The following is a 72,089-nucleotide window of genomic DNA, read 5'->3' as shown; positions in this document are numbered from 1 at the left end:
AACTCACTTTGCAATGTGAAATCTGGCAGTATGACATCATTCATTAAATTTGGAATATGTTCAAATTGAATATGGATAGCCTAAGCTTGAATCAGTACAACTGGTAATAAATCATGAGGTTCTCAGAACCCAATACATTTGCCAACTGGAAGGACTAAGTAATCAGACAATGAACAATTTCAGCTTATTTGACTTTCAATCCAGTCTTACAAATACGGTATGCAAGACACTGTGCTGCACAAATTAAAGGTAAAAAAAGGCTTAAGGACATATAGTAAAATGAAATAATAACATAAGAAATGCAGACATAGATCTAGATAAATGCCTAGATGTTGTAGATATCGATTCATACTAATATCACACTGTAATAAAGAGTCCCAGTGCATCAGATAATAAGTTAAAGGAGACATTGATATTAACTAGGAACCTGGACAAACTGCAAAATGATTTAGGTAAAGTCTTAAAGAATATACCGGTCAAAAATTGCAGCATATGTTTGGCAAAGGGAAAGAAAGCATATTAAACAGGTGGGAGGGCCATTGGAAGTTTTTGCTGACATAGGATAACTGGACAATTATGCCTTGTCTATGTATCCTCCAAAGTTGGTAGTGACCTCAGTTTACCTTTTCAAAGACTTAAGACCAGATTTCTATTCATTATTTGGAAGGAGAACAAAAGGCCAAAAAAATAAGGCCCTGCCGTGCTCCTAGGACACACGCCACTCTACTCCTCAGCATGCTGCCCATGCCTACCAAGGCATCATTCAACAGCTGGTAGAAAGATGGCACTTAGTAAAGAGGAAAGTCTTCTGAGTGTATATAAAGGAAGTAGGAGAGGGAATGTTATTGGTGGGGTGTCCTCCATGTTCCCACCTATTGCTAGTGGAAGTGGGCTTCTTGGGATGCCACTGGAATAAGAATTTCTGGAGGCCCACATGGGAGGATGAAGTATCATGCAAAGTGTTATTTCTGTGGAATGAAACCCCTGCATTTCCTAAGTCCCATCTCCCTCCATCCAACCAAGGAAAAAGCCTCTCTTCAGATGAACTAGGATTAAAACCAATGTCCAGGGTTTTTGCTCCATAATTGCATAGTCCAGTTCAGCATTGGGCTCACTTAGCTTGTGTTCCCAGCTGCAGTTTGTTGCATGTAGGGTCTGCAATGCCATAGGCCATGCAGCTTTTAGGGCCACCTTTCAGGCTAGTGCATGGGCAAGTGCAAGGAAGGAGGGGGAAAACAAGAGAAACAAGAGAGAGAGAATTTCTTTGTCTTGGGTTTGTATATTCCAAATTTTCACAGGCTTACAGAGGCTTTGCTCCCCACCCCAGCCAATTATCTTTGTTCCCAGGTTAGACTGAAAGGCAAGGATCTTCACTACACATATGGCCATCTCCCCTTCGTTAGACCCTTTCCTCCAGTGATTTGCAGGGAATGGACCCAGGGTTCTCTGCGGAGTGTGAAACTGCAGCTTCATGGTGAAGCTGCCCAGATGAACATGCTTATAATATCTGGCTTTCCCTTTGCCCTCTTCCTATTAGTAATATTAATGATTAGCTAATTACAACAGAAACAGCCTCCTCCCTCCATTTACAGAACACAAGTTCTTCATCTTGTAACTGCTTCAAGAGGGGGCATACTCTTGACTATTGCAAGGCTTAAACATTCTCACTATCTTCCAGAGAAAGAAGGAGAAAAGTGGAATGGGAGTCTTTATGCAGGGAAGAGTGATTTTGCAAAGTCCAGGTCAGTCTACTGTCCCTCGGAGGCAGCATAGGCAATGTCTAGAGGATGATGGTGTCTAAAAGATGATGGTGTCTAGAGGATGGTGCTGCTGGACAAGCTTGCATTCTTGTTGTATTCTAGAGGTGACAAACTTGACAAGAAGGTTAAAATGCATGATTCAAGAATGAGAAGACTTATAGCAACTAAAAGTCTGGTAAGAGGTTAAAAACCCATGTGGTAAAGGGAAGAACTAACTCTACAGTGTTCCAGCTTAGGTTGGAGTAGTGGCTTCCTGGTAGAAGGTATGTGATATCGATCTGAAAGCTCTTTTTTTCCACCATACCTAACTTAAAATAAGCTAAGAGAAATGTTCTAAGATTTCCTCTGTGAGAAACTGAGGCTTATACTGTGTGAACAAGCAATCTGATAAATAATGACATAGGCATATATTCTATGAAGACAGCAGGAAGAACACAGAATACAAAGGTTAATAAACACAGCAAACCATAAACCAGTTAATAAGACTTCAGATGCAAGGCTTTTGCTGGAATGAAAGCAAGCAGTGACAATTTGATAGATTGTCTCTGCTGACAGTTTAGAGTTTGAACATCTCTGGTGATGTCATCAGGTGTTAAGATCTGTATGGCATATACAGACATAGTCTTAAAAACAAAATTTTGAAGGCTTAACTGCAGTGGAGTCTAATATTCACAACTGGGCCTTGTGATTTCAATTGAAATACATTTCCCCAAAAAATTGCCCTTATTTTATTTTATTTTATTTTATTTTATTTTATTTTATTTTATTTTATTTTATATAACAATGTTATAAAATTGCTGTATTAAGTACAGCTTTAATTTGGTCTGATTACTTGCATAAACACACAAGAATAGCAATTGATCAAATCAATTATGCAGTTTTTTCAAATTTATTTTGTTGGAATTTTCACAAGCAATATTTTTTAAAAATATATTTTTATAAATTTTAGAGAGAGAGGAAGGGAGAGGGAGAAAGAGAGAGAGAAACATTGATGTGAGAGGGATACATTGATTGGTTACCTCCTGCACACCCTGCACCAGGGATAAAGCCCACAACCTGGGCATGTCCCCTGACTGGGAGTTGAACTGGCAAACTCTTGGTTCATGGGACAACACTCAATGAACTGAGCCACACCGGCCAGGGAAACACACAAGGAATCTTTAGATTGAGCTTTTAGTCAGCCCCTCAGAGCAAAGAAGCCAAGCCATAATTTCCATCTGGCTTTGCCTGCAATATCTCAAGTCCTTTGCCTGCAATATTGAGGTCCTCAAAAATGTCTTGAGAGTTTTTCCTTACCATCTTTCAGGAAAGTAATCTTCCTTTCTTATCTGGAAAGACTTCATGATTCATGTAACCAAGCAAGGTATCAGGCCATTTCTGCAGCAGGCTTTGATTAGCTTTAGAACTCAATCTTAATTACTTAAGGCTTTCTGGTGACATCCAGAGTCCAGGCATGTCTTTCTTAGACCTGGCATTCCAGTCAAAGCCTTAGCAATAAAACCACAGATGAAGACTGGCCTTATTGAATTTATGCAAAGAAGTGTATTGCCATGATTCACTCAGTAAAAATTGCCAAATTTTGGAGGGATAACTTAGGGAGAAAACTTGCCCCTTTAACAGAGTGAAAAGAACCAAACTTTAATTGTATTATACAGCTAAAAGTAGGCAATTAGCATTCCCTAGATTGGCAAACATATTCTATAACTTTTAGAAACATAGGCTCCTTGATTGGCAAACACATTTATACTTTAAGAGACATACTTCCAATAGAGACAGGTATTATATAGCAAAGCTCATTGATTTAGCAAATCATAGGGGAACTAAATTAAACTGATTGGCTTAGATAATTTCTTCCAGAAATTGCATTCTAAGAGATGGCTCAAATAAGATTTTTCAGACCAGGTATTAGCACTTTAAAGGTAGATAATCCTTTCCTTGAAAAATCCAGAATTAGCTTTTAAAATGATTATGCATTCTAAAAGAGTCTTTCCAAGCATTCTAAATGGAAATTGTACCTACTGACTTTGGGGAGAAAAACCTAAATTCCATTCACCCTTTTGGAAGAGGAAGATACTGGTAGCTGAGGGAGAATGAACATCCCTAATACCCCCTAGCTCCTGTCACAGACTAAAATCCGGAATGAGCCTAGCTGATGTGGCTCAGTGGTTAAGCAGTGACCCAGGAACTAGGTGGCCATGACCCCTGTTGTGGGCTTGATCCCCATTAGGAGTCATGCAGGATGCAGCCAAATGATGATGCTCTCTCGTCATTGATGTCTCTATCTCTCCCTCTCTCTCTAAGATCAATAAAAACATATTAAAAATAAATAAATAAAATCCAGGATGGTCTGTGGCCCCTTAGCTGCTGTGGCATCCCATGGCCATCCTGTCTATGCCAGTTGCGGAATTTGTCCATAGGCTGAAGTCTCTTTGGACTATAGACAAATGCTGAGGGATGAGACTCTTCCTGAAGTGGCAAATAGTGGCAACACAATTTTGCTTAGGTGTGGAGGTTTGTTAACCCTGCTAACTCCTCCTCATGAGATATTGTGATGGCCTCTAACTTTACTGAAGGTTTCTATCCTTTCCTGTCTTGGGTAGACAATTTCTGGCCTTTAACTGGGCTAGAGGAGGGAAGAAAGAACATTCCCTGTTAACTTGCTGGACAGAGATTTAACACCTGGGTCCTGGGGTTAAATTATCTTTTTTAAGGGATATTAATAAACATTAAGTCAGTCTCCAAGATTAGTTATAAGGATCTTTAATTTTCCTAAGCACCTGTATATTTGAGGTTTTTCTTTATATAGTTTTATCTGTGGAAACATTAACAAACAAGTATCAGTATTTGCATGAGCCAAAATATATAGCAGTTGCGATTGCAATAGAAGCTAAAATTTACCAGGGTTGCCTAGCTGTGGTGGCTCTACTGTCCCAGTAACAAGCGGTTGCCAGGGGTGGCTGCAACTCTTGCCTCCCATCAAGGTAGTTACCAGAGAAGAAGGTGGGACCAGGTTATAGCAGTTTGGGCTAGTAGGGGTGGGATTCTGCTAGCAGTTTCCAGTGGCAGCTGCAACTCCCAACCCTTATAAACAAACCCGGTTGCCAAGGGAATTTGCTCCAGCTAACCAGTGCTCCCTCCTCCTCTGAGCACAGAGCCAGGAGATCTGAGATGCCCTGACCTAAGCCTGCAGGGCTCCATCTTGTACAACCGCCTGCCTGAAAAGAGGAAATTCCACAGCCTTTCATGCAATGAGGCCTGTGTCACAGGGAAGCAGCCACCTCCACTGCAAGGGTAGAAGCTGCAAGAAAGGTCTTGGGGCTTGGGGCTAGGCTGGGAGCCACACCCTAAGCACCCAGAGGCTAGGGCAGTCTTAGCAGCCTGTGATTTCTGGCTGGGCGCAGGCACCTGGCAAGTTCCAAATATGTGCACACATTTAACACTTTGCATGCACTGGCCCCATGGCCCTGGGGCGACTTACCTGAGGCATCTCCTGTGGCCATTCCCTCCCAGCCCACACTTTGGATCCTGTGTGCCAGGCTCCTGGAGCTGCACCGGGTGAGAGGAAGCCGGCCCAAGCTTCAGCATTTCCAGCAATGCCAGAAACAGTGAAGGGCTGAGATACAGCGACAAAACAACCACACAGGAACCAGGACAGGATAGAAAGAGATAAATTAATGATAAAACTCCCAGCCTAGGGAGGCGAGGTTTCATCTCACCATAATACTGGTCAGCTTTTCCAGGTTTTCTCCCTTCTGTGTGGGGGCCAGATGCAGGTCAAAGTGGCAGGCTTGGAAGCTGCAGGCCCTTTCATAAGGAAGGAGCAGAGAGGGATGTTTCTCATGAGCCAATTATTTTCTCCTTAGTCCCGTTGAGTCGCCATCTGTTATCATTGTGGTGTCCTCTTTGTCCCCACCTGTTGCTGGTGGAAGTGGGTTTAATTCCACAGAAATAATACTTTCCAGGATACTGCATCCTCTATGAAGACTTCAAAGTGATCACCCTAGTAAGTCTAGTACGCCCCCGACATCATACATAGTTATTTCAATAATATTGACTATATTCCCCATGCTGTATATATAGCTTTCTGACTATTTTGTAACTGCCCATTTGTACTTGTTATGCCATTCACCTTTTTCAGGCAGCTCCCCAACAGCTCTCATACTTGGCAACCATCACTTTGTTTCTATGAGTTTGTTTTTTGGTTGTTTATTTTGTTTTCTATTTTGTTTTTTAGATTCTACATGTAAATGAAATCATATAGTATTTGTCTTTTTCTGTCTGACATTTCACCAGCATAATACCCACTAGGTCCATAAATGTCACAAATGGTAAGATTTCTTTATTTTTTATGGCCAAGTAAAATTTCACCTTATATACATACCCTGTTTATGCATTTGGGCAAAGTTTGCTTCCATATCTTGGCTCCTATAAATAATGCTGCAATAAACATAATGATACATATATTCTTTTAATTAGTATTTGAATATAGTTGGCTCAATACCCAGAAAAGGGATTGCTGTTGTTTTTTCATTTTGTTGATGGTTTCCTTTGCTGTGCAAAAAGTTTTTAGTTTGTTGTAGTCCACTCTAATCTTTATTATTTTCTTTCTTCTACTCAGTTTGGGCTATGTTTGTCATTCTTTTTCTAGTTCCTTTAGGTGTAAGGGTAGTTTTTTTTGTTTTTTTTTTTTAGATTTTTCTTGCTTTTTGAGGTAGACCTGTTATTTTTTTCTCTTAGGACTACTTTTTCCTGTCTTCTATAGATATTGGGTTGTTGTGTTTTTATTTTCCTTTGTCTCAAGGTATCTTTTGATTTCTTCCTTGATCTCATTGTTAACCCATTTATTGTTTAGTAACATGTTATTTAGCTTCCATATGTTTGTGATTTTCAGGGTGTGTTGTTTTTTTTTAAATTGATCTATAGTTTCATACTATTATGGTCAAAGATATTTGATATGATTTCAATCTCCTTAAATTTATTGAGACTTTTTTGTGTCCTAATATAGGATCTATCCTAGAAAATGTTCATGTAAACTTGAAAAGAATGTATATTCTGCTGCTTTGGGGTAAAATGCTCTGAAAATATCCATTAAATCCATCTAGTATAGTGTGGCATTTAAGGCAGCTATTTCCTTGTTGATTTTTGTCTAGAAGATCTTTTAATTGATTCTAACAATTGTGAAAAATGAAGGTAATGATTGCATTATTCAGAGTGTGGGGCATACTTGGTATTTGTTCTTATGACCTGGTGTTATTGTAGACTAGAGGCCTGGTGCATGAAATTCGTGCACGGGGAGGGGTCCCTCAGCCTGGCCTGCAACCTCTCGCAATCTGGGACCTACAGGGGTCTAAACTGGCAGTCGGACATCCCTCTCACAATCTGGGTCCACTGGATCCTAACCACTCACCTGCCTGCCTGCCTGGTCGCCCCTAACCACTCTGCCTGCCTGCCTGATCACCCCTAACCCATCTGCCTGCCTACCTGATTGCCCCCAACTGCTCGCCTGCCTGCTTGATTGCACCTAACCACTCGCCAGTCTGCCTGATTCCCCTAACCACTTGCCTGCCTGCCTGATCGCCCCTAACTACCTCTGCCTCGGCCCCCACTGCCATGGCTCCCTCAGGAAGGACTTCTGGAATGATGTCTGGAAGGTTGTTTGGCTGTCTGGTCTAATTAGCATATTACACTTTTATTATTATAGACTAGAGGCCCAGTGCACAAATTAATGTGTGAGTGGGGTCTGGTTGGCTGGACCCCAATTGGGCAGATCAGGGCTGGGCCTGTCAGGAGGAGGAGATGATGGGAGGTTGGCCAGCTGACCCACCCCAAATGGGCCAGGCCGGCTGGGGGATTGGCTGTGGGTTTTTGGCTGGCAGGCTCTGCCCCCCGATTGGGGTTGGGGGGCCAATTGGGACCAGTGCCAGCCATGGGGAGGGGCTATGGGCAGTGGGCCAGCTGGCCTCACCTCCAAATGGGGTGGGGGGTGCCAACCGGAGGCCAGTGGCCTGGAGGAGGGACCATGGGTGGTTGACCAGCCAGCCCTGCCCCTGATTGGGGTGGAGGGTGCGATCAGGGGCAGGGAAGCTGGGAGGGGAGCTTCAGGAGGTTGACTGGCCATCCCTGCCCCCTATTGGGGTGGGAAAGGAAATCAGGGGTGGGGCCGATTGGGGGGAGGGGCTTCAGGAGGTTGGCCAGCTGGCCCCACCCCCTATTGGGGTGGGGAAGGTGATCAGGGGTGGGGTCGGCCAGGGGGAGGGGCTGTGGGCCAATCAGGGTGGTGGGGACACATGGGGGGGCACAGCCAGGGGAAGGGCTGTGGGAGGTTGGTCAGCTGGCCCCGCCCCCTATGAGGTGGGGGGTGCAATCAGGGGTGGGGCTGGCCTGAGGGAGGGACTGTGGGCCTATCATGGTGGGGCGGGCTGATCAGGGGTGGGACGGTCGAGGGGTGTGGCCACAGGATGTTGGCCCCACCCCCTGCTCAGGCCAGTCTGCTGGCCACAGTGGGCATCATAGTGACTGGTCATCAGTTGTTCTGGTAGTTATGGATGCTGGCATTTTATATATGTAGACTAGAGGCCCGGTGCATGAAATTCGTGCACTGGGGAGGGTGTCCCTCAGCCCAGCTTGCACCCTCTCTAATATGGGACCCCTCGGGGGATGTCCAACTGCAGGTTTAGGCCCGATCCCTGTGGAATCGGGCCTAAACCTGCAGTTGGACATCCCTCTCACACGGATCGCCCCAGGCACCCCCAGGGAGCGGCCACGCCCCCATGCCACGCCCCCTGGGGTGCCGATCGCCCCAGGCACCCCCGGGGAGCGGCGGCATGGGCGCGGCCACGCCCCCCCGGGGTGCCGATCTCCCCAGGCAACCCCGGGGAGCAATGGCAGGGGCGTGGCCACGCCCCCGGGGTGCCGATCGCCCCAGGCACGCCCGGGGAGCGGCCACGCCCCCTTGCCATGCCCCCAGGGGGTGCCGATCGCCCAAGGCACCCCCGGGGAGCAATGGCAGGGGCATGGCCACGCCCCCCCGGGCTGCCGATCGCCCCAGGCACCCCTGGGGAGCGGCCACGCCCCTATGCCACGCCCCCCGGGGGTGCCCATCGCCCCAGGCACCCCTGGGGAGCGGCCACGCCCCCATGCCACGCCCCCCAGGGTGCCGATTGCCCCAGGCACCCCCGGGGAGCGGCAGCATGGGCGCGGCCACGCCCTCCGGGGTGCCGATCACCCCAGGCACCCCCAGGGAGCGGGCACGGGCGCGGCCACGCCCCCCCCAGGGTGCCGATGGCCCCAGGCACCCCTGGGGAGCAGCGGCACGGGCGCGGCCACGCCCCCCGGGGTGCCGATCGCCCCAGGCACCCCTGGGGAGCAGCGGCACGGGCGCGAACACGCCCCCCACGGGGTGCTGATCGCCCCAGGCACCCCCGGGGAGCGGCAGCAGGGGCGCGGCCACGCCCCCCGGGGTGACGATCACCCCAGGCACCCCCAGGGAGCGGGCATGGGCGCGGCCACGCCCCCCGGGGTTCCGATCACCCCAGGCACCCCCGGGGAGTGGCAGCAGGGGCGTGGCCACGCCCCCCGGGGTGCCGATCACCCCAGGCACCCCCGGGGAGCAGGCACGGGCGTGGCCACGCCCCCCCGGGGTGCCGATCGCCCCAGGCACCCCCGGGGAGCGGCCACGCCCCCATGCCACGCCCCCCGGGGTGCCGATCACCCCAGGCACCCCCGGGGAGCAGGCACGGGCACGGCCACGCCCCCCCCCGGGGTGCCGATTGCCCCAGGCACCCCCGGGGAGCGGCCACGCCCCCATGCCACGCCCCCCCGGGGTGCCCATCACCCCAGGCACCCCCGGGGAGCAGCTACACGGGCGTGACCACGCCCCCCCGGGTGCCTATCACCCCAGGCACCCCCCGGGAGCGAGCACGGGCGCGGCCACGCCCCCCCGGGGTGCCAATCGCCCCAGGCACCCCCGGGGAGCGGCAGCAGGGGCGCGGCCACGCCCCCCCGGGGTGCCGATCACCCCAGGCACCCCCGGGGAGCGGCAGCACGGGCGTGGCCACGCCCCCCCAGGGTGCCGATCACCCTAGGCACCCCCGGGGAGCAGCTGCACGGGCGTGGTCACGCCCCCCAGGGTGCCGATCACCCCAGGCACCCCCGGGGAGCAGCTGCATGGGCGTGGCCACGCCCCCCCGGGTGCCTATCACCCCAGGCACCCCCGGGGAGCGGCAGTACGGGCGCGGCCACGCCCCCCCCGGGGTGCCGATCGCCCCAGGCACCCCCGGGGAGCGGCAGCAGGGGCGCGGCCACGCCCCCCCCAGGGTGCCGATCACCCCAGGCACCCCCGGGGAGCGGGCACGGGCACGGCCACGCCCCCCCGTGGTGCCGATCACCCCAGGCACCCCCGGGGAGCAGCTGCACGGGCGTGGTCACGCCCCCAGGGGTGCCTATCACCCCAGGCACCCCCAGGGAGCGGTCACGGGCGCGGCCACGCCCCCCGGGGTGCCGATCACCCCAGGCACCCCAGGGGAGCAGCGGCTCGGGCGCGGCCACTGGGCACCGCCATCTTGATTTTATCAACGGTCGACAGGCCACCCGGAGTCCCGCCCTCAGCCTCCGCTGGCCCAATCATGGGCATAGCGGAGGTGCGGTCAATTTGCATGTTTCTCTATTATAAGGTAAGATATTATAAGGTAAGATTCCTTCATGAAAAGTAGCACAAGACCATATTTAGAAGTGCTGAGATTCACTCAGCCTAGTTATGAAATGTCATATTACATTCTAGCAATAATAATAATAATTAATATATAAAAGTAACTTTTAAAGTCTAAATGTGTAGAGAAATATAAAGTTTTGCAGAGGCTTGCACTCTGTAATTGAACTTTATGAGCTAATATTTTAATGACATCTCCTGGATAATAATTAGCCATCTCAGCTCCTTATTTATTATTTGAAAGCTATAGTCACTCTCCCAAGCTTACCAGACACTGTTTCTTCCTCTTTTTTCCAGTAACTAACGTATTAATATTTTTTCATTTGTAAAATGCTCCTTTCAACCATGCTAAAATTTCACCTTCAGAGAGAATTTCCCTAAATCTTACCAAGAACAATCTGAAATACAATCACTAAAGATACTGTCTAGTGTTTTTATTTAAATGTGTGCTGGACTAGCCTATAGAATAATCTGGCAATTTACAATATTTTGGAAAATAGCTTGTATTTTTTTTTTCTCTAAAAAGCCTAGGATACAGATCTCTCCTCTAACAATTTCTTTTATTTTTAAAACAGTGAAATCAAGAAGAAAGGGAGACTTAGCTAGCTCTGGCTTATCCCTAAATTAGGCTTTCCTGATCGTTTTTTCAAAGCAAGTTCAGACGTTTCTCAATGATTTTAATGTTAGAATGTTGGTAGAATTTGTGGCCCATCTAAATGTCAGACTGTGATGAGATTGTGCTCCCTCCCAGGAGATTCATCAACATTGGAATCACTAGAGGCCCGCTGCACAAAATTTGTGCATGGTGGTGGTGGTGGGGGGGTCCCCTCAGCCTCGCCTGCACCCTCTCCAGTCCGAGAGCCCTCGGGGGAGGAACTCACAATCCAGGGACCGCTGGCTCCTAACCGCTTGCCTGCCTGCCTGATCACCCCCAACTGCCCTGCCCTGCTGGCCTGATGGCCCCCAACTGCCCTCCTAACCGCCTCTGCCTCAGCCCCCACCACCATGGCTTTGTCCAGAAGGAAGTTGGACGTCCAGAAGATGTCCGCTCACCCGGTCTAATTAGCATATTATCTTTTTATTAATATAGATGTTTGCTACACTGGGAACCATGGTGGTTCCTTCCTTAGTGAAGGACAAAAGGGAAAATAGCTGATATTAGCTGAGCTTCAAAGACAACTGGGTTATAGGGTATCATTCTGTAGATTATTATAAAAACTAGTATTCTCCTCTTTCTCTCAATACTCTATGTTCCTACCACTTAGCTGTAATGGGATGAGCAGCAGACCAGGGGTCAGAAGAATGGCAAATGAGTCTCAGCAGCACTGCTGTAATCCTATAATTTTGTACAAGTAATTAATAATTTCAGCCTCAATTTACTTACTTCCAAAATGAGAATATTTAAAGAAATTATTTCTGTGGTTTCTTTCAGCTTAAAATCATGCATTGTCATCAGACTTTTCAGGACTTCTATAATAATAAGGTCTGAGAACCAGAGAAGAAATCTTCTGGTTACTTCAATCTCCATAAGCCCACTCCAGTCCTTGCCTACAAATCTGAGCCTGGATTAAATTCTACTACAGTATGTTTTTTGAACCTAAACTACAGGGCCAGGGAATAATCTTGAATTGTGTCATAACAAGGAAATATATGGGAGGTTGCATCACAATGAAACTGTATTATAGATATTTTTGGAACTTGTAAGTTTTGGGTGCTTTTTGTTTGTTTGACTTTTAAATTCATAAAGTTCAACTTTGAAACACAATTTTATAGTACTCTTAATTAAAGTTTTAGAATTAGATTACTAAGATATATTTTCAGGTTTCAAATCAAGCTATTAAAATTTCCACAATTTTAATGCCTATCTGTGTAAATTGTATTTTTTCTCATTACTGTGCAATACAAAGTATACAGGCATATATTAGATGTGGATATTTATATATAACTGTAACTGTCAATCACATTCTTGATCTCGAAATTTTGTGTCTGTGAAGATGGCTTCACTGTGTTCTCATTGATCAATGTAAAAGCAAATAAATTTTGCACATTTTAAATGTACAGCCTTGTTTAAAAATATGCCTTATATCTATTTTATATTTTGGAGTTTTGAATAAGACTTCATTTAGATTAAGAATTCTGCTACTAAAAATCTGGTGCTAAAAATCTGATTCAGGTCAGTGGTTTGCACACATTCTATTTTTAACCTGTATGGCTCTGTACATAGAATTCTTATTGTAAAACTTTCAATCATACACAACTGTATTCAATTTCCATAGTAAAATCTTGGGATCAAACTAAAATCTAGTTGTAATTGCAGTAGCTTAGAATCAAAATAAAATACAAATGTAATTGCTTGTGAGGGTTATTCTAATGAGGCAGGTAAGAAAGACAGTTAGTAAATAATGTATTTCAGACCTACTATTAAAGCACACTGTGCTGAGATCCATGCAGCATGTACAACGGAAGAAACAGACAATGGGGAGAAGCTGATAATTTACAAATGTTTACTTTTGATTTGTAATGATTTTTTGTTCAATAGATTTTCTTCCCAGTGTTGTTCCTTAGAAGGACATCAAAGCCAATTTCATATTTTGAACATCCCATCAGGTAGGATGGGATTCAGCAGTTGCTCCATATGCCTAGTCACAAGGAACATATTTCACTCTGGGGACTTTCTTTCCTGACAGTCTATCTATTGCTTGCATATCCTTTTATTCCTCTAAATGTGTGTTCCCAAAAGGACCAGTTGCTTCATCATCACATTGAGATGTTGGTGTTGAAAAGTACAAAAAGACAGCTGTGAAAATCACATAGGAGCAGAACAGGATATTGTAAAATGTCTCACTTCCACTCTCCTGACTCTCTTCTGAGTCATCAGAAGTCCAGGGGTTCTTGCATCCTCTGATAATTCTCAGCAATGTGTTTCTGTTTGATAAAGAGCTGAAGGTTCTGTTCAGTGACATATGCTCACCTTGAAATGACTCAGAGAGAGTCATAGAGTGCATACCCACCAGTGGAGAAAAACATCTGAGTCATGAAGGTCATTTCAGTTGAGAGCTATTGTAAATACTTAAATACTTAAATACTTGTGCCAAGGGTAGACACTGTAATTCTCTTTAAAACTCTGTACCTCAAGGATCATAAAGTTTTGATGGTCACATTCACAGTTTGTAAGTTCTAGCCTAGAGCAAAGAGGATGATTCAATAAGCTAAATATTACAGTAAGTAAGAGATGGGTAAAATGAGATCAACATGTTTCAGTAAACAGTTCCCCATCTTATGGAGATGACACAGCTTTTCTATTTTCATCTTATCTCTAACTAGCTGTGTGACCTTTGGAAAGTTGTTTAGCCTCTGTGAGTCAGTTTTCTCATGCTTAAAAATGGAATTTATTAAAGTGCTTTAGGTAGTTCAGAGTTGCTGAGAGGGCTAGGAAAACAGACTTGAGGCTAAACTTTCACAAACAATAATTAATACCATGCTATGAAAGAGACCTTATTAGGAGCCCCCTGCTGCTCCTTGATCTGCCTGTAAGAACTCAACTTAACTGCAATGCTACCATTGCAGGAACTTGATCATTCTACAACCCTTCTTAATATTCCCCAAACTAGACCCTTCTGCTGTCACCATACCAACAATACAAATGTCCTGACAAACCTTCACTCTCATATCACTTACTTCCAAATTAAAATCTCATGCAGCTGCATTTGATTAGTGGGCTTGACTGAGGTCTCCTGTGTGCAACATAGTTGGAAGGGAGGCAAGAGTGGCCAGTTTCCTCGAATTATCATGCCATTGGAAGGCAGACTTAATAAAATGGAAAATTATAAAAATGGAAAGAGGGTGTTCATAACATATTGTGTGGTTGCAAATGAAAGATGTCAATCACCTGTCTTGTAAAACATGTAAATATGAGAGGAGGTCACATTGCAAAGCATCCTCCACAGTACCTGGCACATGAAGCACATATGTCAATATTTCCTTTCATTCCATTTCTTATGAGAATGTTTTAAATCCTACTGTGTAGAGGTTCGAGAGCTTTGTCAAGGATTTTTCCAGTGTGTTGTGACTAACAGTGTACTAGTAACTCTGAATCTTTGCCTTAAAGTGGGATAAAAAAAAAAAGTCTGAATCTCTCTAAGCTCTTTTGTGATACTTATTTTTGCTAAGGAGCTCATTAGCACAAACATCAGAATTCACAGGATTTTGGCTGTATTCTTTTTTCTGTCCATAGGAAGGTGATCTACTCCGAATAAATAAGGGAAAGGAGGTTCTCTGCCCCCTGACTCTCAAAACATCCGGGAATTAATCCCGGGCCAGACATGGAACAGTCAAGAATGACACAGTCCCACATGCCTCCACAACCTTCTGATTCCTGCTTGCCCCAGTGTTAACCCTTGTGAAGAGCATACCAGCTCCTTTTCTGTGTCTCACAGAATTGTCCTTTGTTCTCATATAGAGTACTTTGCCAGCACATAGGAAATGGGCATGGAGTAGGGAGGTATGAGAAAGGAATATGTCTCTTTCCTCCTTTGGGGGCAGATCCTACGAGAGCCATTAGACAGACCTGTTGATATTAGGATGGAGTTCTGGAGACTAGGAATTGGTCAGGAAGGTTGTTTGCCGAGAGTCAACACAGATAAGTCAACTCTGTAATTGAGTCAAGATCAGAGCATAAGACAACACCTAGAAGGTTGAGGGCTAGGCTGACAATAGAAAAAAGTAGAATGTAGTGGGAAATGGTGGGAAAAGTTAGAAATTCTGGAAAAAGTGCTCAAATAGCAACTATGAAGGTCAAAATGTGTTTTATGTGCTGCCTAGGTGGAAAGTGCATTTTAAAGAAATAGCAATCTTCCATTTGTATAGTGGTTGGAGTTCATGAAATAATTTCACATATCTTATCCCATGTGATCTTAATACACCCAAAGTTGAGCAAGATAGCTAGCTAGCTTGTAGTATCCCAATTTTACAGATGTTAAAAGGATGGTGAAGAGCAGTTAAGTGACTTTGACCAAGGAAGGCTACACAGCTACATTGGAGTCAAACCAGATGCAGTTTTCTTATGTAGAACCCAGAGCTATGCCTGGCATAGTCTACAAAACATTTTCATAAAGATTGCAAACAAATGAGTTTCAGGAGTTTTACTCATTTGACCTTATATGGCCTTACATGATGTTTTAAATTAGATCTTATAGATATTTTCTCTAAGGTTTTCATTGAAAACTCCAGAGTCATTCAACTTTTGATTAAATAAGTGAGATTTGAGATGCCTGTTTCAGACTTTTCAATTTTGCCCTTCCCACATCCCATCTTCACCTATGAGAGTTGGCACTTGTTAATTATGAAGAAGACTGATTTCTTTGAATATTCAGAAGTATTTTCATCCTTGGTGACTCACCTGTTGAGCTAAAAACAAATGATGACAAGTCTTAATAGAAAGACCTTGCACCCTTCATTGACTGAAAGTGACACACAAATTGAGGAAATTGGGTGGAGAGGTCTGAGATGTTCCTGGTCTTTGAGGTCTAGAGCCACTTCATTATAGTAACTGGGCCAACCTTCCATACCTCACACAAGTTTGGATAATGTCAGCCTCTGAAAAGGCACTGTATTAGCCAGAGTTTTTATGTAAAAAAGCTTCCAATCGAGTTGCACACATAACCCATGGAGCTGTTCATAATTATTATTTGTATTCAGAGTCCAGGAGAAAAGTAAAAGGTGAACTTAATCATTTAGAGGTTTGCGTTACTTTAATTTTTTAGGATATTTGCCTCAATTTTAGTACTTATCATGCCTTCTTTTTTGGCTTGTTATGAGTAAAACAAAAAAGGTATATTATCAGGGAGAACATTTTGAAAAGTATAAAACACTGAACAAATTATTGCAATCGTTTTTTAATTAAAGGAACTCAACTATACTTTCAAGCAGTGAAAAAAGTATCAGCTATATACAGTATAGTAGATTCTGTCTCTCTTACTACATCTTTAAGGAGCTGATTTTGCCATATGTACAGGATCCACTGAATGTAGTTACAGATTGTCAACCTATTGGCAAAATAAGCATGAACTCAAAAGATGCTTTGAAAGAAGCAAACTAATTGTAATGGTCCCATAAAATATAAAATATTGATTTTTCCCTCTGAACTTTCTTAACTACAATTTGCTATATCATTGAACTTGAACTAAAGACTGCTTAATATTTTATACACTTCCAGCTGCTTAGCATTTATTCCATTTGAATGTGTTGTGAGTATGAGAAGAGTTTCAGAAACTCAGAGGTGATGTTTAAAGGCGTCCCCCAGCCATAATTCTCATGCATGTTCAAAACTGCATTCTTCTCCACGAATGCTCCCTGAATGCCACCTTCTTCAGCTGCTCTCTGCATCCAACAAACAATACAGTGTCCTCATGTCACCTGCCTCCTGCTTCCAGTTAGTGCATGCTCTTTAGAAGATTAACTGCTATTCTATTGGCATTAGCTACCAATCCTCACATGATATGAGAAATATTACATATTATAAACAATGTGGCCAATCTAGATCAACATTAATTGACTCAAAGTGTTAATCACATTCCTCCCCAAATCTGTTTTGTTTCAATGCCTTAACTGTAATTTTTGAACTATAACCCATGGATTCATGTAACTAAATTGTTCATCAGGAGTTGTAAGCATCAGAATTCTCTGGAAAAAATTTCCCCAAAAACATGCATCTGCTAGAACTCCACTGACACTCAGGATATACAGGGTAAATCTGAGCACGTGTATTTTGAGGTATCTCCTTTTGGTACCCTAACATAAAACTCTGATTAAGAAACACTCCTAAACTTACCACATTTATTTATAAGCTGAATATACAACAAGTACAATTCATGGGATGCCATCAATATATGCCTTTTTTTTTAACCTACTTTTTAAAACTTATCCCTTTAAAGTTTCTTCAATGGGGATAACTTTCCTCTGCCCCAATGAGAGTTTTGGAAATTACCTTAAATGACAAACACAACCTCAATTTATAATTACAGTAAATATCCAACTGCACATAATAACCAAAGCTCTAAACATAACTTTGAGTTATATATCTCCCTCCCCCAGTTTGGACCTTTTGTTTATCTACAACCCTGCAGGTAGGGAAGATGGACTTTCCCTCCTGTTCTCTCCTCTTTCCTGTTTACCTCCATGCCACGCACTTTTTTGAAGGATTTTTCCAAGGTGTAAACTCCTAAACTTGGTCAGAGAGTAGAGGTGAAAGGATAAAGCAATTCCTACCTGGCTGGGTAGTTTTCTGCTTACTTAGATCTGGGAGGGCCTGGCTGATAACTAAATCCTTATTTATGTGATGCTTTCATGGGCTCTTTAGAGATTCCCTTCTGGGACCCTTCCTGCTATAGTCTCATGACCTGAGAGGATGCTTCTCTACTTTTGTCAGTCACTAATGTGCCACCCTCAGCCCGGAGTATTCAGTGTAAACTTATAGTCTCTTTTTTGCTGAGAATTACCTTTTCTTTTAAGTGATTATTTTGAGCAGGACTCAAAACATCCTCACATGGGTCTCTCTCCAGCAAGACCCACTTCTGGTCAGGAAAACACCCACATATTGTTTGCTTTCATAATCAGTTGGGTGCAGGCTGATACCAACACTGCAGCGTCTTCTGGTTCTGCCCACAAGCCTTCTCCAGCCCCTAGATTTCCCAGGATGGAGCCACGACGCAGATCTCTGAGAGTTCCCATTGAAGCCCCTGTCACTAGCTTATGGTTAGAAGAAAGTGCCACCCTGCAAAAGGGGTAGAAGTGACTCACAGCTTGACAACAGCTATCTTCAAACAAATCTTTTAGCAAATTTTCTGTCCATCCTTTCTGAAGCCTTTTTCGATTCCTGGTCAGGCAGAGGAACCGGGAGTCGTTGAGAAGATTCTTGGGGACATTTCTTTAGTTAACCTCCACGTGTACATTCAGTTTAGTATCCTGATAGCTGTGAAATTGGCATCCCAATGGAAGTTGATGCATCTGAGTCCCTTTTAACCATTCTGTTATATATATGCAGCATGAACTGTAAGAGTTCACACACACCATAAAACCACTGAGCATGGGGTATTAAAGAAGGATCAACCTGCCCCCTTCATGGAGGAAGGGGGGTGGCAAGGACCCAACAAATAAGTTGGTTTCATTTTTCTGTGATTATGAATTTTCTCAATAATTCAAGTTATAATCCTGTAAACAATAATATAAATGGAGCCACTTTAAAATGAACCTAGAGATGCAATGCCACATGTCTTGTGCATCTATGGACTTTAACATCAGAATAAATTTTTGGCCAGATATTCAGCCTTTGCAATTTGTACTCTGATTTTGCCCATGTGACAAACAGCACTCATTGTATTGTTTGTTTAATAACAAAAATTTTGTTTTTTCAAGATCTAAGGAAGCTGGAACCTTAACAATATCTTGTTTTTATCAAGCCTTACAGGAAGTAGGATGTTTCCCATATCTTGTAACACTACCTTCTGCTACTCTTCTGCTAATTTAGCTGATGCTGGATAATCCTGTTGCCCCAACCAATCAGAAAATATATACTTATGGTTTATTTTTCCTTGCCAACCAATCCCCTTAAAAGTTCGCTTCTCCAATTTTGTCTTTAAAATTCTGTCCTAACCACCTACCCACCACTCTGTGGAGCATGCTTTTCATATCTACCTGGTTTGAAAAACATATGAATAAAACTTTTTTGCTTCTCAAAAGGGTCTTCTGGACTTCTTTTGACAATCCTTTATTCTATGCTGGACTGAGAGCTAGTTATGCTTCTTTTCCATTCACTACTTCATTAAAGTACTGGGTTAGGTAGCTTTAGACCAAGAAAGGAACCCATCTCAAGTGCTTGGAAGTGCAATATGCTATTCTCAATTTTGGAAGTCATTGGATGAAGGCATCCTGAGATCCACAAACATGCCAAAGTTGTATGTCATCTTGCTCCATGGCATCAAGCAGGACAGTGACTTCAGGACATAATGGCCCAATATTAGAGAGTTCTGTGTTAGTCAATCTACATATATAAAACGCTAGTATGCAAATAGACCGAACAGGGGAACAACCGAACAACTGGACAACCGGTCACTATGACGTGTGCTGACCACCAGGGGGCACGCATGGAACACGGTGGGCATCGGTAGCAGGCGGCAGAGTGTGGAACATGGTGGACATTGGCTGCGGCGGGATGGTGAAGCAGGTGAGTGGGGGTGCCAACCAAGGTGGGGAGTCAGTCACTGTCATCGGGGCGAGCCTCTGGTGGTTACTGAAAAGTCTTTGATCCCATGCGCCATTGTGCAGCCAGGTGTTCACATCTAACGCTGGCACTGGAGCCGCTGCTCGCACTGACTGCCAGCGCCTGGTACCAGTCCCAATCACTCGGCACTGTCAGTGGGTGCGAATGGTGGCTGCTGGCCGAGATCGCCCCTGAGGGCTTCTTCACCTCCTACTGCTCCTGAGGGGTAATCAGGTCACCAGCAGCTCACATCCGCTGCTGGCACCAGCCCCAATCGCTCTGCGCCATCATCACTTGGGAGCAGTGGTGGCAGGAGCAAGGCTGCCAGCAGACAAGGGGCCAAGGTAGGTGGGGCCAGGCAGGGGCGCAGAGGATGGGCCGAGACCCGCCCCTGTGCCCACTGCAGCCTCGCAGCCCACAGTTCCTTTCTTTTTTTTATTATTTTTTTTATTGATTAAGGTATTACATATGTGTCCTTATCTTCCCATTGTCCCCCAACCCTGCCCACTCATATCCCTGTTGTCTGTGTCCATTGGTTAGGTGCATATGCATGCATACAAGGCCTTCGGTTGATCATCCCCCCTTACCCTCTCCCTCCCCTACCTTCCCTCTGAGGTTTGACAGTATTAAAGATGCTTTTCTGTCTCTGGATCTGTTTTTGTTCATCAGCTTATGTTCGTTATTTTGCACAAATGGGTGAGATCATGTGATATTTATCTTTCTCTGCCTGGCTTATTTCACTTAGCATAATGCTCTCAGCTTCATCCATGTTTTTGCAAATGGTAAGAATTCCTTCTTTTTTACTGCAGCATAGTATTCCATTGTGTAGATGTACCAAGTTTTTTAATCCACTCATCTGCTGATGGGCACTTAGGCAGTTTCCAAATCTTAGCTATTGTAAATTGTGCTGCTATGAACATAGGGGTGCATATATCCTTTCTGATTGGTGTTTCTAGTTTCTTGGGATATATTCCTAGAAGTGGGATTACTGGGTCAAATGGGAGTTCCATTTTTAGTTTTTTGAGGAAACTCCATACTGTTCTCCACAGTGGCTGCACCAGTCTCCATTCCCACCAGCAGTGCACAAGGGTTCCTTTTTCTCCGCATCCTCTCCAGCACTTGTCGTTTGTTGATTTGTTGATAATAGCCATTCTGACAGGTGTGAGATGCTACCGCATTGTCGAATAGCTGCAGCAATCCTGAGAAAGAAGAACAAAGTAGGTGGGATCTCAATACCAGATTTCAAGCTGTATTAGAAAACCACTGTTCTCAAAACTGCCTGGTACTGGCACAAGAACAGGCATATAGATCAATGGAATAGAATAGAGAACCCAGATATCAACCCAAACCACTATGCTCTATTAATATTTGACAAAGGAGGCATGAACATACAATGGAGTCAAGACAGTCTCTTCAATAAATGGTGTTGGGAAAACTGGACAGATACATGCAAAAAAAAAAAAAAAAGAAAAGAAAAGAAAAAGAAAGAAAGAAAGAAAGAAAGAAAGAAAGAAAGAAAGAAAGAAACTAGACCACCAACTTACACCATACACAAAAATAAACTCAAAATGGATAAAGGACTTAAACCTAAGATGGGAAACCATAAAAATACTAGAGGAATCCATAGACAGCAAAATGTCAGACATATGCTGAAGCAATTTCTTCACTGATACAGCTCCTAGGGCAATGAAAACTAAGGAGAAAATAAACAAATGTGACTACATCAAAATTAAAAGCTTTTGCACAGCAAAAGAAACCATCAACAAAACAACAAGAAAGCCCACTGCATGGGAGAACATATTTGCCAATGTTATCACTGATAAGGGTTTAATCTCCAACATTTAAAGGGAACTCATACAACTGAACAAAGGGAAGATGAACAACCCAATAAAAAAAATGGGCAATGAACCTAAATAGATACTTTTTGAAAGAAGACATAAGGAAGTCCAAGAGACCTATGAAAACATGCTCAAAGTCACTAATGATCCAAGAGATGCAAATCAAAACCACAGTTCCTTTCAAGGTGCACAGATTCATGCACTGGGCCCCTAGTCTTAAATAATCACATGTTGGTTATAATGTCCAGATCAGATCAATCCTAAATTACTTTATTTTCAGTTTCCATTGCAGCATGAGACGAATTCTTTGCATTAGTGTCTCCCTTGCATGCATTCTGGCACTCCAACAAACATGTGCATTCACAAGAACCTTCTCAATTCCTTATGACCAAAGAATAATTTCAGCACAGCCACTATACATTCCAACTGTAAGACACACCTTTTCCCCTCCAAATATACAAAGCTCTCCAAAGGATATAGAACTCTGGCTCACATTTCAAAAATTACTTAACACAACCCTTAACTTCTCAGTCTAAAATATGGACATTAATTAATAAAGACTCTGTATCCTCCCAAGGAGTTATTATTAGACTAGGGGCCTAGTGCACAAAGATTCGTGCATGGGGGCTGGGTCCCACAGCCCAACCTTCATCCTCTACAATCTGGGAGCCCTCAGGGGAGCCCTCTCCAATCCGAGAGTTTCTGTCTGTCTTTGCAATCATATGAGCGAATTGACTGAGACCGCAACCCAGTTTGGTTTGGTGCTCACAGAATAATAGAGGTCTTTTATTTTCTTTGCTCCTTTGGTGGAGATTTCCTAGAAGTTGCAGGATATCTTCTCTTTAATTTTTCTTCAACACTCTGACTTTACTTATGTCTCTCACCTTTGCTTTCCCTCCATTCCCCACCCACAACAGTAACTTGCTCTGGGCTCACTTTGCTCTAGTGTCTAGGAGATCCTGCATGCATCTGCCACCAGAACTATGATTCCCAGCATTCCCGGTGCTCCCTGTGCTCTTGGTTTCCACTTCCGGTCCAGGGGCTGCACAAAGAGGACTGCGAAGTCCAGCTGCCCCTAGGCTGGGCTGACAGGACTGGACACTCCAGTGGCGACCCCAGGACCCCCAATGCTTGGCACTGGTGCGTGCATATGCTGGCCACAAGCTTGAAGCAGGTGGGGTCCTGGGGACCCTCACCTCATTGCCCCGGCTACACGGAGGGTGGGTGAGTGTCCGGTCCCACCCCTGGCCGCTCGGTGCCTGCACGCTGCCCACAGTCCCCCATCTTTGTTGGGTTAATTTGCATACTCACTCCTGATGAGCTGTGTGACTTCACGGAGGTATGGTCAATTTACATATTTGTCTATTATTAGTATAGATACATTTTGAAACATTTTTGTTTAATTTACTAAACTTGCTTAAATTATTTATTCTAGATAAAATGGACAATCTGCCCTAAATGTAAATTTAAATATCCCTTTGGATACATAAAATAGCATGCAGCTTCAAATTAAGGTTTTCCCTAAGTTTTTGTTTAGGCCTCCAGGATTTCTTATTGCAAAGCTGATGAGAAAATTTTGTTTTCCCCCTCTTTTCCAAAGTTACATTTTAGCCTTCTTACATCTGTCTGACACTTAGCAGCAAAGTCCTGCTGAAGTAAAAGTAAATTTTAAACAAAGAAACAAACAAAAAACAACTAGCTATTTAAAACAGAAGACCTATAGAGCCACTTTTACAAAACTCATTTCAATATGCCACTGTATGGAAGTATTTGGGAATCCCTGGTAAAGGTTTCACTTACAGGTATTACAATGAAACAAGAAAACATATCAATATAATTCACAGACTTAATTAAAATTAAAGTGACATGACTGAAATGTCTCTATTTTCAGGAAGTGTGAGAAATAAGTCAATTTTGGCATTTTAAATAGAGACAGGTAATCCTGTTTTAAAGATACATTACCTAAATTTGAGATTATTTTTAAGTGTGTAGAAAGACTGTAATACTCTACAGACTCTGCCAAATCAGTTTTGCCATGGTCTTAAGTGTTTAGGAGACTAAAAAAGAGCTCTCTCACATGAAGAGACAACTGACAATAAGTAAACAAGTAAATAAGATCTGGCTTAATTAGAAAGGTATTTCAATTAGTAAGACAGTGATTTATGTAAATGAATTATGTGCTTTGGAAGCTTAGATGCAGGTTCAATCTTAGATGAAGAAATGTTGACTATATAGTTTCTGTAATACATTTAAAAGCAATAGAAACTCAAAGATAAATAAAAAACTATTCTAATAAGGAATCTGAATGTATAATAAATAAAGCTAGTGACTGTGTTTTCTCTCTTGATTTCTCAGTAGAGTTTGTCCAATAGAACTTTCAATTAGATTTCAATTTAAAAATCCCCACATTGCTTATGAATTTAAATAAGCCTGTTTTATTTTTTTTACTAGAGGCCCAGTGCACAAAATTTGTGCATGGTGTGGCGGGGGGAGGGTGTCCCTCAGCCCAGCCTGCACCCTCTCCAATCTGGGACCCCTCGGGGGATGTCTGACTGCTGGTTTAAGCTCGATCCCTCTCTGATCAGGCCCATTGATAGGCCTGGAGACGCTGACTGGCATAGAAACCGACCAATCAGAACCAATTCTGGGTGAAGTGTGAGAGCCAATGGCTGCCTAGGAGGCAGAGCTTTTGATGCTGACTGGCATAGAAACTGACCAATCAGAACCTAATCTGGGTGAACTGCGAAGGCAGAACCTAAGGTTGGGGCTGCAGAGGGGTTTTAAGGGCAACAGCTATTTGGTGTAAGGTGTAAGAAAGTGGTTCAATTTTTTAATGACTGGTTTGGCAGTATAGTACATATGGCTGGCTATTAGTCCAGATATAGGGATTATCTATTTTTGTCTGCCAAGAGCATCTCCTGCTGATGAAAAAAGCTTCCCCTCCCATTTAAGCAATCCTATCCTATATAATCTATCTATACTACTAAAAGGGTAATAGGCTAATTAGATGGGGTTGACCGGCCATCTTCCGGACGTCCCACTTCCTTCCGGACAAAGCCATGGTGGTGGGTGCTGAGGCAGAGGCCATTGGGGTGATCAGGCCAGCAGGGGAGGGCAGTTTGGGGTGAGTTCAGGCTGGCAGGGGAGAGCAGTTGGGGGTGAGATCAGGCTGGCAGGGGAGGGCCATTGGGGGCAACCAGGCTGGCAGGGGAGGGAAGTTGGGGGCGAGATCAGGCCTGCAGGGGAGGGCAGTTGGGGGTGAGATCAGGCTGGCAGGGAAGGGCAGTTAAGGGGTGATCAGGCAGGCAGAGCCAGTTGGGGGCGAGATCAGGCTGACAGGGGAGAGCAGTTGGGGACTAGATCAGGCCAGCAGGGGAGGGAAGTTAGGGGCAATCAGGCAGGCAGGCAGAGGCAGTTTGGGGCAATCAGGCAGGCAGGCAGAGGCAGTCAGGGGTGATCAGGCAGTCAGGAAGGTGAGCTTTTAGGAGCCAGTGGGCCCAGATTGCGGGAGAGATGTCCAACTGCTGGTTTAGGCCCGAACCCACAGGGATCAGGCCTAAACCAGTGGTCAGATATCCCCCAAGGGGTCCCCAATTGGAGAGGGTGCAGGCTGGGCTGAGGGAACTCTCCCGTGCATGAATTTCGTGCACTGAGCCACTAGTCTCTATATGAAAAGCCAGTGACCAGAATGCTGTAATGACCATAACAACCAGTCTCTATGATGCCCACTGTGGCCAGAGAACCAGCCCAATCAGGGGGGTCGGGCCAGCTGGCTAACCTACCGCAGCCCCTCCCTGCAGCTAGTCCCACCCCTGATTGGCCTCTCCCACCCCAATGGAGGGTGGGGTTTCCAACCAACCCCCCCCAAGGCCCTTCCCCCTAGCTGGCCCCGCCCCCATTCAACCCACCCCACACCAATAGGGAGCGGTGCTAGTCAGCCAACCTCCTGCAGCCCTTCCCTCTGACCAGCCCCACCCCTGATGGGCCCCCACCATCCTGATTGGCCCGCAGCCCCTCCCCCAGGTCGGCCCCACCCATGATCAACCCCCCCAATCCAATCAGGGGCAGGTCCTGCCAGCCAACCACCCATGGCCACTCCCCCAGGCCCCTGGCCCTCGATAAGCCCCCACCACCCAATCTGCCCGTGGCATCTCCCTCTAGCCAGCTCTGCCCCTGATTGGCTCTCCCACCCCAATTGGGGGCTGGGCCCACTGGCCAATTGCCCACAGCCCCTCCCCCCAGCCAGCCTGGACCTGATCGGGCCCTGATCGGGCCCTGATCAGGGCAGGCTGGCAGGCCGGCCAACCTCCTGCTATCTCCTCCTCCCTACAGGCCCAGCCCTCATTAGGGCTGGGCCGGCTGGACTCCACCTGTGCACAAATTCGGGCACTGGGCCTCTAGTACTTTCATAAATTTTATTTTTGTGTGTGAGAAAGTTACTTTATCTATGTCATTTAAGACTTCTAATGCAAGCATATTTGGGTTTCCACACATTTTTGTTTTTATTTGGTTTTATATTAAAAAGTCAAATTCAGTAAAACTTTTTACATTCTGAAGCCTCTTTTAAAACCTAAAGCTTTTCTTAAATAAACAGTTGAGTCTTTGAGATGACCTCTAAGTATTATTAGCTGTCATTTTAGGCTTTAAGTAACTAACTTTATTTTTGACTGGACATTCCCCACCTTACCACACCCACTCTCTTTCTATATCAGAATCCCCCTTATACACAATCCCACCTGAGGTAGGTTGATTTCCCTTCCTTCTGTTAGTCCTTAGTTGGACTTATTCTGTACCATTTCTTTTCCTGGCAAAAAGAAATGGTACAGAATAAGTAGGGATTCCTAGGGAATCTGTGATACTACAGATAGTATCACAGATTCCCTATCTCAAGCAGGATCAGCTTTAATTTTAAGGTTTTCTTAGTGCTTCAGAATACTTTGTTTTAATATTCAGGTTCAGGATGCTTGCTGATCCCTAAATGCCCATCAGAATCACTTTGAGTTCTTTTTCTTGGTCCTCGGTTTCAGAGCATTGCAAGTTGGAGCCTCATCTCCTTCCTTCTCCCCCAGGAGAGGAAGTTCTCAGCTATACCTAAGTCCCTCCCCGCCTCACACACACACAGTAGGTATAGCTCTAGCCTTCAGCATGTTGATGTCAAAATGGGAATCTTCCAGAAAATAAAGCTAATGGATTTGCTGATGTTAGAATGTGAATTGTAAGGGAAAGTGAATAATAAAAATCAAAACTATATCCTCTCTATATACTCAGAAATACGTGATATATTGTTTGTAAATTATATTTCAGCAAACCTGACTTTAAGACACTGTATATGTAATCTCCAATATCTTTGTACTATATGTACTGCATTTAAAAAAATAAAACTCCTTTATTCAAAGGCAGAAAAAACTGATCATATGATTGTTTTGGTAAATTCAAAGAAAAGGATATATATCTCCTTAGATGGGGGATGTATAATTTGATGATTTTTCATTCCACATACTGGGATGCCTGGGAGAAGGAGAGGGTTTGAGAGAAAAATAATAGTTTTATTTAGAACATATTAAGTTAGGGTTGCCTACTGGATATCTAAGCAGTGATTAAGTGTGGTGATGGATAAATGGGAAAAAGCTTAATTCAGGTTTCATCAGGTGATAAATGTGTTTCAAATTTATGGATAGAGATAAGATGATCAGAAAGGGAAAGAAGAAAATGGGCACAGATGAAGTTTCAGAGTTTTTGCAGTTTAGTCCTAAGGCAGCATCAGTCACAGCAGCAAAGGCAACTGGAAATCTGGTCCTTATCTTCAGCCAAGTTATGGATGACAATTAATAGCAAATGATTTATAATGCACTGATGAAGGTCCAAAACACCCTTGGATGCACCATGTATTACCATCTCCACATTGTTTACTGAAATGTATTGCTTGATGGTTTGGCACTGATTTAACCAATTATGAAGCTTGATTTTAGCCACATGACGAGTGGCACATAAAAGACCATTTGTAAACTTGTACCTTGAATCCCCTGAGACCAACATGTCTGTGGATTAGTAATCAATCTAAAGATGAAGCACAGCCTGGGAACTGGACCTGGAAGTCTCAGAACTCTTTTGATGTTTGCCTGTGCTTTCATTTTCCTGCAGTAATATGTCCTTATCTTTATTAAAGCCCCGGAAAAGCATATTCTATAGAGTTTTGTTAAATCCTTTCAGTTATTTAACTGTGTAATTGCTGCAGCGATGAGCCTCATGAGTGGATCTTAAAGCAGGATGTTCCAGGCTCTGGCACTGGAAGAAGTTTAAGCTAGTTAGGCTGCAGGGCTGGTTAACAATTTTAGTCTGTTCAGAATATAACCTCATAAACCTCTGAAGAATACTGGAGAGAGTTCTTGTTCCTTTGGAGAAAGGGTGGACAAGAGTGAGACAATGTTGTCTTTGTATATCAATATATGGCATAGTCCCTGGCACATAGTAGGCACCTAGAAATATGTTTTTGAGATACGTGAATGAATAAAGGAATGCACAGATGAAAAAAGTGATCATATACAGGCTTGTTTTCCTGTAGGTTTAAACTTCAGGGGGTAGGTCAAACAATAACAAAGTTTGATTCTCCAACTAGAGGCCGGGTGCATGAAATTCGTGTCTGGGTAGGGTCCCTAGGCCTGGCTGGTGATCAGGCTGATTTGGGGCCTTCTGGCTGCTGGCCGGGGCCTTCCTTTATTCAATGCCACCCACTGGTGGTCAGCGCACATTACAGATCGGTCTCCCGGTTGAACTCCCGCAGGGACAATTTGCATATTAGATTTTTATATACATAGACTACAGGCCCGGTACATAAAATTTGTGCACCTGGTGGGGGGGGGGGGTGTCCCTCGGCCAATCTGGGACCCCTCAGGGGATGTCCACTGCCAGTTTAGGCCCAATCCTGCAGGGCCTAAACTGGCAGTTGGACATCCCTCTCACAATCCAGGACTGTTGGCTCCTAACTGCTCGCCTGCCTGACTGCCTGATTTCCCCTAACCATTTCTGCCTGCCAGCCTGATTTCCCCCTAAACACTCCCCTGTCGGCCTGATTGATGCCTAACTGCTCCCCTGCTGGACCAATCGCCCCAAACTGCCCTCCCAGCCAGCCCGATGGCCCCCAACTGTACTCCCCTCCTGTCCTGATCTCCCCAACTGCCTGCCCCTGCTGACCTGTTCACCCCATCTGTCCTCCCCTACTGACCTGATCACCCCTAACTGCTCTCCCTTGCCAGCCTGGTTGCCCCTAATTGCCCTCCCCTGCAGGCTTGGTTGCCCTAACTGCCCTCCCCTGCAGGTCCATTTGCCCACAACTGCCCTCCCCTGCCAGCCCAATTGCCCCAAATTGCCCTCCCCTATAGGCCTGATTGCCTCTAATTGCCCTCGCCTGCCAGCCTGATCACTCCAACTGCCCTCCCCTGCAGGCCTGTTTACCCCAAATTGCCCTCCCCTGCTGGCCTGGTCATCCCCAACTGCCCTCCCCTGATGGCCTGTTCACTCCCAACTGCTCTCCCCTGCAGGCCTCATCACCCCCAACTTCCCTCCCCTGCTGGCCATCTTGTGGTGGCCATCTTATGATGACATGGGGGCAGCCATCTTGTGATGACATGAGGGCAAGATGCCACCTAGGCTTTTATTAGTATAGATAGGCCTAGCATACTCCTGTTGCAGGACCTGTGCATCAGTGTTTCTCTTTTTAGCACACTCATTCCCACACATCCTCAAAGTTTACTCGCTCACTTCGTTCAGAGCACTAATCACATCAGCAGACACTTACTGACATCATATTCAAAACAGCGCCACTCCCTCATCACTCATTATCATCTTTGGTGCTTCGTTGTTCTTCACTGAACATCTTACTGCCCGATCTTATACAATGTGTCTGTTGGTCTGCGTTTTCAATGACTGCTATACCAGAATGTAAGCTCCATTTCGTGTTTTTGTGTCTTGTACACTGCCTTAATCTTAGTGCCTGGATTAGTGTCTGAAACATACTAGATACTCAAAAAACACTTGTTGAATGGATAACCTCTCATGCCCACATTGTGGGTTTTACTCATATGATTGGACGTTAGGTTATTGGCCATCCTGCTTTATCTAAGACTGAGGTTCCTGGGATACAGGATTTTCAGTTTTAAAACCAGATGAGTTGGTTACTCTACTGAGCTTTTGCTTTAACTTCTTGTTTGTTCATTCATTCACTTGTTGTTTCAATATTTATTTTGTGCCTACCATGGTACAGACACTTATTTAGGTACTGTGAATACAGCTATGAACAAGTCAGACAAAGCATCATCTGTCATGAAGTTTATATTCTACTAGTAGCCCGTTTGCATGAAGATTCGTGCAATAGACCTTCATTCACCTGGCTGCCTGCACCAGTTTTCTGCCGGCACCAGGGACCCAGGCCTTGGCTGTGGCCACCGCCTTCTGCCTTTTTCAGGGTCGGGGCTTGGCCCCGGGCGGTGGCCTTGGGCTCAGCGGCACCCAACATCCTTGCTAAGGATCGCAGGAGCCGACCCCCAGTGGTTTCCTGCAATCCGTGCAGGCTGCCCACTGGTGCCCAAGGCCGGGAAAGCCTCTGCCCCAGGCTTTCCTGGCCTTGGGGTCGCGGTACCCAGCATCCCTGCTACCGATCACAGGAGCCGACCCCCAGTGGTTTCCTGCGATCGGTGCAGGCTCCCCGCAAGTGCCCAAGACCCGGAAAGCCTCGGCCCCTGAGACCCCCAGGAGGGGCGGGAGGGGCCGGGCCACGCCCCCCCAGGTGGCCGATCGATCCCCGGAACCCCCGGGAGGGGCGGGAGGGGCCGGCCATGCCCCCCCGGGTGGCCGATAGCCCCCCGGGACCCCCGGGAGGGGCGGGAGGGGCAGGGCCACGCCCCCCCAGGTGGCCGATCAACCCCAGGAGCAGCGGCATGGGCCTGGCCACGCCCCCCGGGTGCCAATCGCCCCAGGCACCCCAGGGAGCAGCGGCATGGGCCCGGCCAGCCCCCCCGGGGTGCCGATGGCCCCAGGCACCCCCGGGAGTGGCGGCATGGGTCTGGCCACGCCCCTCCGGGGTGCCGATGGGCCCGGCCACGCCCCCCCGGGGTGCCGATCGCCCCAGGCACACCGGGGAGCTGCGGCATGGGCCCGGCCACGCCCCCCCCCCGGGGTGCCGATCGCCTCAGGCACCCCCGAGCGGCAGCATGGGCCCGGCCACTGGGCACCGCCATCTTGATCTTCTCAACGGCGGATATGCCACCTGGAGTCCCTCCCCCAGCCTCCTGCTGGCCCAATTGTGGGCATAGCGGAGGTGCGGTCAATTTGCATGTTTCTTTATTATAAGGTAAGATAAGAGGGGCATTAGCTTGGACTAGTGGATCATGGGATGCTGAGATTCACCTTCCATAATGTGACTAATGTTAACCCCCCTGGGAAAATGGAATGAAGTATCACTAGCCAACAGATGTTGCTCAGGAGAGGTGAAGGCCATGAGTCTGAGATGTGAAGAAGGCCCAGTAACTTCTACTCAGAAGAACTCTACCGCCTTGGGTTCTGGCGATCATCTCTATTGTCATTAGCTAAGACATATTAAAAACCACAGATATTTCAACATATAAGAGTTTTAACTGATTTTTCCTGCTAACAAAATGAATAAACATCTATTGATAAAAAGCATCAACAGAACTATTCTAAGACAAAGCTAAAGTAAAGACAAAGTTCTTATTTCCTTCCTACTCAACCTTTGTGTTTTAGGCTTTATGTTGCAATGTCCTTTCAGATCAAACTTAACCAGCTTGAGGCTTTCCTTTTATGGTCCAGAATTCCTCCTTATACAAAATTAGCCCTTTGTTTTGTCTTATCCCTGTGTTGGGAGCAAAAGAAGCAAGAAAACAAATTAAAACCAAACAAAAAACCTATGTGCATTTTAGGAGTAGTTTCCTGAAGGTAATTTACCCAAACTAGTGACTCTAATGACTGGAATTCTATGGGGTATTTCACACTTACTACAATTGGAAGAGTTAACTCTCTCTCTCTCTCTCTCTCTCTCTCTCTCTCTCTCTCTCTCTATATATATATATATATATATATATATATATATATATATATATATATATATGTATATATATATTAGGTCAGCCTTGACAAGCTAGTTCCAAAAGCTGTAAAATTGTAAAATGCATTTAAATTTTCCCAACTCAGTTCTCACAGACCTTGGTATTTCCCCCTTGTCTATGTATCATTTCTTTCTGCCTTCAGGCTAATAGACCCATGATAAACTTCTCAATTTCATAAACTATATCCCATGAGCATTTTTAATACATCACTATGCAGCTTCTACTTCTTCTTCAAATGGTTTCTCTCCTGCAATGGGGGTGTGGGTAAAAATGGCACTTGAAGAATATTTGGCTCCAAGCATGATTTGTTCTACTCTTTCAGCATCCCTGTTAAGCAGTTTAATTATGCAAATGAGCACTCCTTAGCAGAGGAGCTTGGGGAGGTGTGGTAGAGAGAGGAACAGTACAAAAAGTGCTAGACAGGAATTAGGCCAAGAATATCCAAAGTTTCTACATTAGGAAAACTACCAGGGATTTTTTTCTTTCCCATCAAGATGAAAAATAATTTGAAAGTCTGCTCTTTTTACTTCTTTTATAGTTTCCTTCTGTCCTACTTCTTGTTAAAAAAGAAGAGAGAGAGAGAGAGAATTTTTAATGCTGGGTTTTGTTTGAGCTTTTTAAATGTCTCTGTCTCCCTTTAAGAGAACCTCATGGTAAAATAACACTGATGTTCATGTTAATATTTTAAAGTTTCACAAGATAAAAGAGTATTCCCTGTTACCTTCTTAGGGTCAACAGATTCTGTCTCAAAGATGAAGTCTAATGGCAGTATTGGTGGAGATAGTGATGGATCCCCTCTAAGTATGTCTAATGATACAAGGCCTAAGTGCCCAACAGTCCTGGAGCAGGGTTGGCCACAGTTGCCTACTTTGCATGTAGGAATGGAGACCCATAGAACAAGTAAAGGCAAAGTTCTTATTTCCTTCCCTTCAATGCTCACATGGCCAGTATTCATGTATAATATTATAAACCTTTGACTTTATTTTAACCTATATTGACTTGTGTAATGAAAAGTTCTCAAAATCCTTGTAGGATTCAACTAGAACTAAAACATAGCAGGATTATATCAAAGTTTTAATGCATTAGCAAAGTTATATAACTTCTCAGAGACAATTTTCTCACATATAACTAAAACTTAAACTCAACAAACCTTTATAGAGGACATACTACTTGCCTGGAACTACACAAGTCCCTTTCCTAATGGAATAGTGCACTAGTCAGGGAGAAATGACCAGCACACACATAACTAGCATACATGTAACTATCTAAGTATAAATTATATAAGTGTAATGAAGGAAGAGAATGGTTTTCTAAAAATAACAGGAAGGAGTGAATCTAGATGGGGTAGTCAGGTATGATCTCTTGAGAAAGTAACATTTGAGCAGAGACTTGGGAGATGAGTAGAAGCTAATTAGATGAAGGGAGAAGCTAGGGGAATTTCAAGTAGAATGAGCAACATAAATAAAGTTTCAGAATGAAAATTACAGTGTGCTGGAGGAACCAGAATATTTGACACTTAGAAGATGGCGTCATGAAATAAGGCTGGAATTAGTCAGAGAAAAGGCCCACATAGACTCCTTTAGGAGTTTGGATTTTATAATGTTATGCAGAGGTGTGACAAGATCTAATCAAGTATTTAAAAAGAATATTCTGAGCGGTCAATGGGGGAATATAGGGGGACGTATGTAATACTTTCAACAATAAAGTTATTTTTAAAAAAAAAACAACAAAAAGATTATTCTGACTTCCATGAGAAAAAGTGATTGGTAAGAGAAAAAGGAGGGAGAGAAGATACAAGGTAGGAGACTCCTAAAGAAAATTGGACAACTAGTGATGTTAGGCCCTAGACTAAGGTGTTGGGAGTGAGAGAAATGGTGGATTTGAGAGTTTTGCCATAATAGCTTGCTACTGGACTGGATGTGGAGGGTGGGTGTGAATGAGAAAGAGGAGAGCAGAGAGGTGAGTAAAAGGAAATAGAATTATTTTCAACTTAACCCTCCTAGGGAAGGAATGTTTCTGTATGCTATATACATGAGATGCAATTGAAACAAAAAGATTGAAAAGTTGTTTGTTTTTTTCTTAGCTTAAAAACAATTAAATAATGTACAGATGAAGGATTTGGAGCACTGAAGGTTGGACAGCCATTAACACAACAGCAAATTATTGCTTTAAAAATAATGCTTTATCTCTACTCCAGAGATACTAACTTAATTGTGGTATAAGGGCGGCGGGGGGGCCGGGGGGGGGGGAGCTAAGTATGAAGCAGAATTTGCAGAAGATATTCTTCTTAGGGTTTTTAGCTGGTGATACAGCCTGTGAAAGAATTCAGAACTAAAAGAAGAGATAGATGCAGAGAGAAAGTTTATTTTTACTTTTCTGGAAGGGAAAGGGCCAGTGTATTGCTAATCAATACAAGGGCAAAGAACAAAAGCTTCTTCCCTTTTAAAGCCTTGGCTGCTGTTGCTAGGTGATAAAGAAGGGAGGGGGATTTGGGGGTTGGAGTTTAGCAGACATCAGGAGGGTTGTCCTTAAAAAGTTTGCTAGTTCTTCAGGAAACAATTCTGGCAGATGTCCTAGGGAGGTGTCTTATCAGTATTTTTCTGAAGTCTGTAAAACATTCTTAGAGTAAAGGTTTTGAAGAGTTCAAAAGAATCTTGTTTGAAGAGCAAGAAGGTAGGAAACTTTTTTATTAACTATCCCTGAGTTGTAAAAAACAGCAGGTAGGAGAGGTTTGCAAGAATGTAGCCTTGAGAGTAAGTTGTCATGCAGTTTGAATAGAGGGGCTGTTGGAATCAGAGGAGCTAACAATCTTGAGGTTTAATTTATCAGGTGCTTCTCATAAATTGTGGAAGGCCACAGTGAAGAAAAAGAAAGGCCTTTTTTTCTATCCTAGTAATTCTGGTCTAGTCTATAACATAGACTAGAAGTAGGATGCTTTAATTCAGTTTTCTAAGTCTAAAGTGGATCATGTGAACAAAACATTAAAGATATAGAATGCATAAGTAATATGATGAGGTAAATCACATATATATATATATATATATATATATATATATATATATATATATATGTATCACATGATCTCACTCATATGTGGAACGTAATGAACCAAATAAACTGATGAACAAAAATAGATTCAGAGACATAGAAGCATGGAACAGACTGTCTAACCTCAGAGGGGAGGTGTGGGATGATGGGTAGGTGGGAAGAGATCAACCAAAGAACTTTTATGCTTATATGTATAACCCATGGACACAGACAATAGGGTGGTGAAGGCCTGGGTTGGGGGTGGGGCATGCTGGAAAAGATCAATGGGGAAAAAAAGGGGACATATGTAATACTTTCAACAATAAAGATTAAAAAATAAATTTTAATAACAACTAAAGCTGCACTGAGGAAAATATAACTTTATGTATATTATCCTATATAATCCTATCTAATAAAGAGGGAATATGCTAATTGATGATCACGCTGTTGCAAAGATTGTGGCGCCCATAGCCAATAAGGAGAAAATATGCTAATTGACTGTCACTCCCTCAAAGATGGCGGTGCCCACAGCCATTAAGGAGGGAATGTGCTAATTGACTGCCACTCCCTCAAAGATGGTGCCACCCACAGCCACAAGATAGGTGCTCAGTCCCCTCAGCCCCGCCAGGGCAGCAGGTGGCAGGCGTGCCTGCCTCCGGAGTCCCCCAGTTCCCTCAGTCCCCAGCCGCCCAGGGTCAGCCAGAGGCACAGGTAAGCCTCGGACTGCGGCTGCCCAGCTGCCAGGGCCGGCTTGAGGTGCAGGGAAGCCTCAGATGTTGGCTGTCCAGCCGCCCAGGGCAGCCTGAGGCTCAGGTAACCAGGGCTGGCCAAGGCTTGCGCTGCTGGCAGTGGCAACAGCAGAGGTGTGATGGGGGCGTCGCCTTTCCCTGATCATCGGGTTGCCTCCTGCCCCTGAGGGCTCCCGGACTGTGAGAGGGGGCAGGCTGGGTTGAGGGACCCCCCTCCAGTGCATGAATTTTCATACACCGGGCCTCTAGTAAAGATATAATATGCAAATGGTCATTATGCCATGAAGCATAACAACCGACTGCATAAAGACCTGATCATGGATCAGCAGGAGGATGGGGAAGTGAGCTACAAGCGGGCGGAGGAGAGCTACAGGAGGGGGCAGGGCAGCAAGGTATGAAAGGGAGGCAAGGGGGCGGAGGGAGCTACAGGAGGGTGGGACAGTGGGTGGAGAGCTACTGGAGGGCGGCAGTGAGCTACTGGCGAGCTATTGGCACACGGATTCATGCACAGGGCTACTAGTATCCTATATAATAAAGAGGTAATATGCAAATTGACCCTCACACCCTCGCACAAGATGGCCATCCCCATGTGGTCAAAGATGGTTACCCCATGTGGTCAAAGATGGCCACCACATGATGGCTGGCAGGAGAGGGTAGTTGTGGGTGATCAGGCCAGCAGGGGAGGGTAGTTAAGGGTGACTGGGCCTGCAGGGGAGGGCAGTTGGGGGCAATTGGGCCAGCAGGGGAGTGGTTAGGTGATGATCAGACTGGCAGGCAGGCAAGTGGTTGGGAGCCAGCAATTGTGAGCCCGATCCTGTGGGATTGGGCCTAAACTGGCAGTTGGATATCCCCCGAGGGGTCCCAGATTGGAGAGGGTACAAGCTGGGCTGAGGGACACCCTGCCCCAGTGCAAGAATTTTGTGCACTGGGCCTCTAGTAAATAATAAAAGCTAATATGCAAATTGTTTGACCAGGAGTTCAACCACTTGCTATGACATGCGCTGACCAGCAGGGTGCAATGTGGAACATGGTGGGCCATCAGCGATGCGGTACTGGCAGTGGGCAGCAGTGGAGGTGCTGCCAGCCCCAATGGGCCCCGAAGAGAGTGGGACCATGACTGGAAGGTGGAGCAGGTGAGTGGGCGGTGCCAAGCCAAGAAGGGTGAAAGTGGGGGCCTGATCACCCCACAGATGGCAACTAGCAGCGGTGTTGGGGCCAGGGCCGCCGCCTGGCTCCCAGGCACTGAGGGAGCCGGGTTTGGGGGGGCCCAGCCCTGACCAATCACCCTCCAGACAGTGACCAGCAGCCAGCAGGCCCTGATCTCCTGATCAGGGCTGGGTCCTGGGCTGCAATGGGGAACTGGGGGTGGGTGGCAGCAATCAACCTCCCTTGGTGCCCAGGCAGGGGGCTGTAACCTCTTGCCGGCTACCTGGGTGCGGGGGTGATGGGAACAGAGGTGCAGTGAGAATGTAGGGTATCCACTGAGCTTGCTCTCACTCCCCCTGCTACCCTCCCCCAGGACAACAGGGCTTGTGCACCAGGGAAGCCCCCCCACCCTGTACCCGCATGGCCTCTTCCAGGTAAGCCAGGTCACAACCGCCAGGACCCCAGGCATTGGTTGGGCTCACCATGGGTTCATGCAGGAGCCGGTAAGTGAGGCTGGCTGGGAGAGAGCACACTACTGACCCAGCATCCATGTGGTGCCGCTGGGTGGCTCAGAGGCTCACGCTGTGCCCTGGATCCATGGAATCTGGCTGGGCTCACTGCATCTCCGTGTGGGAACTCAAGCACCATAACTCAGGTGGAAGGGGGCAAGCAGGGGCCTGGGGGCCCAGATGCTGCCCAGGGCCCAGAGGTTAGCTGGGATTTGCCCTTCCATACCAAACGCTTGTGCTTCAATCACCGACCAGGCCTAGGACCACATTCGTGCACGAATTTCGTGCACTGGGCCTCTAGTATTATATAAATCAATGTAAATGATAAAAATATAGCAACACTATATAATACATCTTATCTAATAAAAGAGTAATATGCAAATTGACCATCACTCTAAGACACAATATGGCTGCCCCCATGTGGACACAAGATGGCCACCACAAGATGGCCTGAAGGGGAGGGCAGTTGTGGACAGTTAGGGGTGACCAGGCCAGCAGAGGAGGGCAGTTGGGGCAGACCAGGCCAGCAAGGGAGGGCAGTTGGGGGAAACCAGGCCTGCAGGGGAGGGCAGTTGGGGGGGCCCAGGCCTGCAGGGGAGGACTGTTGGGGGGGACCAGGACAGCAGGGGAGGGCTGTTGGGGGGGACCAAGCCAGCAGAGGAGGGTAGTTGGTGGAGACCAGGCCAGCAGGGGAGGGTAGTTGGGGGGGGGACCAGGCCTGCAGGGGAGGGCAGTTGCGGGGGACCCAGGCCTACAGGGGAGAACAGTTGGGGTAGGACCCAGGCCTGCAGGGGAGGGCAGTTAGGGGGGACCAGGCTTGCATGGGAGGACAGTTGCGGGGGACTGTTAATGAATCGTAATGTAAATATCTGTGTTTTCCGATGGTCTTAGGCTCTACAGCAGTGGTTCCGCTAGTAGGGTCGCCTAAGACCATCGGAAAACACAGATATTTACATTACGATTCATTAACAGTAGCAAAATTACAGTTATGAAGTAGCAACGAAAATAATTTTATGGTTGGGGGTCACCACAACATGAGGAACTGTATTAAAGGGTCACGGCATTAGAAAGGTTGACAACCACTGCTCTAGAGGTTCTAAGTTAATTGTAGTATAGGAAAGGGCAAAGTTATTGGGATTTATATGTAGGGATAGATAGATCAGTAATTAAAGTACTCCAGATGTTCAAGGCCAGTTGGAGTGTGAGGACCCGGACCAGAGTATGCTGGATGTTTAAAGCCAAGGCTAATTTCCTAGATGCAGGTGCAAAAGCAAGGACACAGCAATCTTACTGTACGCAAGTGTACCCTTCTATAACCCAAAAGACTGATGTCACTATTTGGGTAAGAAGCCTCTTTTATCTAAGTTGGTATAAAAGTATGTTACAGACCTGCAGGTGCTTGACTGCTTGGTATGGCTCCTGTGCTTGCTACTGTGTTTTTCAATGGCTGCTATATTAGCAGCGACTACTGTGTGAAGCTCCTTTGAAGAACTATTTTTTTCTGATGGCTCCTTGTTAGCAATGGCTACTTGGGCTACAATACTCTCGTATATACCCACTAGAGGTTCAGTGCATGAAATTCGTGCTTGGAGGGGGGCGGTTCCCTCAGCTCAGCCTGCACCCTCTCCAATTGGGGCCCCCTTAGGGGATGTCTGACTGCCGGTTTAGGCCCGATCCTACAAGGATAAACCGGCAGTCGGACATCCCTCTTGCAATCTGGGACTGCTGGCTCCTAACTGCTCACCTTCCTGCCAGCCTGATCACCCCTAACTGCCCGCCCCTGCCAGCCTGGTTGTCCCCAACTGCCTTTCCCTGCCAGACTGATCTCACCCCCAACTGCCCTCCCCTGTAGGCCTGATCTCGCCCCCAACTGTCCTCCCCTGCAGGCCTGATCTCATCCCCAATTGCCCTCCTCTGCTGGCCAATTTGGTTCTGGTTGTTCGGTTTCTATGCCAGCGTCAAAAGCTCTGCCTCCTAGGCAGCCATTGGCACCCTACAGCACCCATATTTGGTTCTGATTAGTTGGTTCCTATGCCAATCAACGTCAAAAGCTCCACCTCCTAGGCAGCCATTGGTTCTTCACAGCACCCACATTTGGTTCTGATTGGTCGGTTCCTATGCCAGTCAGCGTCAAAAGCTCCATGTCTTAGGCAGCCATTGGTTCTTCACAGCACCCAGATTTAGTTCTGATTGGTCAGTTCCTATGCCAGTCAGCATCTCGAGGCCTATCTCTGCACCTGATCAGAGAGGCAGGGCTGAACAGCAGCCTGCCCCCCACCCCCACCCCCACCGCAAGAGTCCGGGAGAGAAAGAAAAGCCCAGCTGCTGGTGATGCTCAGAAAGAAAGAGGGAGAAAAAGAGAGGCGAGTACTGATCAACAGCTGCCACTGAGGATCAACATCAGACCCACCCTGCGGTGGCCTCTCTCTCTGGGTCTCAGCCCCCTGGGCAGTCAGTGCTGGGTCACCAGGCTGCAGTGGGACAGTCAGTGCTGGGTCGCCACGGCAACCCAGTGCTGACTGAAGAACTTCTGGGTTGGTCAGCCTTTGGTAGTGATCAGTGGTTACAATCCTGACCTTTTATATATTAGGATGAATTCTCATATCCTCTCAGTCTACTTACTACCCAGCATCCAAGGAGGTCAAGTCCCTGGTAGAGGGACTCAGACCCAGCAGTTGGTGTAATCGGCATGATGAAGGAGTGATGCTCCCAACAATTAGCACAGTAAGCAGGATCCGGAAGTGTGCAGAGGATTGAGGAATAAGGACTCCCCACAGTTGGTGTCAGAAACAGGATTTAGGGGTAAGTGTCTCCTCTGCCCAGCCGGTCATGTTTCCTCTGACTGGGCTGTGGTATCTGGTAGCGGAGGTCCTGATGTCTTGGGAACAGGACTTGGTGACGCTGGTGGTGGCAGAGAAGACACTGAGGTCCCTGCCAGACCAGATCCCCCAGAAGCAGCAGGGAGCAGCGGGGCTTAAAAGAGACTAAGCCTTCAGGAGCCCATCCAGGTGCAGGCGAAGGCAGAGCTGAACTTTGCAATGGCAGCTGCCAGGGAGCCATTGCCCAGAACAAGGGCAGGTGAAAGCAGGAGCTGGGCACCCGAACTGCTGCCCATGAGTAATGAGTCTTGCAGCAGCCCCTCTGACAGGGTTCTGCTGGCTGCAAGGATTAAAAGGGAGATTATAAATCAGCAGCCCAGTGACATGCTGTTGGCCCTTGAGAGGCAGTTGCTGGTGGAGCAGTGATCCTGGGAGTGAGGAGGGAAGGCACTCCTCCTGGACTAGAGAAAAGAGTTTGCTCTCCTAGACTGAGGTATAGGCTGAGACACCTGGTTGGGGAGCCCTGAGGCCACATGTTGAACTCGCTGATGTGGACTGCAGTTTGCTCTGTAGTGGCCTGACTGAATGTGCGGGCCCAGTTGCTGATGTAGACAGGTGGGGGTTAAGCTGCCTTTGTGTGGCAGGCGACTCTCTCCTGTACCAGAGTGCATCTTAGGGAGATTGGACTGATAGTGTTGTGGCTGGAGAAGATAAGGATCATCTGGCCCACACACAGCCCCTACAATTCTCCAGTGTGACCGGTGGGGAGACCTGGAAGAACATTGCAACTAACTGTAGATTGCAGAGAACTGAATAAAGTGACTCCCCCGCTATACTTTGCAGTTCTGGCTGTAGTGGATTGCATAGATTGCTGTACACTGCAATTGGAGCAATGCCCTACGTGATGGACTTGGCTACAGGGGAGGGCAGTTGGGGGTGAGATCAGTGGATAGGGCTCCAGAGAGTCAAGGACAGTTTACTTTTACATAGGAGGATCGACAGTGGACTTTAGTCACCCTCCCTCAGGGATGTTTGAATGGTTTATGTCATGGTTTGATGGCATGGGATTTGGCTGCCTGAGGCAGCCACAGTACCAATGTTCCATTGTGTTAATGATGTTGTGCTAACCTCTGACACTCTTACAGAATTCGAACGCAGCTGCCAGCAGTTGCAGACCTATATTGGTCTACAGACCTATGTTGGTCTTTTGGGGTATTGTCAAGTACTCATTCCCCACTAGGTGCCGTTGTTAGAGCCATGTGTCAGTTGTTCCAGAAGGGAGTGAAGTAGGGTTGAACCCCAGAAGTAGAGCAAGGTACCTAGCTGCCAAGAGGACAGTTACCCAAATGGGTGGAGAAGGGTACCCATCAGGCTTTGGTCCCAGTTATGGAAGAAAACTGGGAGCCAATACTCTTATTGAGAAACAGTTGGCAGCCATGTATGCTGCCTTGCAGGCCTGTATAACCATGCCCATGTCAGGAGTGGCACAAACCCCAACTTTAGCAAAGTGATGGGGGAGGCCTATTTAGAACTGAGGGCAGCAGTATGTACCAGCCTCTGTCACAGGAATCATAAGCCCTGTTGAGTCCTCTAACATATATCAAGGGATAAAACTCCTATGGAGAAGCTACTCCCTAGTCCGTTCCGAGAGGGTATGCCTCCCCTCTTGGAGACCATGTGGTGTATAGACGGGTCTAGTAGGGAAGAACCCTACTACATGGACAGCTGTAACTGTCTATTTAGATACTAATGAACTATGTAGTTCGATTCAGATACTGGGCAAAGTAGTCCTTTAGCCATTAGACAGGACAGCTTAGCTGTCTTTGTAGTTAACAGGATGGCACAAACAACAGTGGCTAGTAGGCCATCACCCCATGTGGGGAGAGGAAATATGAGCTCCACCTAGGGGTGGACCCACCTAGCCTAAAAGATTAGGCTAGATGATTATATGTGGAGGTGTCCTCAGGCACTGCATGTGCAGGTAAAAGCAACAGATGAACTGCTGCGACCCAAGGACCTTGGCAGATGGGGAACAGGGAGTGTGGACCTGGTCCTGGTCCATTACAGGCAAAGGGCCATAGGTGGCCCTCCTATCCCTTAGGGAAGTGGGTACGACTATAAGTTACAGTTACACGCCTTGATCCAGCCCTGGTGATATAACCAGTGTCCTACAAAAGATAGACAGTAAAGTACAAGCCATACAAGCCCTGCCCCATAACCCCCTCTGAGATTGGTAGGATAGACTGTCAGGGACATGGCATTGGGCATTTGTAAGTTTTACTATTGGGGCCGGAGTACAGGTCCTAACATACTACAGTTTGCATTACTGTTGTAGACTCTGTGTTCAAGGAGCTGGCAAATAGGCCAGGGTACCCCTAGAAGACCATCCAGTGTAAGGGGTAGAGTGTGGGAACATTAATTAAAGTTAGCCAAATGTTCAAGGCCAGTCTGAGTGTGGGGGCCCTGACCAGAGTATGCCAGGTATTTAAGGCCAAGGCCAATTTTCCAGATGCAGGTGCAAAGCAAGAACACAGAAATCTTATTATATCATGCAAGCGTACCCTTCTGTAACCCAAAAGACTGATGTCACTATTTGGGTAAGAAGCCTCTTTTGTCTAAGTTGGTATAAAAGTCCGTTATTGACCAGCTGGTGTGCTACTGCTTGGTATGGCTCCTGTGTTTGCTACTGTGTTTTGCAATGGCTGCTATGTTAGCAGCAGCTGCTGTGTAGACGCATTTGAAGAACTATTTTTTCTGATGGCTCCTTGTTAGCAACGGCTACTTGGGCTATGATAAAGACTCTCTTATATACCCACTAGAGACCCAGTGTACAAAAATTCATGCACTGGGTGAGGGGGTTCCCTCAGCCCAGTCTGCCCTGTCTCACAGTCCGGGAGCCCTCAGGGGATGTCCTACTGATGGCTTAGGCCCACTCCCTGCAGTATGGCCTCCCTCTGCGGGAGGCGAACGGACAATCAGGGGAAGGCGCTGCTCCCATCACCCCACTGCTGCTACCACTGCCGGCCACTACAGCTGCCAGCCCTCGGCCCTCATAGCCGCCAAGGTGTTTTCATCAACACGGACTCCAGTCCCTTCACCACAAAAAAATGACAACTTTCTTTAGGCATTTTTAAGACATTTCTCACAGGATATAACATTTCTTTCTTTCTTTTTTTTAAATCCTCACCTGAGAATATTTTTCCATTGATTTTTAGAGAGCGTGGGAGAGGAAAAGACAGAGAGGAACATCAATGTGAGAGGGACACATCGATTGGTTGCCTCCTGCATGAGCCCTGACCTGGGCCCCGGCCAGGGAGGAGCCTGCAACCTAGGTATGTGCCCTTGACCAGAATCGAACTGGGACCCTGCGGTCTCCAGGCCAAGGCTCTATCCACTGAGCCAAACCGGCTAGGGCAAAATATGACATTTCTTAGCCCTGCCAGCAGCGGACCTCCATTTTTTCCTCCAGGAGTGAGGTGGAAAAACCCTAGATCACCTTTTTGGATTCTAATTACCCAAGCGAGTGGCGTACTGCAAGCTTAGTCATTGAGTGGTCAGAAAAGGTGTTTCCTGTGCAGCTCATGCACAGAGGCGGGACTTCTGGCTCACTGTGGCTCTCTTTGGGCTTGCAGCCACCAAGGCAGCCATGCCCTCTCTCTCCCCAGAGAAAGAGGGCCTGGCAGCTGTGGAGGCTTTGTTGGGAAGGACGTCTGGAAGGTCGTCCGTCCAGAAGATATCCAGCCTAATTAGCATACTACCCTTTTATTACTATAGATGGCTTCTCATATCTTCTTCGTCCACTACCCGGTGTCCAAAGAGGTTCAGTCCCTGGCAGAGGGATTCGGCCTGAACAAAATATATATACTAACTTCACCTGCAATCTGGGTTGGGAACCAGGGAAATAATAGCAATAATAATAATAATAATAATAATAACAGCAAAGAAACAAATTCATAGAATAACATTAGCTCATGGAAAAATAACCAATAATAGAGTTGTTTCTGAAAAAAAGAAAAGGAGCTGCCAATTTTTTTTTAAAGTTTGTGTTAACCTGATTTCAACATCCATGAAAAACAGCACAACACATAAGAAAATATAGGCCTACATTACTTATAAACATAGATTTCAAAATTATATATAAAATTTTATGCCAGTATATCTACTGTGAATTTAAAAGAAATAAACCATGATCAAATAGGTTTATTCCAGGAATTTAAGAATGGTTCAACAATGGAAAATCTATCAATGAAATGAATCACATTACTTGACTAAAAGGGATCATTGTATCATTGTCTCAAAAGTTATAGCAAAGTAATTTTATAAATTTCAATAATTATCCATAATTTAAATACCATCAGAAATACTAGGGATAGAATGGAACATTCTTAATTTGAATAATAGTGTTTCATACCTCTGATTACCTCCTACACAACCTACTAAGTTTAACTGTTGCCTCATGTATGGGGCCTTTCTTGCTTTTCTCACTTCTTTTTTTTCTTTCCAGGATAGAGAGAATTTATTTAACTCCAGTACAGGATGGCCAAATTGCCTTCTACAGTGTGAACAGAATGCCTGCAGAAAAGGGAAGATTTGTTATAAAATCGCTTTAATTCAGTTTTCTCAAAATTATAAGCCATAGGCAGGCAGTGGAATGTGCAATGCCCTATGTTACAATACTGAGCCTATAATTGCTGACATAAAAATAGACGTAAACAGGTGGAAGAACATACCATGTTCATGGATTGGTAGAATCAACATCATTAAAATGTCCATACTACCCAAAGCAATCTATAGATTCAATGCACTCCCCATTAAAATACCAATGGCATATTTCACAGACCTAGAAAGAACTCACCAAAAATTCATCTGGAATAAAAAAAGACCCCGAATAGCTGCAGCAATCCTGAGAAAGAAGAATAAAGTAGGAGGGATCTCAATACCAGATTTCAAGCTGTATTACAAAGCCACTGTTCTCAAAACAGCCTGGTACTGGCACAAGAATAGACATATAGACCAATGGAATAGAATAGAAAATCCAGATATCGACCCAAACCACTATGCTCAATTAATATTTGACAAAGGAGGCATGAACATACAATTGAGTCAAAACAGTCTCTTCAATAAATGGTGTTGGGAAAATTGGACAGATACATGCAAAAAAATGAAACTAGACCACCAACTTACACCATACACAAAAATAAATTCAAAATGGATACAGGACTTAAACATAAGACGGGAAACCATAAAAATACTAGAGGAATCCACAAGCAATAAAATCTCAGACATATGCCGAAAGAACTTCTTCACTGATACTGCTCCTAGGGCAATGGAAGCTAAAGAGAAAATAAACAAATGGGACTACATCAAAATAAAAAGCTTTTTCACAGCAAAAGAAACCATCAACAAAACAACAAGAAAGCCCACTGAATGGGAGAACATATTTGCAAATGTTATCACTGATAAAGGTTTAATCTCCAACATCTACAGGCAATTTATGCAACTTAATAAAAGGAAGATAAACAATCCAATAAAAAAATGGGCAACAGACCTAAATAGATACTTTTCGAAAGAAGACAGAAGGAAGGCCAAGAGACACATGAAAGCATGCTCAAAGTCACTAATTATCCAAGAGATGCAAATCAAAACGTCAATGCAGTACCATCTCACACCTGTCAGAATAGCTATCATCAACAAATCAACAAACGACAAGTGTTGGCGAGGGTGTGTAGAAAAAGGAACCCTTGTGCACTGCTTGTGGGAATGCAGACTGGTGCAGCCACTGTGGAGAACAGTATGGAGTTTCCTCAAAAAACTAAAAATAGAACTCCCATTTGACCCAGTAATCCCACTCCTAGGAATATATCCTAAGAAACTGGGAACACCAATCAGAAAGGATATATACACCCCTATGTTCATAGCAGCACAATTTACAATAGCTAAGATTTGGAAACAGCCTAGGTGCCCATCAGCAGATGACTGGATCAGAAAACTATGGTACATCTACACAATGGAATACTATGCTGCCATAAAAAAGAAGGAATTCTCACCATTTGCAGCAACCTGGATGGAACTGGAGAACATTATGCTAAGCTAAATAAGCCAGTCAATGAAAGAAAAATACCACATGATCTCACTCATTTGTGGATAATAAAGAACATTATAAACTGATGAACAAAAAGATAGATACAGAGGCAGTAAAGCATCAAACAGACTGTCAAATTACAGCGGGAAGGTTAGGGAGAGGTGGGGGAGATAAGAGATCAACCGAAGGACTTGTATGCATACATATAAGCCTAACCAATGAATGCAAAACACTGGGGGGTGAGGGCATGTATGGGTGTGGCGTTGGGTGGCAATGGTAAGATATGTACCCATATAATACCTTAATAAAAAAAATGGAAAAAAAAATAAAAACTTAACCTCCTTCCTAGCTAATAAAAGAGTAATATGCAAATTAACCATCACTCCGCTACACCCACAAGCCACACCTACCAGCCAATCAGGAGCAAATATGCAAATAAACCCAACCAAGATGGCTACAGCCGCAGAGAACAGGAGGGAGGCTTGGGTTTCGCAGGCAATCGAGGAAGAGGATCTTGAGGTTTTTCTCCGATATGGAAGGTGAGATCTTGGAAAGGTGCAGGTTGGTTGAGGGTGGGAAGAGGTACTGGAAGTTTTTGGAGCCTGGCTTCTTGAAGTGCCGCAGAAGTGAGTTCCCGTAGTCCTTGGTGAGGCCCTGGTCCCTCTGGCCCTTGCGGGGCAGCTGCACGTTCTCGTGCTTGGAGAGCGTGATGTGCACAGGCTTTCCCTGCAGCCTGTGCTCTTTGAGGGGTTCATTGCCAGCTAGGCCTGGCTTCCCTCCGCCATCGGCACCAGAGCAGTCTCCGGCTTATTGAACAAAATCTTCACCCACTGCACATAGTCATACACACGGAAAAGAATAAAGAGGCTTTGGGGTGTGACTTCTAGGGTTAAGGTTGCTGACCAGCATAACAGAATTTCCATCCCCTGACAGGCCTGGGATGGCGATCCGGCCAGCCGCTGCCACTGAAGGGGTGGCCAGAGGGACCATGGAGCTGTGCACATTGGGAAAAGAAAGGCCTGCACCTTGAGGAATGGCAAAGGTGAGAGGGGAACCAGCTCCTGCAAATGGAGAAACTGACATGATAGCAGGTGCACTGAAGACCCATGGCCGGGGCCATGTTCTGGTCCAGTGAGGCATGGCTATCACTAGAGGGCAGGGCAGGGGTGGTGTAGTCTCTGCCTTTGTCATTGTTGTACTTGATGTTGAGGCTGGTGAGCTGAGGAAAGTATATGCAGAGTGTGCGCAAGCATTGTAGATGTTCTGCCCATCCTGTGACAGCTTAGCCTTCTGGGTGCTCATGGTTTGGCATCCTGCAGCAGTGCCTGGAACTGGTTGTTCTTGGTGAGAGTGATGATTTTCAGAACTATGCCAAACTTGGAGAAGATCTGGTGAAGCACGTCCAGGGTGATTGAGTAGAAGAGGGGCTTCTCAATGACCCTGAGCACCATTCTCTGGCCAGCCATCGCCATCCCAGCATCCATAGCCAGGACCCAGGCAGCCAGTGCCAGGTTCCCCGACTGACCACAGTTCACGGCCTGCAAGGCTGCCTTGGCCCCTGTCTGGCTGGGTAAGCTGTGTGTCTTCAGCTCCTTGTTGTTGGAGAACTGGATGTAGATTGGCTGGCCAAGATGCTTGGGTGTCACCAAGGTGTAGTTCACCATGGTATTGGCTGCCTCCTCTGTGTTTATCTCAATGAAGGCCTGTTTTTTCCCTTTCAGCATTAGGAGGTTGGTGACCTTCCCAAAGGGCAGTCCCAGGGAAATGACCTCGCCCTCGATGACATCACTGGGAAGCTTCCAGATGCTAATCACTCTGGAAGACAAGCCTGCACGTCTGTCGTCAGCTTTGAACTTCTTGTTGTCATTTCCATTTGCTGCAGAGGCTGAGTTGCTGTGGCTCAGATAAAGGGTCCGCCAGTGATGCAGCCAGAGAAGAGCGTATCCAATCTCTGCTGTGTACCAACTGCTTTATCTAGGACAATGCCATCCATTGCACAAAGAAGAGACTGCAGGGGAGGGAGTGGAGGCCTCTCACTTCTTATACTTCCCACTTTAAATGCAATGGGTTATATGTACTTTCTTTGTGATCTTAAAAACAACTTTATATATTACTAGTAGCCCGTTTGCACGAAGATTCGTGCAATAGACCTTCATTCACCTGGCTGCCTGCACCAGTTTTCTGCCGGCACCGGGGACCCAGGCCTTGGCTGTGGCCACCGCCTTCTGCCTTCTTTCAGGGTCAGGGCTTGGCCCCGGGTGGTGGCCTTGGGCTCGGCCGCACCCAACATCCCTGCTAAGGATCGCAGGAGCCGACCCCCAGTGGTTTCCTGCGATCTGTGCAGGCTGCCCACTGGTGCCCTTGGGCGGCTTTCCCGGCCTTGGGCTTGGCCGCACCCAGCGTCCCTGCTACGGTTTCCTGGTGGGCGTGGTTGGTGGGCATGGCTTGGGCGTAGTGAAGGTGCGGTCAATTTGCATATTTGTCTATTATAAGGTAAGATAATTACTGTACTTACACAGTAAATACTAATTATTTGAAGGGTTGTTCTTTGGTACAGAAACTGTGTCAATTTTTGGTTTTAAAATTAATTTTGACTTATTTAAATTACATTATCAGAAACCTAGTTCTTTTATTTCTTTATTTTTTAAATTTTATTTTAAATTATAGTTGACATACAATATCATATTAGTTTCAGGTATACAACATAGTTGTTAAACATTTACATAACTTAAAGAATGATCATCAGAATAAATCTAATAACCATCCGTCATGGTACATAGTTATTACAGTACTAGAGGCCTGGTGCACAAATTCATGCACCAGTGGGGTCCCTAGGCCTGGCCCGCAGGATTGGACCGAAACAGGCTCTTTGACATCCCCCGAGGGGTCCTGGATTGCAAGAGGGTGCAGGCCAGGCCAAGGAACACCACCGGTGCATGATTGGGATTGGGGAGGGACATGGGAGGTTGGCCAGCCGGGGAGGGACAGGGGGAGGCTCCAGGGCATGTCTGGCCCGTCTCATTCTGTCCCAATTGGCCAGATGCCAGCAGCAAGCTAACCTACCAGTCAGAGCGTTTGCCCCTGATGGTCAGTGCACATCATAGCAAGTGGTTGAGCTGCCTTAGCATTATCACTAGCATATTATGCTTTGATTGGTTGAAACGGACTACTGGACAACCAGACTCTTAGCATCTTAGGCTTTTACTATATAGGATTATTGGTCTGTTCCCTATATTGTATATTATATCCCCACTAGAGGCCTGGTGCATGAATTCATGCACGAGTGTGGTCCCTCGAAGTGGCCTGCAGGGATCAGGCCCCAGCTTGTGCCCCCAAGCTCTCAGCCCCAACTCACACTCCCTGCCTCACAGCCCCACAGCCCCGCCTGGCACCTCGCCATGACCTGGCACTGCCCCCTCACCTGCTACACCATCCTGCTGTGGTCAATTGGGGCTGGGCCCCCTGCCTGGCTCCCTCAGCACCTGGGAGCTAGGCAGTGGCCCTGCCCCCTGCTGCCGCTGCTGGTCGCCATCTGCAGGGCAATCAGCAGGGTGATCAGGCCTCCACTTGCACCTGCCTTGGCCTGGCACAGCCTGCTCACCTGCTCCACCATCCTGCTGTGGTCCTGCTCTTGTCGGGGCCTATCAGAGCTGGCAACACCTCCACTGTTGCCCGCTGCCAGCGCTGAGTCGCCAACGCCTGCCATGTTCTGCTCCGCCCCCTGGTGGTCAGCACACGTCATAGCAAGTGATCGAAAGACTGCCTAAGGGGACAATTTGCATATTAGGCTTTTATTATATAGGAGGATGGCATTTTATAACTGAGTGTTTGTACAGGAACTGTGTCTCACTCATTTTTAGAGCCTAGACACTTAGTACAATACCTGGCATACAATAGGTGCTCAGTGAATGTTTGTTGGATAACTATTGTTAACTACTTTTTAAGTAAACTATGACAAAGCTAAATTAATTTAGAATTCAATATGACAGATTTTTATATTCAAATTAAGCAATAACTTGGGATGGATTATGAAAATACCTGGAAGTAGCTTTGGGAAGGAAGGTTTGGATTGAAAGGCTTGGCTGATAAGAGTAGTAAAGTTTCTAAGCATTCTGCCCATATGGCACCTCTTCTAGGTAGCTTTCTTTGACCATTCCATAGATGCTAAGTATCCTCCTTTGGCTTCCTTAGAATTCTGTGAGAATCTAATTATGGTAGTCACCATATCTTCTCTTGTAATTTCAGTTTGCTTGCTGGCTCCCCCACTACACTATAAATGCAGTGAGGGAATGACTCATGACTTTAATATTTTTCTTATATGTAATAGGTGTTCTAGCAATACTTGGTGAATGAATAAGTGGGATTAGGTTGGCAGGAATGAGGTGAAGGCCCTAAAAAAAAACTTGGGGACGTCTTAACATTTCCTGGCATAACAATCCCAAATAGAGAAACATATATGAAAATGTTGAATGTCCATCAATTCAAATATTCATGCAACACTTGTTTATAATTTGTGTCTTTTTCTTTTAAGAAGATGCATATACCCAGTAATTTAAAATAAATTTTCTTAAAATAAACATTTCACTACAAGGTAAGTGGAATGACTATTTACGGAGTGAAGAAGACAGGAAACGGTGAATGAAGGTAGGGCTTTGGGCAGAAGGACACTAACTATGTTTGTACAGGCACTTCTACTAAAAATATACATGTAGAAAATGCAGCTGCTGGAAGGGACATCACAATAATTACAGAACTCCACATTAAAAGCTCTCATTGCTTAATAACCAATTCATTTTAAAACCAAAGAAGTAGCTCTTAGATCACAGTCCATGAAATTCAATCAGTGTTTGTCATCACCCTGCACAAAAGCCTTCAACCCCTTTGTTGCTCACAGGTCATTACACATGTGCACATGCACACCACAAACTTACACACACACACACACACACACACACACACACACACACACACACACACACACACACACACACACACACACACACACACACACACACACACACCATTTCTTTTTTGATTTATTTTTTGTGTAACCTACTATATAATTTTTTCATTACTTTTTCTGTTGACATTCAATATTATTTTTATTAGTTTCAGGTGTTCAGCATAGTGGTTAGACAACTACATATAATTTACGAAGTGATCCCTCTAATATTCAAGCACCCACCTGGCTCCATATATAGCTATTGCATTATTCACTATGTATTCCCTTGACTATTTTGAAACTACCAGTTTGTACTTCTTAATCCCTTCACTCTTTTCACCCAGCCCCCATCTGGCAACCATCAGTTTGTTCTCTGTATCTATGAGTCTGTTTCTATTTTGTATTTAAAGGTTCCATGTATAAGTGAAATCATATGGTATTTGCCTTTCTCTGACTGACTTATTTCACTTAGCAGAATACGCTCTAGGTACATCCATGATGTCAAAAATGTTGAAATTTCATTATTTTTTATGGCTGAGTAATATTTCATTGTATATATGTACCATAGCTTTTTTTTTTATCATTTATCATTGGACACTTTGGTGCTCCCATATCTTGGTTATTGTAAATAACACTGCCATGAACACAGGTGTGTATATATCTTTTCGAATTAGTGTTTTAGATTTTTTCAAATATATACCAAGTAGTGGTATTGCTGCGTCATAAGGTAGTTCTATTTTTAATTTTTTCAGGAAACTCCATACTGTTTTCTATAGTGGCTGTATCAATTTGTAGTCCCACCAACAGTGCCCGGGATTCCTTTTTCTCCAAATTCTTGCAAACACTTATTGTTTGTTGATTTATTGGTGATAGCCATTCCCAACAGGTGTGAGGAGACACCTTATTGTGGTTTTCATTTACATTTATCTGATGATTCGTGATGTTGAACATTTTTTCATGTCTATTGGCCATTTGTATGTCCTCTTAGTAGCAGTGTCTATTCAGGTCCTCTGCCCACTTTTTAATTAGATTGTTTTTGGGGAGGTTGGTGCTGAGTTGTAAGAGTTCTTTATAAATTTTGGATATTATCCTCTTATTGGATGGATATCTTCCCCCATTCAGTAGGTTGTCTTTTTGTTTTGTTGATTTCCTTGCTATTCAAAACCTTTTTACTTTGATGTAGTCCCATTTGTTTATTTTTATTCTGCCTTCCTTCCTGATGATATATATATATATATATATATATATATATATATATATATATATATATATAATATTATTAAGAGCAATTCCAAAGCCCAGCTGGTGTTTCTCAGTGGCTGAGCATCTACCCATAAACCAGGAGGTCATGGTTCGATTCACAGGTCAGGGCACATGCCCGGGTTGCAGGTTCGATTCCCCAGTAGGGAGTGTGCAGGAGGCAGCCAATCAATGATTCTCTCTCATCATTAATGTTTCTATTTCTGTCTTCCTTTCCCTTCCTCTCTGCAATCAATAAAAATATATTTTTTTAAAAGGCCAATGCTAAAGAGCTCACTGCCTATGGAATTTTATGGTTTCAGATTGCACATTTAAGTCTTTAACCTGTTAGGAGTTTATGTTGTGTATGGTATAAGAGTGTGGTCTGTTTTTATATTTTTCTTGTATCTTAAATTTTCCCACCTCTACTTAGATTGTTTTTACCCTATTGTATGTTCTTGCCTTCTATGTCATATATTAATTGACCATATAAGTATGAGTTTATTTCTGGGCTCTCTATTCTCATCCATTGACCTGTGTGCCTGTTTTTCTGCAGAACCATATTGTTTTGATTATTACAGTATTGTATTATAGTTTTATATCAGGTAACATGTTACCTCCAACTTTGTGTGTGTGTGTGTTTTTCCTCTCAAGATTTCTCTATTTGAGGTCTTTTGTGGTTCCATATAAATTTTTGGATTATTTATTCTAGTTCTGTGGAAAATGCCATTGGTATTTGGATAGATAACACATTGAATCTATAGATTGCTTTGGATGATATGAACATTTTAACAATATTAATCATCTTATTCATAAGTGTGGTTTCTTTTTCCACTTATTTGTATCTTCTTCAATTTCTTTCTTTAATGTCTTATAATTTTCCAAGTACAGGTCTTTTACCTCCTTGATTGAATATCTTCCTAGGGATTTTATTTTGTTTTTCATGTACTTGTAATTGGTATTTTTTTCTCAAATTTTCTTTCTAAGAGTTCATCATTGCTGTTAAAATGCAATCAATTTTTAAATATTAATTTTGTATCTTGCTACTTTACTGAATTTATTTATTAGTTCTAGTAGTTTTTTTTGGTGGTATCTTTAGAGTTCTCTATTCAGTACCAAGTCATCTGAAATAATGAAGTTTTACTTCTTCCATTACAATTTAGATGAATTTTATTTATTTTCCTTGCCTGAGTGCTATAGCTAGGACTATAGGACTTCCAATATTATGTTGAATTAAAGTGGTGGGTACATCCCTGTTTTATTCCTGATATTTAAAAAAATGATTTTAGTTTTTCTTCATTGAGTATGATATAGCTCTGGGCTTGTCATATATAGCCTTTATTATACAGAGGTGTGTTCCCTCTATTTCCACTTTACTGAGTGTCTTTGTCAAAAATGGGTGTTGGATTTTGTTAAATTATTTTGAGCATTTATTGATATGATTATATAATTTTTATCCTTCATTTGGTTTATGTGGTGTCACATTAATAGATTTGTGGATATTGAACCAAACTTGCATCTCAGGAATAAATCCTTCTTGATCATGATGCATGATATTTTTAATATATTACTGAATTCTGTTTGCTAATATTTTGTTGAGGATTTTTGCATATATGTTCATCAGGAATTTTGGCCTATAATTTTTATTATAATGTCTTTGTCTGATTTTGGAATCAGGATAATGTGGGCCTCAGAAAGTGAACTTGGGAGCCTTCCCACCTTTTCCAATTTTTGGAACAATTTGAGAAGCATAAATGTTAATTCTTCTTTAAATGTTTTGTAACATTCACCAATGAATTCATTTAGTCTAGGACTTTTGTTTGTTGGAAGTTTTTTGTATTACTGTTTCCATTTCATTGGTAGAGATTGATTTTTCAAATTTTCTGTTCCTTCTTCATTTAGTCTTGGAAGATCATGTTTCTAGAAATTTATCAATTTGTTCCAGATTGTCCAATTTGTTGGAATATAATTATTTGAAGTATTTTATATAATTGCCATAGTGTCAGTTGTCTACACTTCTCTTTCATTTCTGATTTTACTTATTTTTTTAAAAAAATCTTTATTCTTTAAAATATTACATATGTTCTCTTTTTATCCCCTTTGACCTCTTCTGGCCAACCCTAGTCCTTTGCCACACTATTATCTGTGTCCGAGGGTTATGTATGTATGTATACACGTTCTTTGGTTGATCTCTTCCCATCCACCCACCCACCCACCCCCATCTTCTCTCTGAGATTTGACGGTCTGTTCCATGCTTCTATGCCTCTGGATCAATTTTGTTCATCAGTTTATTTTGTTCATCAGATTCCACATATGAGTCAGATCATGTGATACTTTGCTTAGCATAATACTCTCCAGGTCACTCCATGCTGTCTCAAAGGCTAAGAGAGCCTTCTTTTTTACTGCTGCATAGTGATCCATGGTGTAAATGTACCACAGCATTTTTATCCACTCATCTACTGGTGGGCACTTGGGCTGTTTCCAAATCTTAGCTATTATAAATAATGCTGCTATGAAAATAGGGTGCATATATTCTTTCTGATTGGTGTTTTGAGTTTCTTAGGATATGTTCCTAAATGTGGGATCACTGGGTAAAATGGAAGTTCCATATTTAATTTTTGAGGAAACTCAGTACTGTTTTCCATAATAACTCCATCAATCTGCATTCCCAACAGCAGTGTATTAGGGTTCCCTTTTCTCCACATCCTCACCAGTACTTGTCATTTGTTGATGGTAGCTATTCTGAGAAGTGTGAGTTGATACCTCATTAACTCATTGTCATTTTTTTACTGAGCCCAGCTGGTGTGACTCAGTGATTTTATTTATTTAAATCTTCTCTCTCTCAGATTTCTTGAGAAGTCTGATTAAAGGTTGGTGAACCTTCTCTATCTTTTCAAAGACCCAGATCTTGATTTCATTAAATTTTTTTAAGACTGTTTTATTTTCTCTCTGATCTTTATTTCCTTCCTTCCAGTCACTCTAGGCTTTGTTTGTTGTTGTTCTTCTAGTTCCTTTAGGTATAAGGTTAGATTCTTTATTTGAGGCTTTTCTTGTTTCTTGAGGTAGGCTTATGATGCTAACTAGTGGCCTTATGCACGAAATTCGTGCATGTGGGGAGGGGCCCGGCCTGCACCCTCTCCAATCTGGGACCCCTCGGGGGATGTCCTACCCTAAACCAGCAGTCCAACATTCCTCTCGCCATCCAGGACCACTGGCTCCTAACCGCTCACCTGCCTGCCTGCCTGATCACCCCTAATCACTCTGCCTACCAGCCTGAATGCCTCCAACTGCCACCCCCTTCTGGGCTGATCACTCCTAACTGTGCCCCCTGCCGGCTTGCTCACCCCAAACTACTCCCCATGACAGACTGATTGCCCCCAACTGCTCCCCCTGCTGGCCTGCTTGCTCCCACCTGCCCCCTGCACTGCCTGATCATCCCCAACTGCTCCCCCTGCTGGCCTGCTCGCCCCCAACTACCCCCCTTGCCGGCCTGATCGCCCCCAACTGCTCCCTCCTGCCAGCCTGCTTGCCCCAACAGTGTCCCCCCTGCCGACCTGCTCGCCCCCAACTGTGCCCCTCTGCCAGCCTTATCGCCCCTAACTGCCTCTGCCTTGGCTTCATCACCATGGCTTTTGTCTGGTAGGACATCCAGAAGGTCTCCCAGACCAATTAGCATATTACTCTTTTATTAGTATAGACTAGTAGCCTGGTGCATGAATTTCATGCACGGGGGTAGGGGGTGTCCCTCAGCCCGGCCTGCACCCTCTCCAATCTGGGACCCCTTAGGGCATGTCCGACTGCTGGTTTAGGCCCACAGGGATTGGGCCTAAACCAACAGTCAGACATCCCTCTCTCAATCTGGAACCGCTGGCTCCTAACTGCTCACCTGCCTGCCTGCCTGATCACCCCTAACCACTCTGCCTGCCAACCTGATGGCCCCCAACTGTCCCCCCTTCTGGTCTGACCACCCCTAACTGCCCCCCGCCAGCCTGATCACCCCCAACTTCCCCCCACTGGCCTGATTGCCCCCAACTGGCCCCTGATGGCCTGCTCATCCCCAATTGTCCCCCACTGCCAGCCTGTTCACCTCCAATTGCCTCCCCCTGCCAGCCTGCTTGCCCCAAACTGCCCCACCCCCCCGCTGGCCTGATCACCCCCAACTGCCCTCCCCTCCTGGGCTGATTGCCCCTAACCACCTCTGCCTCGGCCCTGCCACCATGGCTTTGTCCAGAAGGACGTCCGGAACATCTCCCGGAAGGTGTCCTGGTCTAATTAGCATATTACCCTTTTATTAATATAGATAATTTCTCTCTTTGAACTGCTTTCACTGTGTTCCATAGATTTTGGGTTGTTGTATTTTCATTTTCATTTGTCTCCCAGTAACTTTTGGTTTCTTCCTTGATCTTGTAAACCCATTCATGTTTAGTAATGTGTTATTTAGCCTCTGTGTGTTTGTGTGTTTTTAATTTTTTCCTTGTAATTGATTTCTAGTTTTAAATCAATGTGGTCTTTATATCATTTCAATCTTCTTAAATTTATTGACACTTGTTTGTGTCCTAACATGTTGTCTATCCTGGAAAACATTTTATGTGCACTTGAGAAGAATGTATATTGGGCTGCTTTGGGGTGGAATGCTCTAAAAATGTCTGGCCTAATGTGTCTTTTTTATTTTTACTTTTTTTATTCACTGTTTCCAAAGGTACTGCAACACTGGGTTTCTATTCCATCTCCCTGCTCCAAAAATCCATTTAATATATTGTTCTCAGATAGAGGACATATCAGGTATTAAACTGACAAAAACAGATACTACACTTGATCTTAGCTCAAAGGCTGAGAAGTGATCTAATGTGTCATTTAAGGCCACATTTTCTTGTTAATTTTTTGTATGTGTCTGAAAGAGCTATCTATTGATGTCTTGGAGTGGTAAAGTCCCTTACTATGACAGCATTACTGTCTATCTTTCCCTCTTTGTCCATCAGTATTTGCTTTACATAGTTAGTTGCTTCCATGTAGGGCACTCAGATGTTTACAATGATAATATTCTCTTGTTGGATTGATCCTGCTATCCTTATCTAATGTCCTCTTTGTTTCTTATTATCGCTTTTGTTTTGCAATTTTGTCTGATTGCTACCCAGCTTTTGGTTTGTTTGTTTGTTTCCATTTTCAAAAAAAAACATCTTGTTCCATTTCTTTATTTTTGGTCGGTGTGTGTCTTTTGATCCAAAGTGGGTGTCTTGTAGACAGCATGTATATGGGTCTTGTTTTCTTATCTATTCAGCTACCTATGTCTTTTGATTTGATCATTTAATCCATTTTCATTTAAAATGATTATTGATAGAAATGCATTTATTGACATTTCATTATGTATATTTACTTTCTTCCCCCACCCATTTTTTTTTTCTTAAAAAAGTCTCTTTAACATTTCTTATAATATTAGTTTGGTGCTGATAAACTCCTTTATCTTTTTCTTGTCTAGGAAGGTCTTTATCTTTTTTTTAATTAAAAAAAAAGAGAGAGAGAAAAGCCATGTTGGTTAGAGTAGTCTGGCTTGTGGGTCCTTGCTTTTCATCATTTTGAATATTTTTTGCCAATCCTTTCTGGCCTGAAAAGCTTTTGTTGAGATATCAGCTGAAATTCTTATAGGAGCTCCCTTGTAAGTGACTAACTGTTTTTCCCTTGAATCTGAATCTGTATTAACCTGGTGAATTTTAACCTTACTGCTTTTAAGACTCTGTTTTTGTCTTTAACCATTGGCATTTTAATTATAATGTGTCTTGGTGGGGGCCTCTTTGGGTTTATTTTGCTTGGGACTCTCCACACTGCCTGGACTTGTGTGTCTTTTTCTTCACAAGGTTAGGGAAGTTTTCAGTCATTATTTTTTCAAATAAGCTCTCAATCCTTGCTTTCTCTCTTCTCCTTCTGGTACTCCTATGATGTGAGTGTTACTCCACTTGATTTTGTTCCAGAGTCCACTTAAAATTCCCTCATTTCTTTGAATTGTTTTTTCCTGTTCTGATTGGGTGTTTTCTGCTACCTATTTTTTCAAATCATGGATTCTATTCTCTGCTTCACGTAATCTACTGTTTATTCCTTCTAATGTGCCTTCATTTCAGTTATTACATTCTTAATTTCTTACTTTTTGAGGGGAGAGGGTTCTACGTCTCTAGGTCCTCTATGCTTACTTTCCTTTGGTTGAAGTACTCACTGATGTCACCTATTCTTTGCCTAAATTTCTTAAGCATCTTTATAACCAGTGTTTTGAACTCTGAATCCAGTAGTTTGCTTGCCTTCATTTCATTGAATTCTTTTTCTTAATATCTTTTTCTCTTCTTTCATTTGGGAAAAGCTTTTTTTGTCTCCCCATTTTGGCTGCCTCTCTGTGTTTATTTATCTGTATTAGGAAGATCTACTACATCTCCCTGTTTGGCAGGGTAGCCTTATGTAATAGATGTCCTGGGGGTCCCCTTGGTGCAATCTTCTTAATCACCTGAGCCAGATGCTCCAGGAGTGCCCTTTGTATTCCTTGTGTGTGCCTTACTGTTGTAGTTGAGCATTGGTTGTGGTTAGCATATTAGTGGGTAGGTTTGACCCTCAGGTTAGTAGATGGCTGTGAGGATTGGTCACAACCATAGCATATGACCTGCTGTGCAGAAGCTGATACCATGAAGTGGAATTTGCCCCAGTGGAGTCTAGAGTTTGCCAAGATCTCCCTTAGGGTGGGCCACTTGGTGAGCTAATCTGGTGATGGTCTGTAGTGGTCTGAATCCAGCCACTTGGTGTGTTGATTATGGGGCCCCTTGGGAGGGAGGTCAATGTCAAACACTGTGCAGGTCAATGTCAAACACTGCCTATACCATCTGAGAGCTACCTGTTATGAGCTATAAACTTATCTATAATTGATAGCTGTCTCTGGAGGGGCCAAGCTGCAAACAGAAGCTGGCTACCACTAGTACCAGGCCCTGGGTAGGTAAGTAAAAGGCCCAATGCACCCTGAGAACTGCCATAACCTGCCAGCTCCTTGTTATGCTCATCTACTGAAAGAGCCTTGGTTTGTACATGAGTTGTGTGAAGCAGGGTCTTGAGCAATCAATAGGGTGGGGAGGCTGATATTCACCAGGTTAATACAGATTCAGATTCAATGCTTCTGGTGAGCTGGAGGCTACTCAGCAAAAGTCTCAGGTACACTGAGGCCAGCTTCCACCTGCCTGGGGCCTGCAGACCTTTTCCATAAAGAGGGGTCTTAGGAAGTCAACAGGTGAGAGCTAGTAGAATTCACCAGATTAATGCAGATTAAGATTTGGCCATGTGGGGTGAAGGCTCATAACAGGAATAGTAGCTCCTGTTATAACTCCTATGGGAAGATGGCCCTTGCCCTGAAGCCACATAATTCAGTTTCTCTCTGTCATCGCTCGAGCTTGACTACAATTCTTCAAAAAGTTTCTTAAGAAAGACTGCAGTACGGGCCTAGACTAGTTGGTGCTGAGAGAGACTTGAGCTATGTGGAAATCAGGTAGGGAGTGGTCTCAGGGAATCATCAGGGTAGAGCTAGTGGAGTTCACCAAGATAATGTAGATTCAGATTTGGCCATGTGGGGGTACTACTGAACACAGAGACATTGGTGGTTGTTCCTCAATCCCTCATCCCAAAGCCATACAACTCAGTCTCTCCCTGTATGCCTCTGGTGGCCCCCTCTCCAATCTGAGCCATAGTCCCTTTGCCACAGCCCAGAGCCTGCAAATGAGAGTTTGTGTGCTAGCTTTTTGAGAGGACACTTGGGTTTCCAGCAGCCTTTGTCTCACCCAGAAAGGTGAAGTACTTACTGATCCACTGATTTTAACTGCCAGATGTTATGTGGGCTCCTCTTTCCAGCACTGGTGTTTTTAGCTGAGGAGCTTGGTGTGGGGCTTACACCCCTTGCTCCTCAAGTGGAAACTCTGCAGCTGCAATATCCCTCCCAATTTTTAACCACCACATATGGCTGTGGGGCGAGCCTGCTTCCACATCTCCACCCCTCCTATTAGTCTTGCTGTGGCTTATTTTTTATATCCTTAGTTATAAGACTTCTGTTCACATAGTCTTCAGGTGATTATACAGTTTGAGTATTCTATAATTTAGTTGTAATTTTGATGTGATCATGGGAGAAGGTGAGTGCAACTTCCTTCTACTCTGCAATCTTGACTGAAATCCCACGATTTCTTATTTAAAAGGCAATGAATACAACAGACAAAGCACCAAGTAATAGTGCCTTCCTCATCACCCTAAAGACAATATGGCCTAATATTTATATACATATTTAAAGTTACAGTAATAAAAAATTATAGTAAATTTTCCCCTGGAAAAACCAATGCTTTATTTAACATATATTTTATGTGTTTAGTACAAAGAAATAACTGTTTTTATCTAAAGTAATAAACTGGAGTTATAAAAATTAATTGGGATGTTGTTATTACAGTGTAGACAAGAGACAATGATGATCTGAAATGTAGCATCTTAGTAATGGTCAAGATGAAGGTGAGGGAATAGATTTGAGACTATATTTGAGGTAAAATTGATCCAAGAATTACTGGGTTTGTGGTGTGACAGAGTCAAAATAATCATATGTTAATTTTCAGGTTCTTAGCTTGAGTGACCAGGCAGGTGATAATGACACTAAAATAAGGAAAATGAAAGGAGAACAAATTTAGAGAAGAGTATAGAAAATTTAGTTTTGGATATGTTGAATTTGAGATTCTTATGGGATAGTCAAGATGCATTTGGATATATAGGTCTGAAGCTCTAGTGGTTTCTTTAAGCTGAAAATATAGCCTTTGTAGCCATCATCATATAGGAAGAGTATAGAGCATCAAAAAGCTGTGGTTCAAAGATTACATTTGTGGAACACAAAATATTAAGGATGGGAAAAATAAGAGAAACCTACAAAGAGAACAGAAAACAATAGAGATGTTCAAGGTAAACCAGGAACATCCAAGGAAGAAAGGGTTCTAGAGGGTGGAAGAGGTAAACAGTGCCAAAAAAATATATCATAATGGTCCAGTAAGAATAAGACTAAAACATGTGCATTATAAAATTATTAGGTCATCAATGTCCTTAGCAGGAGCAGTTTAATTGGAGTGGCTTATGAGATGACTGGGTCTTTATAAAGTAGACAGTTGCAGACTATTGTTTTAAAACTTTTGGCTGTCACTGTGCCTAATGTGCTACAGTATTTATACAGGTAAATAAATGAAAAAATAAATTATAATTTGGAGTACTTTATTTTTTATTTATTTTTTTAAATATATTTTATTGATTTTTTACAGAGAGGAAGAGAGAGGGATACAGAGTTAGAAACATTGATGAGAGAGAAACATCGATCAGCTGCCTCTTGCACACCCCCTACTGGGGATGTGCCCGCAACCAAGGTATATGCCCTTGACCGGAATCAAACCTGGGACCCTTGAGTCCGCAGGCTAACGCTCTATCCACTGAGCCAAACCGGTTTCAGCTGGAGTACTTTATTTAATAATTGATTGAAAAAATAAATATAACATAGGTAAAGCATTATCCAAGGGATCAAACCTCTTTAGTTTTTGAGCAACCATTTTGTATGTTTCTCTTCATATATAGTTTCTCTTCACAGTTATCTTTATTCTATTTCAATTGAAAACATAACTCCTAAATAGTCTAGAGATCACTGAATACATGTTCTTTTTAATATTTTTTATTGCAGAATATGTAGTCTTCAGATGTTCAAAGCTTCTGATTAATGGTAATGATTACATGCCACAGTGAAAATAGTGGAATACAGAATACTTAACATTTATTCCATAGAAGTATGTTCAAATTATTTTCATCAACAGGAGAAAAAGCAAGGCAAGAAAAGTAGATTATGTCACAAGGAACTTGTATTAGATATAGGAAATCCAAGTGCCTGGGGTATATTATACTCTAAGCTGACATTTGCCCTGGCAAGAATAGTGCTGGAGACTGCTTGTGACAAAGGTGAAAGGCAACAATTTCAATCATCTTGAAAGAAAGAAAAAAAAATCAATAGAAGAACATTTTTTAAAAAAAATAATGCTTTATTTTTTTCAATTGTACCTCTTTTCTTCTATGCAAGCCCCTATAAGAATGTTAACGTTTTAGAATGTCGTATTACTTCTTACCTTCTGGATATGACTTGTCTTGTAAAGAGCTAAATTTATCAGGAGCAAGATATTTTGTGAAATTAAGTTGTTTCTGAATACACTTCCAGTACTAAATTGTCATAAATACTGAGGTATTAATGAAGGATTGCTTGGAAACTTACAATGTCTTCAAAACACCAGTTTGAAACTCAGTGACAGGCTCTCAAAAGCAAATTTTTACTGCTAGATGGCAGTTGTTAGTTCATCATTCCTAGGCTGGGCCTGGATGCACCCACCTGGTTTCCTTATCAAAGCTTTTCAGCTTTCAAGGTATTTCAGCACAGTATTAAAAACTATGAATTTGGAGGCCAGAAAGATCAGGATTCTGGCTCTGCTACTCACTGCTATGTAACCTTAGGGAAGTTCCTCAGCCTCTCTACACCCATTAAATGTGGGAAGAATAGTAGCACCCATGGGGTTTGAGAAGGAATTAAATAAGAAGAAAACTTAACATTTAACAATTATTCAATGTTAATCTTATAGGTTTTTTCCATTCATATCATCCTATTGTGGACAGATTAACATATTCATATGTTCACCATCATCATTATTATTATCTGTGGGAGCACAGATCCTTGGATGCTAGGTATTAGATGGAGAAGACATGAGAAGTCGTAGGCATATAGGAGAGTCTTTATTGCAGACCAAGTAGCCATTGCTAACAAGGAGCCATCCAACAAAGTAGTTCCTCAAAGTAACCCCACAAAACAGCTGCACATCAGCTGGTCAGTAACACACTTTTATACTAACTTAGACAAAAGAGTCTTCTTGCTAAATAGTGACATCAATATTTGGGTTATAGAAAGGTACACCTGCACAGTGCATACAGTAAAACTGCTGTGTCATTGCCTTGCACATGCATATGGCAAATTGACCTTGAACATGCAGCGTACTCTGATTAGGGTTCCCACATCATCCCTCACTAACATCAACCTCTGACATTAATTGAAGGCTTGTTGAGAGTCAAACACCAAGAATATATTAGAAAAAGCAAGAAACATAAGACTGACGTTCAAGGTGGACAATCTAATTGGGGAGCCATGGCATCTACACTAATAAAAGAGAAAGATGCAAATTGACTGTGCCTCTGCTACATCCATCAGCCAATCAGGAGCAAGTATGCAAATTAACCAAACAAAGATGGCAGAAGCCACAGAGCTGGAGCGAGCAGGAGGCTTGGGTTGCCCCCGGCGATGGAGGAAGCCAAGCTTCCTGTCTGCCCTGGCCTGCCCTAGCCTCCACTCAAGGCTACAAAGTTTAAATTTTAGAAGATAAATAAATCCCAGATACCTGCTTCCAGCCAGCCCTGGCCTCTGCTCAAGGAGGGGCTGGGACCTGGGTTGCCAGGGGCAACCCAGCCTTCTAGCCGGCCCTGGCTTCCACTCAAGGAGGCGCTGAAAAAAAAAAAGCTGGGGCTGGGAGCCTGGGTCACCGGGGGGCATGGCCAGCCTGAAAATGGTCCTCATCCCCTCACCCAGGCTGGCCAGGCACCTAGGTGGGACCCCCCAACCTGAAGGGGCTATGGCCAGCCTGCAAACAGCCATCATCCCCTCACCCAGGCTGGCCAGGCACCCCAGTGCGGATGCCAACCCTGAAGGGGCTGTGGCCAGCTTGAAATCGGCTCTCAGCCTCTTACCCAGGCTGGCCACCCCCCGATGGAGTAAGAGTCCCCACTAGGGGGCGTGGCCAGCCTGCAAACAGCCATCAGCCCCTCACCTAGGCTGGCCAGGCACCTCAGCGGGGACCCCCACCCTGAAGGGGATGTGACCAGCTTGAAAACAGCCTTCAGTCCCTCACCCAGGCTGGCCACGCCCCCCCAGCAGGGACTCTCACCCCACAGGGGCGTGGCCAGCTTGCAAACTACCACAGGACCCTCGCCCAGGCCACCCCATTCCCCAAGGGAACCCCCACCCTGATCTGGGACACCCTTCAGGGCAAACCAGCCGGCCCCCACCTGTGCACCAGGCCTCTATCTATACTAATAAAAGGGTAATATGCTAATTAGACTGGGAGACCTTCCAGGAGACCTTCTGGATGTTCTTCTGGACAAAGTCATGGTGGCAGCGACGACGTAGAGGCAGTTAGAGGCCAAGAGGGGAGGGCAGTTGTGGGTGATCAGGCTAGTGGGGGGTGGGGCCATTGGGGGTAATAAGACCAGTAGGGGGACCAGTTGGGGGTGAGCAGGCCATCAGTGGGGGTCAGTTGGAGGTAATCAGGACAGTGGGGGGGGGGCAGTTCGGAGTGAACAGACCAGCAGGGGGGCAATTGGGGGCAAGCAGGCCAGTGGGGAGGGAAGGTGAGGTGAGCAGGCCAGCAGGGGCGGCAGTTGGGGGTGAGCACACTGGCACGGGGAGCAGTTGGGGGTGATCAGGCTGGTGGGGGGGGGGCATTTGGGGGCGAGCAGGCCGGCAGGCAGAGTGGTTAGGGGCAATCAGGCAGGCAGGCAGGCAGGTGAGTGGCTAGGAGCCAGGAGTCCCTGATTGCGAGAGGGATGGCCGACCGCTGGTGTAGGCCTGATCCCTGTAAACTGGCAGTAGGACATTCTTTGAGGGGTCCCAGATTGGAGAGGGTGCAGGCCTGGCTAAGGGACACCCACCCTCCTGTGCACGAATTTAGTGCACTGGGCCACTAGTGTATATATAAAAGGGCAAGTACTAAACAAAAGGCATATACACTGAGTGGCCAGATTATTATGATCTCTGAACACATAATAATCTGGCCACTTAGTATATATATATATATATTATATATATATATATATATATATATATATTAGAAGCCTGGTGCATGAATTTGTGCATGGGTGGGGTCCGGCCAGCCTGGCCAGGGGGAAGAAACATGGGCGGTTGACCGGTCTGCCTGCTGGTCGAATTCCTGGTCAAGGGGATAATTTGCATATTAGCCTTTTATTATATGGGATATACACTGAGTGGCCAGATTATTATGCGTTCAGAGATCATAATAATCTGGCCACTCAGTGTATGTTTTCTACTATGTGGGTAACGCTGATGAATAGTGTCCTAAATACATGATCATTGTGTCTCTGAGTGGCAGAGGAGAACTTCTGTGTAAGAGATGAACAAGAAGAATTCAGGAGAATGAGCATTGTGGATAAGGAGGAAAACATGAGCAAAATTATAGATTAAATAAAAGTATTTAGGGAATGTCATCTAGGCAGCATAACTGCAACAGAATATTTAGTATAGGGAAAATGGAAGATGAATTTAAAGAAATGGACCAAAGCCTTTGTAATGGGAACTAATTCTAGAGTTAAACTTTTATAAGAAATATTTCTCACCTGCATTGTCTACTCTGGGCACCGGCATTTTTATTTCATGAGTAATTGGGATATATCCAACCTAAATATTTATAACAATACTAGAGGCCCGGTGCATGAAAAGTCATGCACTGCAAGGGGGGTCCCTCAGCACAGCCTGCCACCTCTCACAGTCCGAGGGCCCTCAGGGGTGGGAGGCGACCCAGTGATCAGGGGGAGGTGATGCCCCTATCACAACTCTGCTGCTGCCACAGCTGGCAGTGCAAGCCTCGGCCGGCCCTGGTTACCAGAGCCTCAGGCGGCCCTGGGCAGCTGGGCAGCCACCATCTGAGGCTTGCCTGTGCTGTGGGATGGCCCTGGGTGGCTGGGGGGCTGAGGGGACTGAGGGACTCCAGAGGCAGGCGCGTGGACTGGTTGTGCACCTGCCACCCCGGCAGGGATGATGGGACTGGGCACCGCCATCTTGTGGCTGTGGGCACCACCTTTGAGGGTGTGGCAGTCAATTAGAATATTCCCTCCTTATTGGCTGTGGGTGCTGCCATCTTTGAGGGCGGGGCAGTCAATTAGCATATTCCCTCCTTATTGGCTGTGGGTGCCACCATCTTTGTGACAGCATGAGGGTCAATTAGCATATTCCCTCTTTATTTGATGGATTAATATTTGACAAAGGAGGCAGGAGCATACAATGGAGTCAAGGCAGTCTCTTCAATAAATGGTGTTGGGAAAACTGGGCAAATACATGCAAAAAGATGAAACTAGACCAACAACTTATACCATACACAAAATTAAACTCAAAATGGATAAAGGATTTAAGTATAAGATGGGAAACCATAAAATTCTTAAAAGAAGCCATAGGCAGCAAAATAGCAGAAATTTGTTGTACCAATATATTTACCAATACAGCTCTAAGGCCAATGGAAACTAAGGAGAAAATGAACAAATAGTACTTCATCAAAATAAAAAGCTTCAGTACAGCAAAAGAAACCATCAACAAAACAACAAGAAAGCCCACTGCATGGGAGAACATATTTGCCAATGTTATCTCCGAAAGGGTTTAATCTCCAAAATTTATAGGGAACTCATACAACTTAACAAAAGGAAGATAAACAATCTAATAAAAAAAAATGGACAAAGGACCTAAATAGATACTTTTCAAAAGAGTATATGGAGAAGGCCAAGAGACATATGAAAACATGCTCAAAGTCACTAGTCATCTGAGAGATGCAAATCAAAACAATAATGAGCTACCATATCACACCTGTCAGAATGGCTATCATCAACAGATCAACAAATGACAAGTCCTGGTGAGGCTGCAGAGAAAAAGGAACTCTCTTGCACTGCTGGTGGGAATGCAGATGGGTGCAGCCACTGTGGAAAACAGTATGTCATTTCCTCAAAAAATTAAAGATGGAACTCCAATTTGACCCAGTAATCCCACTTCTAGGAATATATCCCTAGAAACTAATAACACCAATCATAAAGGATATATGCACCCCTATGTTCATAGCAGCACAATTTACAATAGGTAAGATGTAGAAACAGAGTAAGTGCCCATCTGTAGATGAGTGGATTAGAAAACTGTGGTACATATATACAATGGAATACTACACTACGGTAAAAAAGAAGAACTTCTTACCATTTGCAGCAGCATGGATGGAACTGGAGAGCATTATGCTAAGCAAAATAAGCCAGTCAGAGAAAGATAAATATCACATGATCTCACTCATTTGTGGAATATAATGAACAACATAAACTGATGAACAAAAATAAAACCAGAGTCATAGAAACATGGAACAGACTGCCCAACCTATGAGGGAAGATGTAGTGTTAGGGGGTAACAGATCAACCAAAGGATTTGTATGCATGCATATGACCATAACCAATGGACACAGACGGGGTGGGGTGAGGGCATGTGCTGGGGGTTGGGGGTTAGTGGGGAGTGGTAAATGGAGGAAAAAGGAGACTTATGTAATACTTTAAACAATAAAGAATTTAAATTTTAAAAAAAGAAACAAGAGAAATCCCAAGTCAACAACCTAACATTACATCTTAAAGAACTAGAAAAACAAGAACAAAATTCAGCAGCAGAAAAAAAAAATAATAAAGATTAGAATATGCCTACCACAAGATGGCACACAACCTCCACAGACAGATGGCATATGCAAACTTTTTTTATGGGATCAAGAAAAGGCACACATTCCTACAACTATTCCTCTAAGAGGAAATAAGAGGTTTGGGGTGTGCACATCTACAGGAAAGTTCCAAAATCTTTTTCTGTGTTGAATGGTAAAGGTTTTTTTCTCCCAAAGCCAGTCAGTAAAGACTAGCAGAAGGGAATACTTCTTCAAATGTGAAGAAAGCAATGCAATACTTCAAAAATACATAAATAATCAGGGGAAAAATAACACCATCAAAAGAACAAAATAAAGACTCAGTAGCTGACCCCAAAGAAAAGAGAATCTACTTGACAAATAAATAAAAATAATTGTCCTAAAGAAACTCTGAGCTTCAAAAAAGAGCATAAATATAAAACTAAAACATCAAGAAAACAACATATAAACAATGAAAAGTTCAACAAAGATAAACCATAAGAAGAAACTAAATAGAAATTCTGGAGTTAAGAACACAATGTTTGAACTGAAAAATACAACTGAGAGCTTTAACAACAGACTTGAACAACAAGAAGAAAGAATCAGAAAACTGACAGATCATTTAAAATGATCCAGTTAGAGGAATAAAAAGCAAAAAGAATGAAAAAGAGTAAAGAAAGCCTGTGGAACTTCTGGACATTATGACAACAAATACACAATATATGCATTGTGGGCACCCCAGAGGGAGCAGAGAAAGAGAAAGGGGCAAAAAGCTATTTTAAAAAATTAACAATAGAAGCTTTCCAAAGCTGTGAGGGAAATGACTATACAGTTCCATAATGCCCCCAAACCCAAATAGGTTAGACATCAAGAGAAATCACCAAGACACATTATAATTGTCAAAATTCAAAATCAAAAGTAAATACACTCTGATGATATGATTCAGCAATTGTGCTCCTTGGTATTTACCTAAAGGAGTTGAAAATCTTTGTCTACCAAACAAAACCTACACATGGATGTTTATAACATCTTTATTCATAATTGCCAAAATTTTGAAACAACTAAGATGTTTTTTAGTGGGTGAATGGATAAATAAACAGTGGTATTATTTAGCACTAAAAAGAAATTAACTATCAAGTCATGAAAAAATGTGGAGAAACCTAAAATATATATTACTAAGTGAAAAAAGCATACATGAAAAGGGTACATCCTGTATAATTTCAATTATATGACATTCTGGAAATGGCAAAACTATAGTGCCAACAAAAGATCAGTATTTTCCAGGGGTGGAAATTGGGGAAACACAAATAGACAAAGCACAGTGGATTTTTAGGGCAGTGAAAATACACTATATGATATTTTAATGAAGGATATCTATATATAAAAAGCCAGTGACCGTAACACCATAACAACCAGAATGACCTATCACTATGATGCCCAGTGTGGCCAGGGAACCTGCCCAAATAGGGGATGGGGCTTGCCAGCCCACCTCCTGCAGCCCCTCCCCACAGCTGACCTGTCTCTGATCGCCCCCTCACCCTAAGAGGGGGGTGAGGCTAGCCAGCCAACCTCCTGAGCCCCTCCCACTGTCTGGCCCCACCCTTGATCACCTCCCCACTCCAATAGGGGGCGGGGCCGGCAAACCTCCTGCAACTCCTCCCCCAACCTGGCCCCACCCCAGATCAACCCCCCCACCCTGGTTGGCAGGCCAGCCAACCACCCATGGCCCCTCCCCAAGACTGCTGGCCCTTGATCGGCACCCTCTACCCCAAAAATTATAAATGAAAGAGAAAGTATTACAACTTATAACACAGAAATACAACAAATCATAGGAGACTACCATAGATAATTACATACAAATAAATTGGATAACTGGGATAGTGAGCACAAATTCAATATATAGTTGACATATTATAGAATCCTATACCTGAAAATTATATAATTTTATTAACCAATTTTACCTCAATAAATTCAGTACAAATAAGATAAAATGAAATTTAAAATAAAAATGGTAAAATCAACAACAAAAGAAATGAATAAATTCCTAAAGGCATACAACCTACCAAGACAAAGTGATGAAGAATTAAAGTATATAAACAGACATACTACTTGTAAGGAGATTGAATCAGTAATCAAACTCTCCCAAGAAAGAAAAGCTCAGGGACAAGATGGCTTTCCTGGTGATTCTACATCAAACATGTAAAGAATTAACAGCAGTCCTTCTCAAAATCAGTCAGAAAATTGAAGAGAAAAAAACTGTTTCAAACATTTTATGAGACCAGCATTTCTGTGATACTAAACCCAGACAAAGTCTCTACTAAACAAAACAAACAAAAAAGAAAGACAGATTATACACCAACATCCCTAATAAATACAAATGCAAACATTTTCAACAAAATACTAGCAAACTGAATTGAACAGCACATTTAAAAAGAAGGAGCACACACCATGATCAATGGGATTTATTCCCAGAATACAGAGATAATTTAACATACATAAATCAATAAATATAATATGCCACATTAACAAAATAAAATATAAAATCACATGATCATCCCAATAGATGTAGAAAAACTGTTTAAAAAATGCAAGATCTTTTCCCGATAAAAACTGTCAACAAATTATGTATAAAAGGAATAAAGCTCAATATAATAAAGACCATATATGACAATCCCACAGCTAACATCATACTCAGTGTTAAAAAGCTCAAAGTTTTCCTTCTAAGATCAAGAACAAGATAATAATGCATACTCTCCCAAGTTCTATTCAAGATAGTACTGGAAGTTCTAGCTAGATCAACTAGGCAATAAAAATAATAAGGGACAGTCAGATTAAAAGAAAGAAGTAAAATCTCTGTCACCAGTTGACATTATATTATACTAGAGGCCCGGTGCACGAAATTCGTGCATGAGGGGAGGGGGGTGAGGTGGCCCTCAGCCCAGCCTGCACCCTCTTCAATCTGGGATCCCTCTCACAATCCAGGACTTCTGGCTCCCAACTGCTCACCTGCCTGCCTGCCTGATCACCCTCTAAACACTCCCCTGCCAGCCTGATTGATGCCTAACTGCTCTCCTGCCAGCCCAATTGCCCCTAACTGCCCTCTCCTGCCAGCCTGGTCCCCCTCAACTGCCCTCCCCTGCAGGCCTGGGTCCCCCCAACTGCCCTCCCCTGTTGGCCATCTTGTGTCCACATGGGGGCAGCCATCTTTGACCACATGGGGGTGGCCATCTTGTGTGTTGGAGTGACAGTCAATTTGCATATTACTCTTTTATTAGATAGGATATTGAAAAACATAAAGACTCCTCTAAATTTGTTTAGAACTAATAAACAAATTTAATAAAGTTGCAGGATATAAAATCAATAAATAGCATATTTTGCTTCTATGCACTAAAATATAAATATTTTTAAAAATTAAGAAAACAATTCCCTTTATAGTAACATTAAAAAGAATAAAATACTTAGCAATAGATTTAACCAAGGAAGTGAAGATCTATACACTAAAAACTATAAAACATTGCTAAAAGAAATTGAAGAAGACACAAATAAATAAATATCCAGCCCTGACTGGTTTGGCTCAGTGGATTGAGCATCGGCCTGTGGACTGTAGGGTCCCAGGTTCAATTCCAGTCAAGGGCATGTACCTTGGTTGCGGGCACATCACCAGTAGGGAGTGTGCAGGAGGCAGCTGATCCATTTTTCTCTCTCATAGATATTTCTGGCTCTCTATCCCTCTCCCTTCCTCTCTGTAAAAAATCAATAAAATATATTTAAAAAATAAGTAGATATCCGATGTTTGTGAATTGAAGGAATTAACATTGTTACAATGTACATACTAACCAAAGTTATCTATTGATCTAATAAATTTCCTAACAAAATTTTAAAGGCCTGTTTACAGAAATAGAAAAACAATCCAGAATATCATGTGGAACTACAAGAAATACTGACAAAGAAATTTTGAGTAAGAAGAACAAAGATGAAGAAATAACATTTCCTGCCCTAGCTGGTTTGGCTCAGTGGATAGGGCATTGGCCTTCGGACCAAAGGATCCCAGGTTCAATTCTGGTCAAGGGCACATGCCTGGGTTGTGGCTCAGTCCAATATGCAGGAGGCAGCCAATCAGTGGTTCCCTCTCATCATTGATGTTTCTATCTCTCTCTTCCTCTCTGAAATAAATAAAAATATAATTTTAAAAGAGATAAAATTTCCTGATTTCAAAATACATTCCAAAGCAATCTCTTTTTTTAATTTGTTTTTTAATTGTGGACAGTATAACAGATGTACCCCAATTCTCTCCCTGGCTTAGTCCTCCTCCTCCCAACCCATGCCCCATTCCAGGCCTTCACCATACTATTGTTTGTGTCCAT

General features: G+C 44.2%; 1 pseudogene across 1 annotated transcript; it reads right to left on the bottom strand.

Moving 5' to 3' along the window:
* Positions 1 to 40,102: 40,102 nt before the first annotated feature.
* LOC307104448 (polypyrimidine tract-binding protein 1-like) lies at positions 40,103 to 48,004 on the bottom strand (annotated as a pseudogene). The gene is made up of 3 exons: positions 47,116 to 48,004; positions 46,470 to 47,030; positions 40,103 to 40,269 (listed from the first exon to the last, which is right to left on the bottom strand). The product of its transcript is annotated as a polypyrimidine tract-binding protein 1-like (transcript).
* Positions 48,005 to 72,089: the final 24,085 nt, after the last annotated feature.

The sequence above is a fragment of the Cnephaeus nilssonii genome (genome assembly GCF_951640355.1).
Source record: "Cnephaeus nilssonii genome assembly, chromosome: 8".
Classification (NCBI taxonomy): Eukaryota; Metazoa; Chordata; class Mammalia; order Chiroptera; family Vespertilionidae; genus Cnephaeus; species Cnephaeus nilssonii.
Note: the sequence above shows the minus strand (reverse complement) of the source record. Positions and strands in the feature narration are given on the sequence as shown.